Genomic DNA, 63194 nt, shown 5'->3' with positions numbered 1-63194 from the left:
AGGCTAAGTCCATGGTGGCCTGGATCCCAGCCTGGCTCTGTGACTGGGTGGGTGGAGGGTTCTCCATTTACCACCCCTCAGCTTCTCCAAAGGGAAGCCTTGAGTTCCATTGTGTCAAGTTCCAGGAAAGAAATGTCCACGGGGTCTCCTGGCTGCTGCTCAGTTCCCTACCCATAGCTTCCAACCCAGAGGCCCCGGAGGCTGGCTTTGGTCCCCACAGGAAACACGTCAGATATAAAAATAGTACAGGAGGGACAAGTAGCAGTCAGCATGCCGGCGTATATGCCACCACTCGGGAAGGGATGCCCTCTTCCAGGGAGCCAGAACCCCAGTCTTGATGGGCCCAGCTGGTGGGGTGCAGGGACACGTTGAGGGGACCTGGTAAGAAGCCGCACAATACCAGACAGTGGTCAGAGCCCTGAATCAGAGGCAGGAGACTGAGTCGAGTGTTGCAATTTCTGAGGCCTTAAGGCCAAACAGAACTCCTCCCCGGGATCCCTCCCTCACTAGAGAACAGGGTAGATCTGGCCAGACGGCTCAGCCAGAATGAGCAAGCAGCAAGTGCTAGACATCCCGGTATCCCGAGTTCAGTCTGGGGAACCCATATAAACTACAAAGGGAGAAACTGCCCCACAAAGTTGGTCTCTGACCTCTACATGCATGACGTGCCACTTGGTGTGCACACACAGGCACACGCACAAATAATTTAAGGGCTGTAGGGCCCGGTGGCACACTCCTTTAACCTAGCACTCTGGAGGCAGAGGCAGGTTGACCTCTTTGAGTTCGAGACCAACTTGGTCCACATAGCAAGCTCCAGGCCAGTCAGTGTCACATCATAGTTTTTTCTATTAGGGAAAGAAAAAAAGAAAAAGAGAGAAAATGGAGGAGACCAAGACTCAAAGCAAAGGCCAGCATTCTGACCACAACGTATATAAGTCTCATTTTCATGGGAAAGCTGGAAACACCCTAAATGTCTAACAATAGAGCACTGATTGACGGAGGTCTATGGCTTTGCTTTTATTCCACTGTCCTTCAACAGTGACAATAAAGACTAGCATTTAGCGATGGCTTGGCATGTGCCTGTTTTTACAGACAAGGACTGATGTAACCAGCTGTGGGCCAGGGTTCACAGCCATCAGCATTGGTGAGGTTTGTTTGATTTATTTATTTATTTATTTATTTATTTATTAATTTATTTATCTATGTATCTATCATTCATTCATTCATTCATTCATTCATTTTATGTATGTGAGTACACTGTCACTCTCTTCAGATAACCCAGAAGTGGGCATCAGATCCCATTACAGATGGTTGTGAGCAACCTTGTGGTTGCTGGGATTTGAACTCAGGACCTCTGGAAGAGCAGTCAACGCTCTTAACCACTGAGCCATCTCCCCAACTCCCTGGTTAAGGTTCTTGTGGGTTTTTTTTTTGCTTTTTTTTGTTTTGTTTTTGTTTTTATTTTTTTGAGACAGGTCTCATGAAGCTCAGGCTGGACTTGAACTCCTGATCCTCAACCCACCTTCCAAGTGCTGAGTTTAAGCTTTAATGACTACAGATGTTATATTAAAATAAATAATGCAACGAATTTATTAGAGATGTAATTCAAAACCTTAATTATTTAAATTCTCTTACATTAACTATGTGTTGTGAATTTTGAATAGCATCCCATTTTTGCCAACTTTTCCAACCTCAGAAGGGAAAAACAAGAAATTTTAAATAAGTGAGCTTTCAAACGCTGCTGTTTCTTTTGTCTTGCTTTATAACCCTGGCTGGCCCAGAACTCACTATGTAAACCATGCTGACCTCAGACCCACAGTGATTCCCCTGCCTCTGGCTCCTAAGTGCTGGGTCATAGGTATATGGTATTTAGCTTCAATTATCAGATGGTATTCTTACAAGTTCATAGCTTTTTTTTTTTTTTTTCCAGAGCTGGGGACCGAACCCAGGGCCTTGCGCTTGCTAGGCAAGCGCTCTACCACTGAGCTAAATCCCCAACCCCAAGTTCATAGCTTTTATACTTCTTCGGTTATTAGCACTTAAAACTACCTCACTAAGACTTTTCAGATGCCCTGTTATTCTAAGTCAATTGGATTTTGAACCTATAATAGAGTATGACAGTATTATGTGCCCACATGGGCGCATGAGAGAGAGAGAGAGAGAATGTGTGAGAGTAAGAGCATGTGTGTGAGAGTGTATGTGAGAGAGAGTGTGTTGTGAGAATGTGTGTGTGTGAGAGTGTGTGAGAGAGAGCATGTGTGTGTGAGTGTGAGAGTGTGTGAGAGAGAGTGTTTGTGTGTATGAGTGTGTGTGTGAGAGAGAGTGTGAGAGAGAGAGTGTGAGAGAGAGAGTGTGAGAGAGAGTGTGTGTGTGAAAGAGAGAGAGAGAGAGACCCTGCAGAGATGTAACCTGCGTTCCCCTCTCTCTTCTCCTCCCTCTCCTTCTGTTTATTTTTATTTATTTTTGCAGTGCTGGTGACTGAACACAGGCACACGCCCTGCCAATGGAGCCACAATTCCGGCTCGCCCTACTTTTTGGCAGACAAACAAGACAATGTACTTTAATTCTTAGAATAAATTTATTTGGTTTTATGTGTATGAATGTTTTGCCTCTATGCCACACCACATGAACTCCTGTCGGTTCAGGAGAAAGTGTCAAATCTTCTGGAACTGGAGTTACTGATGGTTGAGAGCCACCCCGTGGATGCTGGGAATCAAACATGGGACCTTCGCAAGAGCAACAAATGCTCCAAAACACCGAGCCTCTTCCAAGAGAGCGAACTTTGAACATCAGTGCCCTCCCTGGGCTGAGCAGCAAGGGAAGTCCTGTGAGCAGCAGTCCAGTGACTGTGTCCTGATAAGGTGACAACCGTCTCTGTACCTTGCCCTCTCCCCTCCATTAGGCCTGTGATAGCCTCTGGCTCCTTATTCCCAGGCTAGAACTCAGAGGCAGAGAGGACCAACGGTCTTCCCAGTGTCACAACCCAGTGTCCCAGTTCCTCTGGACAAAGTTCAGTCTAGCACAGGCCCTGAGGGTGGTTATCCCCACTTCCCCCACCACCACCTGCCTCCTCCCCCACCTGCCTCCTCCCCCACCTGCCTCCTCCCCCACCTGCCTCCTCCCCCACCTGCCTCCTCCCCCACCTGACTCCTCCCCCACCTGACTCCTCCCCCATCTGCCTCCTCCAGCCATGATCAATGTGGCTTTCCATAGCCTGGCCCAGGCAGGCCTACCCTGTGGCTGGAGTTTGAGGAAGTAGGAGGCAGAGACTTGCTGCTTCTGCTGCTGCTGCTGCTGCTGCTGCTGCTTCTGCTGCTGCTGCTTCTGCTGCTGCTGCTGCTGCTTCTTAGGTGGAGAAGCATTCCTGGGTGGCGGGGGAGGGGGTTGTCCCGTGTTGTTTTGGGATTTTATTTTGTTTCTTGCTTGCTTTGAGTGAAGTGACCCCTAAGTTTTGCCTGCTACCTTGAGATTGACTTTAATGTGCCCCCTGGGCCTATAGTCCTTTTCAAATAGCAGCTGTTTTCCTGGCTTCCTGTCATCTGCAGTTCTTGAAGGGCAACTGGCCTTCTGCTCCCTGTTGGGGCCTATGTCCTTATCCATCAATGGCACATCCAGGATAAAGCCCTTCGAGATCCAGTTGGAAGGGCCTTGCTGAGGAGCCCCCCCCCACTCACACTCACACTCACACACACACACACACACACACACACACACACACCCACACACACTCACACACACACACACACACACACACTCACACACACCCACACACTCACACTCAACTCACACCCACACACACATTCCCCCCCCTCGAGCACACATACACTCACACACACTCACACACATTCACACTCACACACACAAACACACACACACATACTCTCTCGAGCACACACACACACACACACACACGCGCGCGCGCGCGCGCGCGCGTGCGAGCACGAGCGCACGCAGCCTGGCCTCCACAGCTGTTCTTGGTGAGAGGAAGATGCTGGACCTGTTTCTCCCAGCCCTCAGCAAGCAGGTGATGGTGGAAAGAAGGAAGGAGGGTGGGAGAGCAAGGTGGAATATTGCACAGGGATGTGCAAGCCCCCACTCCCTCCAAGACGGCAGCTCCTCTCCTAGGTCTCCACGGCTGCTCAGAAACTCCATCCGTGGGTAGTCAATGTTCCCGCAGGGTTAGGCTCACAGTGCAGTGTTGGGGATCAACCTCAAGGATTCGCTAGAGTCTAGGCCCAGGTTATATTGCAGGATATTCAACAGAGTCAGAAAATGATCCTCCAGGGGTAGCTACCTTGTCGGCTGGAGCAGAAGCTCCTTCCACAGCACCAAGATATGGCTCAAACTGTACTGTCTCTGGTTCTCCATATTCTCCCCTCCTGCTTTGGTGTCCAGGGTGACCAGAGCTGCTTCTGGGCAGGAAGCCAACCCAGAAAGTCCAGGATATCCCTCAGTGCCTGTCACCATGGCAACATGCCCGCACTGCCCCCCCTCCCAAGTCCAGTACCATTTCCCCCCCAAATTCAGGACGTCAGAATGGGAAGGGCCTCCTAGATCAGTCGATTTCAGCCCCTCCCTCTGTCCCAAATGGAGAAACTGAGGCCCAAGGGAGAAGGGTCGGGGGCTGGGGGAATATGTTGGTCAAGAGCCTACCCCTAAACCTTTCCCTTTCTCCCTCCCTGCTCCCCCCCACGTCAGTGCCCTTGGGATGGAGTAGAAGGTCTAAAAGTCTGATAGCCTAGGCGGGGTGCCACCCACACCTACCCTCACCCCAGCAGTGATGGCGCAGGTGGCGTCCCGGGAACCTGACACCCAAGATGAATAAATGATGCGGACTCAACCGCCCGCAGCCAGAACTCTCCGCGGCCGCTGCCACTACCACCGTCACCGCCTGCCGGTGGCCAGGGGCAGTCACCTGGTAGCTCTGTGCATCAGCCCCCTCTGCTCTCTGGACCTGTAGCGGAGTCCGCGGCAAACGGGAGAACATGGCCGGGAGGCAGCGTGGCTCGGGGCGGCTCTGGGCGCTGGGCGGCGCCGCGCTGGGGGCTTGCCTGGCGGGTGTTGCCACGCAGCTGGTAGAGGTGAGGCATCGCATCACGGAGGGCTCGGGATGATGGCACCGTCCAGGCAGGGGCCGGCGGGTGCGGGGAGCTGACTCTATCCCTTCATCTAGCTTGGTGGGGGTTGACACGACCCCTTGCCCTTCATGCTTAGAGTCACTAATCTGATGGCGGCTGACTTCGGGGACACAAGGAGTTTGTGTTCATGTGTGGAGGAGAAAAAAACAGCTTTGCCATCCGGTCTTTGTTTTCCTAGAGGATGGGTAGAGGGGACTTTCAGAGCCCTTAGCTTTCTTGACTTCTAGTCTCATAGAGGATATTCGGACCCTGTATTTAGGGCATGCTGCGGGAACTGGCCTTTCTCTACACACATCTCCCTACCTTAGGCCTGACCGGGACTGGAAGATCCAACTAGGTCCTAGTGATTCCTGCAAGGTTTCTAAGCAGACATGTCGTGAACAGTTCCTCTTTGGAAGAGAATAATGAGAAAAGGACAGAGACTGGGAGGGCTGAGAGGATTCAGCCCAGAAAGGAGGTGAAGAAGATGGGTGGGTGGAACAAACTGGCCAGAAGCCTGACCGGGGCCACCTGCAGCCTTTTTAATAGGAGGTAACAGAACAGACTTAGAAGTCAGGAGCTGCAGGCAAAGGGGCAGGAGGAGAGAGTGGAGGACAGAGCCAGTCAGCTCAGGGTTCTGAGGGGGCAGAGCTTTGAACTGGTGAGTCTGAGGGCAACACCCCATGATACAGAAACCTCTACCCCTGTGTATTGTGTCCCTTCTGCAACTGACCAGTGGTGTGGAAGAGGCTGTTCGAGTCAGGTATCAGTCCCCTGTAAGGGAAGCCAGGCTGGCCTGGGCCCCATGGGGCATGTAGGGCCTTTCACCAACTGCCCTGAGGTCCCTGCACAGAAACTCAGAGCAAAGGCTGTGACAACAGGCAAGTCAGTTCTGAGGCAAGGAGTCTCCCCACTCCCAGGAGTTCATCTTCTCCCAGCTCAGCCCAGCTCAGCAGAGGAAATCACATTTGGAGGCCATCTGCCTAGATCTCACGCAAAGGCCTGTCTTCTAAGGAAGCATGGGAGATACAGGCAGGGTTGGGATCCACGTCTCTTCTCAATCCAGCCTGGTGGTGCCCTCTCGACTGGGCTGTGCCTCTGAAGGAGGCAGGAACTCCAAGTCTGAGAATTTCTACCTTTATCAGGGCCTACCATAAGGTGCCTGGTCGTTGCCTGAAACCCTCCACCCAAGAGCCAGATCAGGATCTTCCAGTTAGATAATCAGTCAGGCCAAAACATCAGGCCTGTGAAACGGAGAAGAGCTACTGCCAAGCCCCCAAACTCTGACGTTGCAGTCAGGAGCTGAGCCCCACACACATTGCTCCAACCACTCATATGCCCTCTGCCCATATATGTCTGCCCATCTGCCCACACATGCTTATCCACATACTTCCCTGCTCTCACGGGGGTGGAGGGTTCCCAATCCACCAAAGGATAATGCTATTCAGCGCTACACTATCGCCAACTTTGCCATCAGACCGGAGAGTCCCCAGAAGCAGCTGGCACTATCCTATTCCAATTACAGGGAGAGAATCTGAGGTCTGGAGTAAAGAGGTGAGGTCCCAACCCAGTGCCTCTTAGTGAGCAGAAAAGAGCTTAGAAGTCACGTACCAGCCTATGGCCCAATGACTCTGGGCCTAGCATAGGTTAGTGATCCCCTCTGAGAACCACCCTCCCCATGGGGTGGGGGGGCAGGCAGTTGCTAGATGAGAACCCCTGGAAGGTGTCTATGTTTATGGACCTCAGTGAGGCCGTAGGAACGGGAGAGAGGCTGAGAAACAGGTGGCTTTCCTTTCTCAGATAGCCACGAGGGACGTTCCAAGCCTGTTCTTATTGATCATTTAGGAGATGACATGTTGCACAAATGCCTGGCCTCACCCCTCTCCTTGTCCCTTAGCCAAACTTTCTGACAGACAGGATTATATCTCTTTCTAGTCAAAAGTAGCCCCTCTCATCTTCCACAAGGCACAGCCATATTCCCGTAGACACTCGGGACGAAGTCATGTAACCTCGAAACATCCGGGACGGGCTGAGAATGAAAAACTCAGTTGATAGAGTGTTTGCCTAGCACACATAACTCCAGGTTCGACACCCCCCCCCCCCAGCGCACCATCTACAAAAACAAACACACCCAGGGCAAAGCCATAGCTCAAAAACACCCAGATAAGTGATATGTTTTCCTTGATTTCTAGAAACATAAGGCGGGATACTATCTTTTAATACCCTGTGGTCAGGTTCCCTTAGACATGAGGCCTCCTAGAAACCCACGGTTCCTGTCCCTTTTAGCCGCACTTATATCATTTAGCCACCTGGTGGCGCTACATTACTATTTTTCTAGGTCTATCCTGGCAGGCCTAGCTGTCTGGTGGCATGGGGCAGGAGCCAGTGTGTGGACACCTGTATGAGGAGAGTCTTATCCATGTAGCCTAGCAGTAGAGCACCATTGGGAGAGGAGAATAAAACCAGTCTACCAGGCAGCACACCTGGCCCGTGAAACCGGTCTTGCCCTGTCTCTGGCCTTGGTCCTGAGACCCCATCAGCGCTGGCTAGGTCAGGCTGTCCACATTTGCTTCTTTGAGCCTTGTTTCCCCCAAGCAGCAGCCTCTCTTCTAGTCCAAGTCCATGGTGACACGGTCTGGGACTCTGATCACTGCTTTTATTCTAAACCTTGGACTTTTTGAGGTCTAGGGTGTTGGCTGTGAAGGTCTGAAACATTTTGGGGATTCTAAAAACGGGTGGGCTGAGTCCTTGCTGACCCCATCCCAGCCTGCTGGCCTGTGCCTGGCTCACTCCTTTTTTCTCTTGACCCCACAGCCCAGCACGGCCCCGCCCAAGCCCAAGCCGCCCCCACTGACCAAGGAGACCGTGGTGTTCTGGGACATGCGCCTGTGGCATGTGGTGGGCATCTTTTCCCTGTTCGTGCTGTCCATCAGTGAGTAGCTGTACCCTGCCCTCCCCACCCCACCACAGGAAGAACACAGCCCTTCTAGCTCCCCCCAGCCCCTTCTGTACTCCTTGGATTCAGAGCAGCAATTCCGGGCAGTTCAAATAGGCTAGGCGCTCACAAGAGGCCCACCGTGGTCTCTGGCACCTCCTCACTCACACAAAGTCCCTGTGGAGGGCTGACGGGCCAGTGGTGACCCAAAGATTTCTGCTGGACCCGGGGAAGCAGCCACATGGCAATTATGTTAATTATAGGGGACTCCAACTGAATCCAGGACATGTCATCTTTCCTATGGCTGGCCTCCTGATGCTTTTCTTGCAGTTCGGCCAATTCAGAGAGCCCACACCCAGGGGCCCCAGCAAGGACACCCTCTACCAGAGGCTCCCCAGACAGTGAGCACACGCAGCTTCCAGACTCTGAGCTCTACCTCTCTAAGTGTCATTTTCCAGAAATGATTCATACCTACTTTTCAAAGCGGGGGGTCCATTCCTCTCCTCCAGTCTTACTGATGCAATGGGCTTGGAGTGGACCCCTCTCCCTCTCCATTGTGACGTTGGTCAGTGGAGGGGGCGGTAGCAACAAGTTGAATGAACACAAGCTAAATGGGATGCCGAGACACAAAACAAGGGCAAGGAGTGGGGAGCAAAGAGAGAAGAAACCCACCCCACTTATAACAGCCCATAGAGGAGGGGTCTTCCGGCTGTAGACCAGAGGGAGGCTGGCTGGGAAAGGTCTTTAGAGGGGACAGTATGAGCAAAAGCTAGGAGGGAGCTGGCCTCTATGTCAGGTTTCAGATAAGACCCGTGGGACATCACCAAAAGGTACCCAAAATAGAGGCTAAAGTGACATTTGAGTTCTAGTGGCAGCTTTCCCAAGAGATGGCCTAGAGTGCTGGACGGCCACGGAGAAACCATCCAGATGTGAGGGGCTCTCAAGACATCTGATTTGTACAGGCCTCTCCTGGCAGGCAAAGTGTCCTCGAGTGAGAATACCCTTTCCTCCCAAATCTGGGGAACTAGCTGGTGGTATTCCCAGCTTAGGCCTAGAGAGGAGACTGCTGAGTGATGGCCCCAGAAAAAGGTGTGCCTGCAACCAGAGTCCTTATATCTGGAAGGAGACCTCCCTTGTTATCAAGAGGCAGTTAGCAACTGTCCCAAGGAGCCCCAGAGCTGTGAAGAGAACGTCTCTGGGGAATCCCCTCACCCCCAGGGTAACAGCTAGGAACCTGAGGCCTCTCCCAGGCCCTGCTCTCAGAGAATGGTGGAGGGGCCTGGGGCCACACCAGAAATTGGCACAGAGTCAAACTAAAGAGGCACATGGAAGTTAACTGCAGAGCATTCCCCCACCTCTACCTTCATTCCCTAGCATGCAAAAGGGCAGGGACGGACAGTCCCTGTGCAGCAGGTCAGCGGCGGCCTCCTCCATAGCATAGCTTCTGGGAGCGATGGCAGGGAAACTATCCTCGCTGCTTCCCAGACTGCTTGAACTCCAGCAGGCATTAGTGGAGCATCCCCCTCCCCAAATTCCCTCAGGGATGGGAACTAAGGCTGAATAAAGTTCCCCTGGGGCTCTCCAGAATTCCTGGTTCTGCCCCGGGCCTCAGAACTTGACCCCAAATTTTCATTCATTTTCTTTGAAGAGAAGCAAACAGGCCAGGTCAGGATGGGCGGACTTAGACGGGTGGGCTTGGCTGGGCAGGCATTTGTGATCTTTGTTGAACTGCCAACAGCTACACGGAGCCTTAGCAAGCAAGGTCCTCAGGGTGCCACTGGGGTGACTAGCAAAGGTGACCCAAGCCAGTAGGATTGGAGCATGAGGAAAACCTTGAGTCCCAGGCATCCACACAGGAGTCTGAGTGAGACCAAAGCAAAGCACTCTGGGTAATGAAAGACCATTGTCTGCTCAGGTCTAACCCCAGAGAGCTGTACACTGGGGCTCTGGTGTAGCCAGCCTCTTCCTACCTCCAGCATATTTCTAGATGCCAGTGGCTCCCACAGGAACCCAATCCAGTTCCCAGCAGTGGAGACTTTTAGACACTCTCTTCCATCCTGTCTATCTGTCCATCCATCCACTCATTCCATCCCATTGCTTCTCCCATTCTAAAGTCTGGGTGAGAGAAATAGGAACAAAATATTTGCCTCAAGTTACACAGTTCTGGTTGAATAAGATGACCCTAGACTACCTAGGTCTGATCCATTTCCTCAAAATAGACCTGGCTTGTCATGCTGGGCCCTTCTGTACCTCAGTAGCCTGCCAGGAAGTTCTGTCGGGTCATATTATTTATAATAAGAACCAGCCCCACCCCCTCCCTAGGGGCTGGGGCCACAGTGGTCAGATTGTGGGAGCCTTAGAAAAATAAACTCTGCCCAGCCAGCCAGGTTCTGGCAGCCCTGCTTTGTCCATCACTGGACAGGCCAGCTCCACGCTCTGCTCAATTGACGTGGCATAGCTGCCTTTAACCAGAAAAACATCCCTGGGAGAACTCCCTCAGAAGTAAATGCCCAGTGCAGGGTCTGGGCCGTCCTCACCAGTTTCTTCCTAGGCAGGGTCCAGGCTTGTCCTCAGGGAGGCTGAAGAGGATGCAGCCACACCCTTGGGCGTTTACTACACCTCTGTCTGTGACAAGGAGGCTGGAGAAGGAAACCTGGGGTGTCTTAGGAGCACCCAGAGAGGCCTAAGTCAGAAGCACAGTGTGACTCTAGGTAGCCTTGGCTAGAGCTGTACCCTCCTCTGGTACCCAGTGTGGTCAGCGACTACCAGACCTAGACTAGCTCTAGAATTTGTGGTCAACTACAATGAGAACACCAGGCTTCATGTCCAAGTTGCTAAGAATTTGACAGTGAACCATTACAACTAAGCATGGGCCGGGTCACCTTAGGCTTTTGCAGAAGTCTGACGTGATACACGCCTACGCAGGCAGAGTCAGGACTAGCATTTGGGTACCACTCAACCTGGCTGAGCCCTCACCCTAGCCAAACTTGCTCTGACACCCATACAGTCATCACGCTGTGCTGTGTGTTCAACTGCCGTGTACCGCGGACACGGAAGGAGATCGAGGCTCGGTATCTACAGCGAAAGGCAGCCAAGATGTACACAGACAAGCTGGAGACCGTGCCTCCCCTCAACGAACTCACAGAAATCCCTGGAGGTAAGTAGTTTCCAGTTCAGTTGCAGCCTGCCCTGGACCCTGCAGCCGGCCACTTCCTCGGTCCCACTATTCCAACTGAACCTGTCCCTGCCCTCTCGCTGCAGCTGGTCCAGAGAAGGGACTGGGCACGATCCCAGGAGAGCAGAAACTGGTCAGAGCCAGGCAACTAGGACAAGGAGCCTGTTTTTTTAGCAGAAACATTGTGTGTGTGTGTGGGGGGGGGATTTAGTCGGTAAGGTCTCTTTGTCACACAAGCACAGGGACCTGAGTTTGCTGTTCCAACACCTACATTAAAGGCAGACAGCTATAGAAGACATCCAACACCCACCTCGGGTCTCTACACACATGCCCACACATGTTTGCACTCATAGGCATGCATACACACGTATCCCCAGGTAAAAAAGATCTGAGGAGAAAGGGCAGGAGGAGAGAGGCGTTCTGCGGCCTTTTCCTGTCTCACCACTGTGGCTTGGCCTCTTCTCCCTCCCCTCAGAGGACAAGAAGAAAAAGAAGAAGGACAGTGTGGACACGGTGGCTATCAAGGTAGAGGAGGACGAGAAGAATGAGGCGAAGAAGAAAGGAGAGAAGTGAGGGCGGCGTCCTGGAGGTGGCAGCCGGGGCTGGCAGGCCCTGAAGCATGAGTTCAGGCCAGGATCCAGGCATCAGGACTCCGCGTTCATACATGGACGGCAGAGGCTGTGGTCCAGGGGAAGGCCAAGGTCGTGGGCATTACCTCACGGCCCAAAAGATGTAGGGACAAGACTTCACTAGTGTCCACCCTGGACTCTGTTCATTTCACATGGTCAGTCTGGGCACTTCTCATGGGCCACTGTCCCTCCATAGATATAGAGTGGCCTCAAACTCCTCTCCCCATCCAGGCAAGCTTCTGTCCCACCCTTCTTGCCAGGGGCAGAAGTGGCTATGAAGGAGTCAGGGATTGGTCGATGAGGATGGCAGGATTGAACAGATTGTTCAACAACACAGACGGAGGATTGGAAGGGGACTTGTGACATGAGAGATTCTCTGACATAGCTAGACAGCCACCCCAAAGAGCAAGGAGATTGCCCCAAGTTCGACGGTGATCTGTCCTTGGCTTCTAGGGTGTCCCCATTATCAGGAGAATCCCTGATCTGGCAAATGCCAAGCTCTGAAAACAAGGTGACAGCGTGACAGGGCCGAGACCACTGAGGGGCTGGCAGGAGGCCCAGGGCCTAAGGGCTTCTGGCTTAGGGGTGGGGTCTGAAACATAGAAGAATGAGTTGAGTGGGCTGAGTGAGAAAGCCTGGGTCTCCTCACGGGAACCAAGAACTACTCAAGACGCAGTGCATGGGGTACGGACTACTGCGGTTGCCTTTTCTCTGGCCAGGACTCTGTCAGACCACGGCAGGAAGCAGTCAGCCACCAGTCTGCCGAACACAGTGGTATGCAGGTCCTCTTCTGCCATGTCCCTTACTTTAAAAAGCATCTCTGCCAAGAAGACGAATGAAACGCCATGGAGGGGCTGGCTCGGAGAGGGAGATGTACGAAGGCGCTTCTAGTGTCAAAATGAGGAGCTGTGCCCGGAGCTGGGGACTGAGACCCTGGAAGACTTTCCCAGTGTGAAGCCTGCTAGAAAGGTGTCCTGAGGAAATCTGTAACTAAAGCCAGGTGCCTTCTCAGCCCCAGGCGTATAAAACTTCACCCTGAGATGAACTTCTGCCCCGGTCCCACGCTTTGCCTGGTCCTTAAGGATTCCTGTAAAAGTGACACAACACGATAGGTGCCTCAGACAAACCTGACGTTCTCTCTCTGTCTGACCCCTGTCCCAGACTAAGCGGGGGAAAGCCCAGTGGATGAGGAGCAGTTATAGCCACCCCACCTCACCAAGTGGACAGGGAGGGAAACTGAGGAGCTAAGCAGAACTCTCCTCCACTCTACCCCAGGCCCAACAGGCCTCTGACAGTTTGAACCTGGTGCTGGGATTCACGGGAATCATCCCTCATCGTCCTACAAGGAGAGGCATGCGAGGATGGCTTGGGCAAGGAAATATTGAGGGGGCGGAGGGATCACAGAAGGCCCTATCATGGACATAGAGGACCCTGACTAGGCGGACGCAGCTGGCTGACCTTCAGGGTCCCGTCCATGGGCATCTCTCAAGACACATCAGAACTGCTCTGTATGCAAGGCCGTGGAAACCCAGAGGGGCTGAGGCCACTCGAGGTCACTCAGAGCATCAGCAGCTGCAGCCTGTGCGAAGTGTGTCAGCTCTGCTGGGTCCTTTGTGTACCTGTGTCTCTCCAGGCTGGAAGCAGGACTAGAGGGTCATAGTACTCTATGGAGTTATGGGAACAATATTCTTCAGGGTTCCGGGTCCTAGCCAGAAGGCAGTCAAGACCAGGGAGAGTCCAATTCCCACTCAAGTCTCACAGAAGGAGCATGCAGCTCTCCATCTAGGGGTCTGGGAGAGAGGTCTGTCAGCCCCAGCTTCAGCCTGGGTAGCCCATCCTAACCTTCCCGCCGCCCCTTCATACACCCCTCTGCTTTCCACGGGAGCCACCCCAAAACTTTAGAGGCTCCTCAGGGGTTATAAGCACACATCGCATTGTGTGTTCCCACTTCCCACTAGAGCAGGCTCAGACAGGAGGAGACATGGGAAAAAAGAAGTGTTTTAATCTCTGCTAGTCCCTGCTGGCTGAGCGCCTCACCCACAAGCAGCACTCAGGAGGAGGGGAAGGAAGGAGAGAGACATGGCAGTGTCACAGAGTGCCCAGAAGGATGAGGAGCAGAAGGAAACCCAGAAGCAAGGTCCTGGATGGCGCGGGAAGGGCCAGGGGCTCCCCACTAAGGCGGTCCCAGATCCACATCTGGTAGTGAGAGACCTGGAGAAAGATGGGCGGGGCCTCAGTCTTCTTGCAGCCCGGGCCCCAGCTCATCACTCCTACCAGGTACCACATGCCGTCTGAAGAGCAGACCAGGGGCTCACCAGTCCTCTCCTGTAAGGAGGGAAGGAGTTAAAAAGGTCAGGGAGGTGAAGCCACGTCTGAGGGGGCCGTGACCCGACTCAGGGACCCCACCCAGGATGTTCCCACCAGGTTATCTCCATATCCCCCCAGAATGAACGAACTGATACTTCCTCCACATAGGACACTCCGTCCTCCATCCACACCCAATTCCCTCCCAGTCTCATCCCCGTCCTCACCTCCATCCTCTCCCACCCCTGCCCCTGCTTACGTTTCTCACCCTCTCTCCCTCTCTCCCCTCTCTGTCGCTCTCGGCTCTGCCTCCTGCACCCCTCCACCCCTTGGGATAAGTGAGCAAGGGACAGTGGTCCTCACATAGCAGAACGTTTCCCTGTCGTTGTCCAAGGCACAGATCATCTGAGGGCTGATGATCCGAACCAGAGTGTGGATCCTGGAGAACTTGTGGTAGTAATGCTCACACTCCTTGCTGTTCAGGATAGAGACTTCCTTCTCCTGGAGGGTTTGGAACTGGGGCCATAGGCCTGTGGGACATGTCCCCAGTCAGGTTTAGCCATTGGCTAGTCCACAGCCACCGTCTCTGTCTCTTTTGCATAGCAGAGAGGTCTCCATATCTGGGCTATTTTCCCCTCTGGCCAGCAGGCCCCAAGGTTGTCCCCATGGAGGTGCTGGAACATAGTCCACACCTATTGACCTCTTGGCTCCGCTAGTCCTCTTCCAAGTGCAGCCAGCACTCTCAGGCCTAAGTCTCTCTTTTTAAAGCCATTCCTGGGGCCTCTTTCTCACAGTTTCTCCAGGCCCACCCCACAACTCTACCCTAACCCCCACCCCATCCCACCCCTACATCAGCACTCTCTTCCATTCCACCCAAAATGTGCCTGAGCTCCTGGAGACAGGAAATTTCTGATCACTCCCAGATAGGCCACAGAATGGCTGTTTAGAGGAGGAAATCGGATCCTAAGGACACAGAGAAGGGTGTGTCTCTTGTGCATTAGTGGTTTCATAAAGGGAAGAGATATTCCAAGAACCCATCAGAAAAAAAAAATGATCCCTTGACTGGCCATGAGAGGATGTGCCTGTCTTGAGAGCCTTGCTCCTATAATGGAATGACAAGGGATGGGGGCGGGGCACTGGAATGACGAGGGATCTGGGACCTTTTGAGACTCTTGGCTTTTCAAACATAACCCACATCCATTCTGGCAACGTCTTGCAGACAGGAGAACCCGCCCTCTTGTACTCTCTACCTGCCAATGTCCTGCGGTCGTGTGTAGGTGACAAGCTATCGTTCTGAGACCTCCCTGCTCTCAAGAAAGTTTTGTTTACATAAGCTTTCGTGATCCTGAGACTTCAATGGTTCCCAGAGGCCTAACTTGACCCTAGTATGTTCTCTGACAAGACCCTCGAGGAGGAGGAGACTTGAGAGATGAGAAGAAGAAAGTTCCTGGGTCAGTCAGGAATAAATGATGATCCAGAAAGGTTCATCCAAGGGGCACCCCAGCCACACCCAAGTTGGCTCTCCCCACCATGCACCCTAACGATGGGGGGGTGGGGCTCTGACTCACCGTTAGCCTTGGGGTATCCCCAGCCTGTCACAGTGCAGAGAGAGCCGTCCTCCACCACATACTCCAGGCCAGGGAGGCAGACAGGCCACACGTATTTGCTGTACTTGAGCTCCCATTTGAGCTTGAGGAGACCAATGTCATGGATCCGGCCAACCCACGACCAGTACCGCCTGGATTGGTAGCCGCTGTTTATGATGACCTGCTTTACTGGCACATCTGAACTGGTTTCTGTGGTCTGGTTAATCCATGGACTCCCCACCCTCACGGTATAGTTAACACGGTTCCTATGGGAATGGGATAGGGGCATATTCCATCACCTCCAGGCTCTTACCTCATGCCCCAATCCTGCCCTTCATACCACTGTGGCCCTGTAAGCAAATCCAGGCAGGCCACCTCCTGCTTCAAACTCCCCTCCTCCCAGAGCCTGTTCCTCATGACAGAGTCCTGCACACAACGGGTGGTCCCCTTTTGTGTGGAGGGGAAAAATGGAGATTCAGAGAAATGCCATGGCCTGCTCAGAGATGTGCATGTAGGAAGTGGTCTTGTGATATGGTCTCTGTTTCCTCAAGTCAGAACCTGAGTTTTTCTCCTACGTTTCACCTTGGTGGGTAACGGAGTCCCTGTATAGTGACCATGGCCTGAATCTTTTTTTTTTTTTTTTTTTTTTTTGGTTCTTTTTTTCGGAGCTGGGGACCGAACCCAGGGCCTTGCGCTTCCTAGGTAAGCGCTCTAACCACTGAGCTAAATCCCCAGCCCCCCATGGCCTGAATCTTAAGCCGCCTTCTATGGGAACATGCTCTCACTGGTCAGTCCTCATGGGAAACACAGATAGATGTTGCTCTCAGGAACTTGCAGGCCCCAGAACATTGGCACACCAACCCCTTGGTCTCTACACAAAGTATGCCTATCTTCCCGTCTCTAGTCCACCTGAGAGGTTCTAAGTCAGGGTCTCTCTCAGAAGAGAAGAGAGGGTAATTGGAATGAAAGACCTAGGGCCTTCTGAGGCCCTACAGCACAGGACTGAAGGGGAGGTCAAAGGGCAAAGGGCAGGTACAGGCCAAAGGCCAAGCCCCAGGAAGGAATCTGTGAGACCTAACCCCGCCTTGCTCAGGGTGAGGGTGAGGCTGGGCCTGGCTCTGTAGGCTCCACACAGGACACGATTGCTACTTGATGGGTCACCTGGGAGAGTGACTGAGAGTCTGGCATTCCAAATGTCTTTCCACCCACCCACCTGGGCCCCAACTCACTGGCTCAAGCAGTGGGCCACAGCCAACACCCACTGGGAGGCAATCAGGATGCCGGCACAGACGTGTGAGCCATTAGTCTGCACGCTGACCATCCATGGCCACCGCCGGGTCATGGCTTCTGGGTCCCTGAGAGTAGGGTCTGGCTCCTGGGAGGAGCCGCACACTGAAGAGAAAGAAAAGAGTTTGAAGAAGGACAAGTTCACCCTGCCACATCTCGTGGCTCTGTCCGCATTTCCCTCAGCCTCTCCAGCCTCTCCCCTGTAGCTATCCAACCTTTTCTACGTTTCACTATAGAACAGAGCCCACACACGGATGGACTTCTGCAGCTTCAGAAAAGCCCCAGCAGCATCCAGATGCTATTTCCTTGTTCCTACAGTGCGGGCTCCAGAGCACTCTAATAACAAGCTTCAGCCAGACCATCACAAATGCATCTGTACGTCTACCTGTTTTCAGACTGCTCCTTTTAGTTGACCCAGTGTGGATCCTGGCCCCTTCTCTGGGAATCCCCTCTTGTGATTCACGTAGACAGATAACCCAACAGTAAAGCGGGCTGCATGAGGGAGCAGGCACACCCCGAAGAGGAAATGTAACAAAAGCCACGGAAGCTCGCCCGGCCTCTTGGGACTGACTCGGGATAGCCAGCATAAGCAGATTCACACACCCGTCTGTCAAAAGCTGGGTATTTGTGACATCAAATGCTGGTGAGAACTCTAGGTCATGACGTACCCTCCTGCGGAGGGGAGTGCCAACTGCTAAAGGGCACTATGGGAAAAGTTGTGAAAACTCAAGAAGGGGGCCAGAGAGATGGTTGGGTTATTAAGAGCACTGGCTGCGCGGGGTGGGGGGTATCAGAGACCACCTTTCAGCCCAGAACTTGGGAGGCAGAGGCAGGTAGATCTCTGAGTTTGAAGCCAGCCTGGTCTACAGAGTGAGTTCCAGGATAGGCGTGGCTACACTGAGAAACCCTGTTTTGGGGAAAATAAATAAATAAATAAATAAATAAATAAATAAAGCAGTAGCTGCTTTTCCCTAAGCATAAGAGGAGTTGTTCCCAGCATGCACGTGGAGGCTCCCAACCATCCATAACTCCGATTTGGAGATATGGTGCCCCCTTCTGGCTTCCATAGGCGCCAGGCACATAGGTAGGGCAGACACGTGCATGCAGGCAATGTACTATACACATAAAAATAAAGGAAATCGAAGTTAACCCTATCTAGCTTCCCAGTTATTCCCACTTAAGTATGTCCTAATCAAATCAGTGCATTGTGCAACCAAGTCAATGGGCCATGGCATATATATATATATATATATATATATATATATATATATATATATGTATGTATATGTATGTATATATGTATTATGTGTTCATTTGTAGTGCTGGGATGGGATTCAGGGCCTGGTGTTATTTATGTGTTATATTTTACCATTCCCGTGTGGATGGGCAGACACACACTCCTGTGCGCGTGTGGAGGCCAGAGTTCCTGTGTGTGTGTGGAGGCCAGAGGAGGATTTGCAGAGTCCCTGTTACTCTGTTACTCTCTTGATACAGCATCACTCACTGAACCCTAAGATAGATTGGCAGCTTCCTCAGTAGGGTGCTGAGGTCCCAGCAATCTCCTGTCTCTGCTCCCCATTCTCCTCTCCCTGCCCCTAAAGTGCTGGGGTTACTGGAGCATGAGAGCACACACCCATTCAGCTTTTTACATAGGTCCTGGGGTTTTAACTCAGGTCTTCCTGTTTGCACGGTAAGAGCTCTCTTACCCACCGAGTGATTAGCTCCCCAGCCCACCACAGCATTTTAAAATGATACTCGGCTAAGGGACTATCAGCACGCACCACGCACGGTACAGTGATGTCTCCTGCTAGACTTTTTGAGTCAGTTAAAGTGACTGCATCGAATCCTAGGATAACAACAGTCTCTTATGTGGGTCTTAACCACAGACCATTGTTTACAAGAAAGTATCCTGGGGCACTGGTGAGGTTTAATTGCCAACTGGACACAGCACAGAGTGGTCTGAAAGAAAAGCCTACATTGACAAATTGTCTAAATGAGATTGGCTGTGGGGTGAGGGGTAAGGGGTGAGGGCTGTCTTGATTATCAGTTGATGCTGGATGGCACAGCCCTCGGTGGCGTGGCACCATCTCCAGGAGGGGACGGGCTATGTAAGAAAACTAGCTAAGCATGATCCTGTGAGAGTGAAAGTGCCAGCGAGCAGCCTTCCTCCATGGTTTCTACCTCGGGTTCTTGCCCTGGCTGCCCTCCCTGATGGACTGGGACCTGGGAACGTAAGCCAAATAAATAAAAGTCCCCACCCCCGAGTGGCTTTACACACCAACAGCAAGGACATTAAAACACCAGGTGGGCTCTGAAACCCCCACAGAAGTTATGCTGTGTGGGTTGGGATTTAGCTCAGTGGTAGAGCGCTTTGCCTGCAAGGCCCAAGGTTCGGTCCCCAGCTCAAAAAAAGAAAAAAAAAAAAAAAAAAAAAAAAAAAAAAAAGTTATGCTGTGGACTCTGGGATGGGAACCTGAGACAAGGGGCAGGCCAGGTCAAAGGACGGCCCGCAGCTGCCAGCGGCCAGCTCTGGGTACGGGGACACCACCTCTGCATTCCCAGCACTAGCTTTGATGGTCCTCAGCTGCCTCCTATTTACCTCACCACGATGGAAGGCCTGCAAGCAAAAGCAGGCCCAAGGCCTGGCCCAACCTTCTTCAGAGCTCAATAAACACTAGTACAGGGACGTTCCCGACTCCTCCTCGTCCTCTGGGTACTTGATCCCTCGACCCTTTGACCTCGGAGACCAAAAAAATCTAAGAACTCTCTGACCTCTCCTGCTCGGTACTTACAGGGGAGGTCGCCGGGTTTTGTCTTAGGAACGGACCCAGTAATCCCCACAGTGCTCAGGGCCCCCATCCCTTTCGGTGGAGTCGTGGTCTGTGAAGTGTCTGAAGTCTGGTCCTGCCGAGGAAGGCGAAGCCTGCCTGAGGGACAGATGCCACTGGAGGCACAGGAGGCTCTGGGGCCGGTCGGGACTGCGGTGGACAGCGTCGCCGGGGATTCTCCTGCGGCCAAGCAGCCTGTGGAAGGTCACGAGCGGGTCAGAGGCGGCCACGGGTGGGCGTGCTGGGGAGGGCGCTGGGGGCGGACGGGCTCACCTGCTGGCCGCCGAGGCAGGAGCAGCAGCAGCAGCAGCAACAGAAGGAGAAGGGCTCGGGCGCGGGTGCGGGTGCGGGAGGCCCCAGGCACACCGGGACCCTGAGGGCCCTGCCCACGGACCCCGGCCCCGCACCAGGGCTCCATTGCGCCGCTAGGTTCCTCCACAATGGCGCCCTCCATCGGGCGCCTCATGGCGCTCTGGTGCCCAGCCTGCGTGGCGCCCCCTGGATGGCATGCGCTGGGACGCTCCAGCCAAAGGCGCGAAAGGAGTGTCTGGCTTGTGTCTTTCCTCAGACTGGTGGGCCCTTTGCCTCACCTCAGCTAATTTCTAAGCTTCTGTGCTATCTCCACCAGCAGCCACAGCAGCGAGAGGAAGGCCAACCCCGACGTCTCAGTACCCCTACTCCCCTCTGCCAGCACCCATACCTTCCTCCTTGAATACTAATAGCTCAGGCCATCGTCCCAGGGCACTGATGAAGCAAAGTAGTGTGTTCATTAGGGTCTCACTATGTCACCCAGGCTGGTCTCGAACTCACTGCAATTCTGTCTTGGTCTCCTAAATATGGGCCACCGAGCTTGGCTTTAATGACGATTTTGAAAGGGTGCAACATTTGAAGCACTGTGCTCTCTAGATCCACTTACTAAGACCAGAGAGCCATAAGGGAGAAGCTATGGTATCCATTGGTTAACAGTGAGAGCTGAAGGGCACTGTGTTTGGGCTTCTGAGGAACATGAGAATGGTTCAGCAACGTAGGTCCTACATTTAAAAAGTAATGCAGTAATGGAGCCTTGGTGCAAGGATACGGGAAATTTTTAGCCGGATAGAAAAAGTGACATTCTCACTCCTTATCAAGGCCTAGGTTCTTGGAAGAAACACCTTAGCAGACAATTTAATGCTCCTATCCTGGAAAAAAGCAAACAGAGCTGCCACATTTCTGCACCTCCATGGGGGGAAGGGAAACTGTTGCTCTTAGCCAGCAGACCTAAGGTCATTAACAGAGGTCACTGAATCACACCAAGAGCCCAGGACGCAGTCACTTTCCAATCTCCAAGCAGGGACCTACATCACCCACTCCTGCCAGAGACAGAGGAGGAACTGGCTGGGATCTGGAGACCCCTCAGGGGAAAGTCAGGGGTTGGCAGAGACCGGAAGGCATCAGAACACAGCTGGTACAGTCAAGTCTCTCATCCGACCTTGGGAAGGCTGCTAGAAAGAAGATGGTTTTTATAGGAGGGCCTGAGGAAAGACACGAGGAAGGGGCCTTGGGAATATGGGAGCTGCTGAACTGCTAGGTTCACAGAGCAGGGACTTCAAAGTCTCAGTCAGCAAGAGCAACTTACAGGCTAGAGAGACAGACGGGCCAGTGGTTAAGAGTGTGTACTGCTCTTTCAGAAGACTTGAGTTTGATTCCCAGTAGCCACACCAGGTGGCCCATAACCACTTGCAACTCCTGCTCTCAGGAAAGCTGACACTCCATGGGCACCCACACTCATATGCACATGCACACACATAAATGTAAATTTTGTCAAAGAGGAAATTATACGGGAAACAAGAGAACCACCTCCAGGATCACACAACATATCTGTGACAGATGTAGAGTAAGAGTATCAGAGAAGGCAGAGCTTAAGAAATGGCCAAGTTTTATACGGGAGGTGTTCTAAAGGGCTTTAGTCAAAGTCAAGAACATGATAACTTCAGATGACTCAAAAGGTTCAAGAGCATCTTCATTGAACAATTGGGGAACAAAACCCACAGTGGGTCAAGGACCCTTCCCCAAAGTCCCTCTGTCCTGAAGTGTTCAGCCTCCGTTGTCCACGTCTTCTGAGGGCCGAGCAGAGAGGACGGAGAAGTAGCCTCCAGGAGTGGCTGTTTAAGAGACAACAGTTCACAAGAGCCACAGGGAGCCCAAGGATACCAGCAGAATGTAGCCAGTGAGGATGAACGGGCTCAGGAAGGAAGGGACGGCCATGCTGGCAAACTTCAGGTCGCCAATCTGTCTCTTGATCCACTGGGTGAAGTGGGAGGTGCTGGTGTAGATGCTTGGAAATTGGCGACGACCACAGCCAAAGTTCCAGCTCACCACGCCCATCTGGATCCAGGTCTTGTTCATCTGGCAAACCAGGGAGCTGCCAGAGGCATCCTGCAATGAGAGGGGACAGGAGGCTTCAAGTAGCAGTAACCTCTGCTGGATTAGGTCTTTGTCGTCCTCAGGGCTGCGGTCTAAGAATGAACCTATTCTGTGACATGGAAATTCTGTACTAAGGTCTGGGCTTGGGACCGCACTGGTCTCTTCATTGTTCTGCTAGTTCTGGGACCACTGAGCCATCCCGAAGCCCTGGTGGGCCTCCAAAGTACAAGTGTTGATGGTCTCACAATCTTGCTTACAGAAGGAGATCTTAGGAGCTGTGACCGGCTTCTCCTCTGCTCGTGTGCACAGACTGGCATATCCAGGAAAATAACATACAGTGTCATATATCAGAAGGTAACAGTAGCTTCCTCACTATTTAAAGAAAATTCTTTTTATGGGCTTCTTGCTGCCTAGTGATAGAGCATCCAGCTAGGATGCATGGGACCCTGAGTTCTGTCTCTAGCATAAGAAAAAGGGGGTAGGGAGAGCCTATAACAGTTGAAACTTTTATGAACCAGGAAAGAGTTCTATATACATGTAATATATAAATAATATATTATTTATAAATATATAGTATAATACATATAATATGTGTATATATATATTAAACATAATAAAGTTCTACCTAAAGACATAAGAGGAGGGGTTGGGGATTTAACTCAGTGGTAAAGAAACACATTTTAAAAGAAGCTTTGATCCCCACTCAAAAAAAAAAAAAGAAAAAAAAAAAAAAAAAAAAAAGACATAAGAGGGTCCCTAACCAGCACAAAGAAAAAAAAAAAAAAAGAAGATTTAATGGGCTGGAGAGATAGCCCCTAGGTTATAAACATGTACTGTTCTTCCAAGGACCCAAGTTTTCCCAGAACCCATACTGTGTTGTCCACAACTACCTGTAACTCTTGTTTCCAGGGATAGAAACATCCGGCCACCATGGGAACCTGCGTTGTACGTACAAACCCACTCACAGAGAACACAAATATGTATCATTAAAAATAAAAATGAAATATTTTTCAAAAAGAAAGTTCCAAATCTACAATCCTGAGGTGGATTATATTCAGTCTAACACATCTAAATAAAGACCATCCAGGAAGAAAAGGACGTCGAACACTGTTGGAAATAGATGATGAATTAGGATGAGACATTTGGGGACAGGGGTGTAATTCAGTTGGGGGAATGCTTGCTGAATATACACAAGGACCTGGGTATGATCCCCAGAATCACATGAACTGGATGCACGGGCACCCTCATAATCTTAGCTCTCAAACAGAAGCAGGAGGTCAGATGTTCAATGCCATCCTCAAACACAGAGTTTGAAGCTAATCTGGGCCACGTGGGTTCCCTTTCTCAAATAGGCATAAAGAACCCATCGCCTCCCCAGAAGAATCTGAGATGATCTGGGTATGCAAGACAATATTGTTTATATAGAATAAAATATGTAACAGCACTAAGTGTTTTTCAAAGGCACAAACGTCTTGAAGGACGTGCATGTTAGACAAATAGGAGTAGGCAGAGGCCTACAACAGGAAAGCCAAGTCTGCATGGTGAAGCCAGCAACTGCAGTATGGGAGTCCTTGCTAGAGTTCTAGAGGAAGAAAGAACATGTGGAAAGACATACTAGAGGACAGACAGACAGACAGATATTTATTATATGTGGGCACTTTTTTTTTCTTGCCCCAAAATAAAACCATAACTCAGCAACAAATATCTTTTCAAGGGAAAGAACAAAACATTGACCTTCAGAAACGGAAACAGAATTTTGATCTATAATTATTAGATCTAGAAGCAGAGAATGTCTGCCACAAAGGCCATAAAATGTGGTCTACACATTGCAAATTTTAGTTAGGGGCTGCGATAGGTTTTAGCACCAAACAAGAGAAGGAAAATAAATTATTCATTAGGACCAACAGTCATTGTCACTGAGCATTAGGCTCAAAATACTTGAAAAGGAATCAGTAAGGGCAATTCAAGTATTAGAAAACGAAGAAATCGTTAACTTGCGGGGTGAAGCTGGGGCTGGGGGTAGGGGTGGAGATACGATTACCCTGAGGTTTGAGTGAAAATAGAGAAGAGAATCTATACCCAGGGAAAAGTTCTCTTCTAGAACCTTAAGACTGTTTATTTATGACTTCTATTTTGTGGATTTAAAAGGATTTAAAACTCTGGTTGAGGGGGATGATTCCTAAGGAAGTGCAAGTTATTTAAACTAATTGGTAAAAGGGCCTGGTGACCCGAGTTCAACCCATGGAACCCACATGGTGGAGGAAGAAACCAAATTCTCACGAGTTGCTCTCTGTGCCCCGATGGCACCCACGCACACCCCTGTGCCTCAACACACACATAAAATAATGAATTAAAAAAATGAATCGAAAGTTAAAAGCCTTAGGGTTGATGACTGACAGGAAATCTGATTAACCCAATAACTGTGAATAAAACAGCCTGAAACAGAAGGGGGTAATTTCTGTTACTTCAAATGTTCTGTAACGTGAATTATTTCCCAAGTGAACCATGTGTGGTTCTCATGCTATAACTTAACAAAGGGAGTGACTTTCTCTAAACACTTTCTAAAAAAAATTTTTTTTATTTTATGGGCGTGAGTGTCTCGATTGCATACATGTCTGTGCAGTGCATGTGTGCCTGCTGTCCTCAGAGGTCGTAAGAGGGTGTCAGATCCCCTAGAACTGGAGTTAAGGATGGTTGGTTATCAGACACCAGTGGGAGCTGGGAATCTAACTGGGGTCCCCTGCGAGAACAACTGTGTTGGGGTTTGATCTTTTGATATGTATTGTGATGATAAATACTGGGCCCAGAGGCCTGGTTGCTGCCAGGAATGAGAGAATCCAGCTGTATATAACGTGACCTTGCTCCCTCCTTAAAACTGTTGGTTAAATAAAGGCGCCGACAGCCAATAGCTGGGCAGAAGAGACATAGATGGGGGTGGAGCTCTCTGGGCTTGGAGACCACAAGGAAGGAGAGGAAAGTGGAGAGAGGAGAAGATGCCATGGTGTAAAAGTCTTTAAATGGTGGCCATGAGGGCTGGCCGGTTGGGAGTTAAGAGCAGCCCAGATGGAACATGGTAATAACTCAGGGTTACGGACAGGAAAGTAGACTCCAATAGCACAGAGGGTAGATGTCTGCTCAGCTTTAGTGCTGACCAAGGTGTATTAGACATATAAGGTTTTATCTAGGAACTGAATGATCGGAGGAAGGGCAGAAGCCCCTGATTGGGATTAAATCCATTCAATAACACAAGTGCTCTTAACTGCTGAGCCAACTCCACTTAAAGTGGACCCTGGCCTCACTGGAGGTAAAAAAGGCCACATGGTTTATTCTACACAACAATTACAACAATTGCTTATTCCCCAAGGCCAGGTCCCTCGGGCCCGACTCTACCCTAGAGCCCAGCAGTGTTTGTTGGATGTAAATAAATTAAACCCAACTAGCTGTGTTTCTAGAATGTAGGGAACTCTAGATAATGTTATTTCAGGGTATATTAGTGGCTAAGTTAAAGACAGAGCCTGCAGTGTCCCTCCAGTTAGACTTGTGGGTAAATTTCTCATAGTCCTTTGCTGTGTCAGTGATGCATATGCGTTTGTTTCCTTCCTCAGACATTCTGTCACGTATTACAACTACTTTTCAACTTACCTACTTACAAACCTCTGGCCCAAGAGATACTTTTTATTTGTAAGCAAAGTATGCTTCCATACAAAGGACTTATCTTCCAAAGGAGTTCTGTCTTTTAAATTCAGGAGAGTCGGGACTTAAGAGCAAAATGTTCTCGAGAAAGCAGAAGTCTGGGGACTGGGGAGATGGCTCAGAAGTTAAGAGCACTCGTTGCTCCTGCAGAGGACCCAGGTTCAGTTCTGAGTGCTGACAACCATGTGTAACATCACTTCAGGGGATCCAGTGCCCTCTCCTGGGCTTCATAAGCACCAGGTGTGCCACAGTACACAGACACATATGCACATAAAATAAAGTATTTTAAGTAAGAAAATGAAAGATGCATCTCGAAAACATTATTGACCAGAAGAAGCAGTGGCCGAAGCTTACAGAATACCTATGTCTGCAAACCTGTTTGCCAGGGCCTGACCCAGATCTGCAGGCATGCAGCTAACATTCAGGAGCATTAAAATGGCCACAGAACTGGGCGTGGTGGTGCAAGACTTTAATCCCACCGCTCCAGCACTCAGAGGCAGGTAGATCTGTGGGTTCAAGGTAAGTCTGTCTGGTCTAAACGGTGAGTTCAAGGCTTGCAAGGGCTACATAGTGAGATCCTTTCTAAATAACAAAAATAAAGAACTGTCCATGGATGGGGGGAAAAATCACCCCTGCAATGGTTTGAATGAGAACGGCCCCCATAAGTTTATGTTTGAAGACTTCCTTTGGAAGGATGGGAAGTGTGGGCTTGTTGGAGGAAGTGCGAGGCTTCAAAAGCCTCCAGCTTTCTCCAGAGTGTTCTCTGCTTCCTGTTTGTGACTCCAGATGTGAATGCTCAGTAGGTGCTCCAGAAGCAGGCCTGCCTGACGGCTGCCACGTTCCCTCTTGTGATGGTGATAGACTGTCATCTTTCTAGAACCGTAAACCCCACATAACTCTTTTCTTCTGTAAGTTGCTCAGGTCATGGTGCTTTAGCACAGTCATAGATAACTAGCTTACACAACTCCTCCCCTCCCCTCCATACTGGAAAATGGAAGCTCGGACTTTTGTCCTGGGTCTCTGATGGCCACGTGTAAAGGAAATTTAAGCCAAGAACTAAGGATGCTGCATGCCTTTAACCCCAGCACTTGGAAGGCAGAGGCAGGTGGATCTCTGTGAGTTTGAGACTAGTCTGGTCTACACAGTGAATTCTAGGATAGCCAGGGCTACGTAGCGAGACCTTGCCTCAGTGTGACCCCCATGCTGCCTGCCCCCCACCCCCATCTACACAGTGCACACCTGACAAGTGTCCAGGCCCCATTCTGGGCTTGTACATAACATGTCGTTCCCAATGAACTTCTTCTGGTTCTTCAGCAGGAGGAACTGGTATCGATGATTGCAGATTTCGTTGTTCACAATCCTGACAGCCACGCCCTGGACACTATAGGGAGTCTTTGGGGCCCCTGTGGAGGGAAAGATCTCGTCATGACTTCAACTTTGGAACCTATTTCCAACTCACATTTGTTTGTGAGAGGTCATGTCCCGAGATGTTCATTCATAAAAGCCGCCTGACTTTCAAAATCGTTCCCACTCATTGAGAAAATTAAGACAAGAACCAAGAAAGGCACACGCCTTTAATCCCAGCACCTGGAAGGCAGAGGCAGGTGGAGCTCCGTGACTTTGGGAACAGCCTGGTCTACAGAGTGAGTTCCAGGATAGCTAAGGCTACATCCTTCAAAAACAAACAAACAAACAACAACAAACTAAACTAAAACAAAACAAGTGAAGCGGAAGTCTCCCAGGTGGTTGGGGTGAAAGTCAAGTATGGAGTGAGAAAGAGGAGATATTTTCCCAACAATTCTGGGTCTGTGAGAATAAGCATTGGTTCACTGCTCCTAGGAGAGGCAGCAAGACCCTAGACGGCTAGATATGGCACCTGCCGCCTGCTGGAAGTTGATGAACTCCAAGGAACACCAACAGGGCTGTATCTCCGAGGATTATGGGTACATACTGACTAGAGAGGTCACCTCTATGGCTCATCATATCCGCCAATACAGATCCCCTGTGAACAGCCAAAGACTTAATTTCCTACTATGCTGCAGGCTAAGGACTTGGTATAGGATCTGAGCTAACCTGGCTTTGGGGGTTGGTGAGATGGCTTAGCGAGTACATTAAGCCTGATGAACTGAACTGGATCCCCAGGACCCCTGGGTAGAAAGAGAGAACCAACTCCTTGAAAGTTGTCCTCTGACCTTCAAGTACCTGCAGTACATGTACGTTAACACACACACACATGCACACACACACACAAACACACACACACACACACACACACAGACACACACACACACATTTTAACTTCAGAAGCTCAGAAGCTGAGGTCCTCACGGGCCACTTGTCTCAAACTTGAACGCCGTGTATATCTTTGGGCTCAGGAAATGCTCGCAGACGACAGAGTGAAGGAAGAAATGACTGAGTGACCCCATGACCGTGTTCTGCAGAGACAGGTGTCTTGAGACCTCTGCCCTACTGCACTCACCTTTGGCCTTTTCGAGTCCCCACCCGATGACCCAGCACATGGTGCCAATGCTTGGCTTGAAATTGACTTCGGGGAGACAGATGGGCTGGATGTAGGGGGACCAGGTGACAGGATACTTGAGCTTCAGGATGGCGATGTCATGGGACATGTGATTGATGAAATTCTCGTGAATCACGATGCTAGTGACCAGGAGCTCTGAGGAGCTGTTGTCTGGGAGGGTCTGGACTCCCACCTTCACGGTGTAGTTAGCCGGGTTCTTAGATCTGCAGGCCCAGAGAAGAGACAGATCACTAGCAGTTAAGGCCATGAGTTAAGGAGAGATAAGGTTCTGAGTGATAGGCGACCTCGGGTAACAGGTAACATCCTCCACTCCCAAATCCCCAGGCTCACCAAGACCCATCCCCACTCCCCACAACTCCCCCTCCCCCCAAGGCCCGAAAGCCAAGCTCCCAGGGGAAGACCCCTGAGCTGACCTTTGTAAGCAGTGTGCAGCTGTGAGGACCCAGTGGTGGTGGATGAGGGAGCCGCTGCAGATGTACATTCCCAGGAAAAGAATGCTTACCTGCCACGGCCACTTGCCCACCTCCACCACCTTCCCGTTGACCACCTTGCAGGATATGTTGGTCTGACCACAGGACCAGAACCAGGGCCCTGAGGAGAAAGGGGAAAGACGGATGCAAAGAGGAGCCCTCACCCCACAGGCCAAGCAGACTGCAGAAGCATCCTCCAGCCGCCTCCCAAGGAGTCACTGTCATTTGCCCAAGTCGAGGGGGAATGAAGTTCAAAACTGGCAACCACAGACCTAGCAGTGCCCCGGTTATAAAGAAAGTCCCTTAAACAGTGTCCAGACGACTGTCTGACACTTGTTATGGTTATGAGCAATCACCCCAGGACTCATTCCTGCCCATGGTGTGACAGATAACTTGGGAAAGGAGGAGTGACCCACCAGAGGGGTGAGCTCATCAGTTTAGAGCAAGTGATGGGGCCTCCTGCCAGGACTCCTAATGGTTGTATCTAAAAATACATGGACAGTATTTTTTTTTTTGAGACCAGGTTTCTTTATGAAACTCTGTAGACCAGCTGGTCTCAGACTCACAGAGATCCTCCTGTCTCTGTATCCCAGGTAAAGGACTGTGCCACTGCTGCCTGGCTTTCAGTGCCCCTCCCCCTTTGTTTCTTTCTTTTCTTTTCTTCTTTCCTTCTCTTCTCTTCTCTCCTCTCCTCTCCTCTCCTCTCCTCTCCTCTCTCTCTCTCTCTCTCTCTCTCTCTCTCTCTCTCTCTCTCTCTCTCTCTCTCTCTTTGCAGTGATGTTTTATTGTACGACTACAGCTATGGCGCATACCCAGGAAACAGAGAGGCTTGCCTGCCTCTCCTTGACCTCAAGAACAGGAGGATGGGAGCTTGCATTGAACTGGAGATAAGATTGAGATTTTTAGTTTTTGTTTTGCCTTTTTATTCTTTCGTCCTATTTTTATGTGCATGGTGTTTTGCTTGTATATACGTCTGCACATCATGTGCGTGTCATACGCAGAGAGGATATCAGATTCCCTGGAGCTGGAGTTACAAATGGCTGTGAGCTGCTTGACCTGGGAGCTGTCAAACCTGGGCCCTCTGGAAGAACAGTCAGCACTCTTAATCGATTAACCTTCTTTCCTGTCCCTGCTTTTTGTTTTTTTAATTACAGGGTCTATGTAGCCCAGGCTGGCCAGCCAAAGGAAACAAGGATGTTGGTGTAATACTGACTTTTCCTTTCTCTATCTCCCAAGTGCTGGGATTACAGATGTAATCATGCACAATGGGAGGATGTTTGTTGTTTCTTGGTTGGGGGGAGCTTCTGCTGTTGTCTTGTTTTAAATGACTGACACAGGTGGTCACTGAGCCCCTCAAACAGGCGGAAGTGGACTCCTTCACACCATCAGATGCTGCCATGACACAGAGTCTACTTCCCTCTGCAGTACCCCATGCAACGTAGAGCAGCGTAGGACTCAAAGCTACAGTCTGGGGGACTGTGGTGAGGAGGGCTGAGGGGCGATGGATAACCAATATCCAGGATAAACTACATATTAGCCAATAACATCAACTAGGTCCTGCCTTGTCCTTGCTGAAATCACTATGGCGTGGATGTAATTTGTGTGTCCCTCCAAAGGTCCATATATAGAGCTGGTCCCCAGGGAGTGATACAGAGAGGTGTTTAGACCTTTAAGAGGTATGGTTTATGGTTGGGGAGCGGGGTACGGTCTTGTGCAAGCATGAGGACCTAGTAGATTCCCAGGCAGATGTGGCAGTGGACACACCTGTAACCCCAGAGCTTACGGGCAGACACAGGTACAGCCTAGGAGCTCCCCTGGCAGCCAGCATGATTGAAATGGTGAGCTCCAAGTTCAGTGAAAGACCTTGTCTCAAAAAATATGGTGGGGAAGTGGAGAGAAACATCTTGATGTCAATCTTCTGCCTACACGTGCGCCTGCGTAGGTGAACATGCTCACACGGGGGTGGGCTCTGGTGGGAGGGGTCTTTAGATCAGTAGGGACATGTCCTCAAAGGAGTCTAGGACCCTACCAAGCCTCTCTGTGCTTCCTGACTTTACCTAAGTACCCACTCCCAGGAAGGTAGTGGGTACCTTCCTTAAAAGGTTCCTCTCCTATCCCCAACCTCCACTCCATGTGACAAATCTTTAGACTCTCAGCTTCTGCTACTATCAGAGGTAAATGTCCCTTTGTCATCAACTCCTGTGGGCAGAATGTCTTGACTTTCAACTACTGGCCTTCTGTGCAGACCCCTACGGCTCCACACAGTACTGTCTTTTTCTCTCGATGCTCAGGTTATGTCTACAGCCTATCTCCATGCCTGTCTCCTTTCTCTCTTATCCCCACCCCTACCCCAGAGAGCCACATTCCTAGCCTTCCTCATACGCAGTGGTACGTTCATGGCCATCCACTCTTGCTGCTGTTGTTTCTTCTTTACGGACACTGTGGTGGGGGTTTTTTTGTTTTGTTTTGTTTTTTGTTTTGTTTTGTTTTGTTTTATTTTGTTTTAATGAGAATGGCCCTCATAGGCTCATATATTTGAATGCGTTTCTATAGTAACTGTTTGGGAAGGATTAGGAGGTGTGGCCTTGTTGGAGGAAATGTGTCACTGGGAGTGAGCTTTGAGGTTTCAGAAGCTCACAGCAGGCCCACCTCTGCCTGCAACTCAAGGATCAAATGTGAGTCTCAGCTACTGCTCTAGCACTAGGCCAGTCTTCCTGTGGCCATGCGTCCCGCCATGATGATCATAATTTAAACCTCTGAAACTGTAAGCAAGCCCTCAATCAAATGCTTCCTTTTAAAACTTGCCTTGGGTATGGTGTTCTATCACAGCAATAGAACATTGACTAAGACCCTTTTGTTTCTGATTCCAGTCTATCTCAACCAAGACCGGTCCATGTCAATAGTTAGGGGAGGTCTTAAGAAGTTTGTCCTTTCTTTTCCCATAGAGCAGCAACCCCAGAGAGAACCAAAGTTCTGTAAGAAGAGCTTTACCAGTCCCACAGTGACAACTCTGGGGACAAGGCTGGCCCTTTCCTCAGTGTTCCCCATGCTCTGTAAGATCACTGGGTCTCAAAGAACAACTCTTTCAAGATCTTGTGTCCAAGACAGCACTGATCCCAACCTTTTTCTAAACCTTATACAGGACTCACGGGATTTGGCCTGGAGATGCTAACAGCAGGTATCAGCACCAAGGAGGGGGCATGATGGGTTGGCTTTAATATTTTTATTATTTTTAACTCTGCGTAGGTGTGTATGTCGACATGTTTGCATGTGCATGTGAATGCAGGCGGATCCCTTGGAGCTAGAGTTACAGGCAGTTGTGAGCTGCCTCAGGTGTGGGTGCTGGGAACCAAACCTAGGTCCTCTGGAAGAACCATGAGCTCTCTTAACCTCTGAGCCATCTCCGCAGCCATGATGTTCTTTGTGCCCTTCGTGTGCAGTGTGCTGCAGACCAGCCTTGTCCCAGTGCCACTCTTCCATCCATAGCAGGCACTCGGGGATTCAAATGGATTCCACTTCAGACCTCGATACTCTGTTTTTGACGGTCTAGAAGCACCCCCACTGACAAACAGGGACCTGATACTTCGTTTGCATTTAGAGGTGGCCACCCGAAAGAATATTGGCTTTGTGGACTCTGCTCCTGTAAGGTCATAGCTGACTCCCACCCCTCATCAGAGGTGCCGCCTCCCATGCTGGTGCCTAAAGCTGCCCCTCCCCTAACTGCCCCGGAAACATCACTACTGCCAGACAGTGCAGTGAAGTTCAGGGTTCAGTCACTCATTCACCTATGCACTAGTCCAGGAGAGAGGGTGTCACATGATGATAGAAGAAGACAGTCCCCAAGCTGGGCATCATGTACCCCATTCCCAGTTACCACCCCAGCTAGCATCCAGTCAGGCACGAAATGTATAGCCAGCAGGTGACTCAAGGTAGGGCTCCTACCACAAAAACTACCTTTCTCAGGAAGAGAATGGATATCCTCTGCCACTCAAATTTCTCAATCCCAAAGCATCTATTGGAAGTGGTTTCTTTGTTTTTGGGGTTTTTTTGTTTGTTTTTGTTTTGTTTTGTTTTGTTTTTCGAGTCCTGGTTCTACCACACACAAAGCACTAAAGCTGGACCCAGGTTTCCTGGGTGAAACGGAGGAGGCCCCAGCATCCGCCAATGAGGTGTAAATCGTCTCAACTGGGAATTGGTGTAGGGTGAGGGGACACTCAGGCAGTGTAGTCATTGTCTTAAGTCCTAAGACTCCCAGACAAGCACGGATGTTAGTGTGTTCCCTGTTTTTCATCCCTTATCCGTTTGTGGTCACCCTGAAACACTGATGCTGGTGCCACCCTGTATGGGACATGTGGGTCACGAAAGGTCACAGTTCACACCCATCCCACTAGCCTACTGAGGATGCACTCATCCAGTACACCAGCACCGATAGGTGAGGCCCCGCAGGTATGAGGACAGCCAATGGAGACACCAGGCTCTCAGGTCTCTCCTGGTCCCTGTCCTACCTTCCACATAGGGCACATTACTGAGTCTGGCCGAAGAAAGTGGAGGTGAAAGAAGGCCCTGAGGATCCACTGATCCACACGCCATGGCAAGGCGTCCAACCCTTACTGCTCTTTAGAACAAGATGGAGCGTCTCCGTGGTGCAAGGATTCTAGAACTCAGTTGTTTACTTAGGATCGATGAGGGTAGGCCTCTGCCCAACGGTAGTGGCTCACCCTGCTAAAGCAGCTTCAAGGGGTTGCTACAGCAATGAAGGAGGGCTGCCAGAAACCACCCGGAAATGGTGCTTTGGGGGTTTAGTGCTGAGCCTGTGACTGGCCAAGCCTGGTCCGTTACAATGTCTCCCGAGCCCAGCTCTTAGCAAAGGCCTTCATGATGCCCTCATGCCTACCTCTGAGCCTGGGACCTTGTCCCTTATTGCTTTCTGATAGTGCTAGAGGTGAGGTTTGTGGCAGTGTCTTATGGTTAGCCCATGGAGCTCCCCTAGAGTTGTCAGCCTCCACTGATGAACCCCTAGAGAAACTGAGATGCAACTCCTTTACAGAACGGACAGCTGCTCTGTAGTTGGGGACTTTGGTTTTCCCTCAGGGACTGTATTTTCAAAAGAGAGCAGGTCCTGGGGAGGGTGAGGGATGGGGAGCTGGCTGTGGGGCTGCTGAGGAAGCAGTGACCCGTGGGCTTGGGTCTTTATCCTTCAACAGAATAAACGGTGTCTGGGGCACCTCCCCACCTCTCCACCTTACCAAGGATCCCTGCTCCTCCCAGTGTCCATGACTGCACCCCACTTCTGCTGCTGCCCCCCTGCCACCCATACTGAGTGCCTAGAGTGACACATTCTTACACGCCGCTGAGGAGGATGGACTGACATGATCGATCACTGTAGGCAACCGTTCGTAAAGCAGATGTACAGAAACCACAAGCTTCATCCCTAGGACAGCACAGAGGGTGCAGAAGGAAAGACTTCATGGGGCCTGTGGGGAAGCTGGGGGGGGGGGCTACCTGCTGCCTCAGAGAACAGACGCCCAGTGGCTCCCCAGCACTGAGTAGTCTGTGGCTGCCTGTGGCTACCGTGGATGAAAAAGGCCTCTGAACTGGAACTGCACTTGCAGTGTTCAAGTTTCAAGCACAGCAAACTTTTCCCCTTGGGGATTGGTGGCAGAAAATGGTAATTCCTATCATCAGATGCTCTTGACACAGAAAACAGAAAAGGGAGAGAAAGTGGAGAACAAAAGAGAGAAACTCTCTGCCTCTGTGAAAATGAATACCTTCTTTTAAAAATATTTACTTTATGTGGGTTTGCCTGAAAAAAATATATGTGGGCGCCACATGTGTTCAGTACCCACAGAGGCCAGAGGAGGGTAACACCCACCCCCCAGAACCGAAGTTATAACAGTTGTGAGCCACCATGTGCTGCAGGGAGAGAAACCTGGGTCCTCTGCAGCAGCAGTCATTGCTCTTAACTGCTACGCGGCTTTCCAGCCCCAGCCTTCAAAAGACTCTCTTTTTGGGTTGGGGATTTAGCTCAGTGGTAGAGCGCTTGCCTACCAAGCGCAAGGCCCTGGGTTCGGTCCCCAGCTCCGAAAAAAAGAAAAAAAAAAAAAAGACTCTCTTTTGAGAAGAAAGAGGGCATTTGGTCAATAAAACAAAGATAATAAAAAACCAAGCACATCGGTAACCAAGTGATGAAAATGTCTAAAGTTCTATTTTGTGAAGAAAGTATTTTGTATGCATGGGTAGTTTTGCCTGCATGCACGTCTGTGTTCCTGGTACCCAAGGAGGCCAGAGAGGGCATCGGATCCCCTAGAGCAGGAAGCGCAGGTGGTGGTTAGCTGCTGCACAGACGCAGGGCTTAAAAGTGATATCTCTTTCTGTTGCTAGATATTTTATGTTTGCATTTCAAATGTTATCCCCTTCCCCCCTCTCCCATCCCCCTCCCGTTTCTATGAAGATGCTCTCCGACCCACCCACTCCCCTCCCACCCCTCAATGCCCTGCCATTCCCCTACACTGGGGAAATGAGCCTTCACAGGATTGAGGGCTTCTCCTCCTATTGATGCCAGACAATGCCATCCTCTGCTACATATGCGGCTGGAGCCATGGGTCACTCCATGTGTACTCTTTGGTTGGTAGTTTAGTCCTTGGGAGCTCTGGTGGGGTCTGGTTGGATGATACTGTTGTTCTTCCTATGGTATTGCAAACCCCTTCAGCTCCTTCAGTCCTTTCTCTAACTCCTCCAATGGGGTCCCTGTGCTCAGTCTGATGGTTAGCTGCAAGCATCCTCATCTATATCAGTAGGGCTCTGGCAGAGCCTCTCAGGAGACACCCATATCAGGCTCCTGTCAGCAAGCACTTCTTGGCATCAGCAATAGTGACTGGGTTTGGTGGCTGCTTATGGGGTGGATCTCCAGGTGACTATTTGTCCTCTTACTTGGAAACCTCACCTGAGGGAACTCTGCTCTGCCTGGGACTCTCTACAGGAAGTCCAACTGACTCAACCAACTTCCCCAGTCAATTTCTGCTGGGTGTTCTTAGCACCTGATTCAATGGCGTTTATCATCTATCTATCTATCTATCTATCTATCTATCTATCTATCTATCTATCTATCTATCATTATTATTATCTATATCTCTACCCATCATCTTTTATTTATCTATCATTTATCTATTATCAATCATCTACCATCTATATCATCTATCATTTATTACTTATCAACTATCTATGTATCCATCATTCACCTATTATTCAACCATCTACCTAACACTATTTATTACTTTAGTTCTGTTTGTTATACATTCAATAAACTCACGCATTCAAAACCAAAAGTATGGCTGTCGTAGGTCCTTCTCCAAACCATATAAACAGAACTCTAAGATGAACAGGCGAATCCTTATTTTGTGGGAAGACTCTCAGAAACTACCCGGCTGCATCGGTATGAAGGGTCGGAGGTATTGATGAGATCTGAAGACACATTTGGCGAGCAGGGGGCAATCAGCCGCCGTAGCACGAACTGTTCAACAAGTGTTTTCAATTCAAATGCGCGAAGCTCTCAGATTGGACAATCAGGCTTTTGATGTGTTTTGAAACTCTCCACAGTGGGAGGATCATGCTTTTCACAATCAGTTTAGAGAGAGGAAAGAAAGAGGAAGGAAGCGGGAGAGAAGGGAGGAAACCAGCTAGACAGCTGAGCCTAGAACTCTGCCTGTGGATTATCGCCACTGTTGGCCCACAAGGCGTATTTCACTTGCCCCCTGTACAAGTCAGGAAACTGAGACCACAACCCAGGCCCTTATTCATAGGCCCCAGTAGTAGAAACATGGCAGAAACCATGAGCCCCCTAACTAGGGGCTCCTCCCATCTACTTGAACCTCCAGAGTCACCCTCCAAAGAACAGGGTGGGGGAAGAAAGAAGAGAGACAGCTCATTCTCACACAAATTTAATCTCTGCTCTTGGTCTTAAATTCCAGAACGTTCCTCCTGACAGGCACATCCTCCCTTTCTCCTGGACACTCAAGCAAGGCCTAGCCCACCCACCACAGCCCTCCCTGCTAGGACACCAGAGCAGGACCCAAGTTCTCCAGGGGTCATTCCATTCCCACCCTGACTCCTGTGGAATATGGAGAGACAACCTAGTGCCATTCAGCAGAGGCAAAGCAGGAAGAGGAAGGGGTGGGGAGGTCCTGGGCTCACTGGGAGCTGCAGCAGCCAGGGCAGGAACAGAAGGCAGGAGGTCCTGCAGCGCCCGGACCGCGCCCCACGGCTCACTTGCTCCTTGATCCATCCGGTATATTTGTCGATGCGGGTGTATACGCTTAGATTCGGAGCTTTGGTGCAGGCCTTCTCCCACGAGAATATGCCAGCCAGAATCCATCTCCCATGGACTTCACAAGTCAATGGTCCCCCGGGATCTCCCTGGAGAAGACAAGGGACTGAAGGAGGCTCTGCTGGGACCAAAGGACTTACAATGCCCACCCTCTCAGCTCCTCTTGAGAGAATCACTTCTCCTGGAGCTCACTGGCTGGGGCTCCTTTGGCTTCTCAGTTGGAGACCACACCTATGTAGCAGGTGATGGTAAGGGGGAACAGGCTGAGCCCCCAGGAAACAGGCCCCCGTCCTAGGACTTGCTCCCCAGAAAGAGAGTTGCCAGAATGCTTCCAGAAACTCACGTACATAGCACGGGTTCTCCCTATGATTGGTGGTACAGATCATGTTCTTCCGGATAAGGGGGATAACTTGGGGATAGAAGGTCTTCTTGTGGAAGACTCTGTCACAGTTCTTGTTGTCAACAATGGATACCTCAGCCTCCCAAAGCTCTAGACTCCGTGTCAACTTGGCTGTAGGGAACATAAGGGATAAGCTGTGACCCCTCACTCCCGTCAGCCCCTGCTCTGCCCAGTGTCGTGGTCCTTCCTAGCCTGCAGATCAGCTGATGACTCTACCACATCTGTGCAGCGTCCCTTCCAGCGGTCTTTCTCTGCAGTGTGGGCCAGACAGGGCGAGCCCCTCTGCAGGCCAGGCCTTGGTTCAGCAGCCTCTTCTCTAGGAAGGTTTTGCTGCTGAACCCAGAAGGCTACTGAGTCACAGCACAGCCACGTACACAGGGCCAGGCCCCTGTGATTTCTCTTTCCATGTGTTTGCTCCCTTCGAAGCTGCTGACAGCTGTGTCTAGGCGTCAGGTCATCTATCTACTCAGAGTTCAGCTCAGGTCCCCTGAGCTTTGCCTTGCTTGTGTGTTTTTTTTTGTTTTGTTTTGTTTTGTTTTGTTTTTAAAACAGTCTCACGCGGCCCTGGTTGGTAGCAAACGTATGTACTTGGGGTTGACTCTGAGCCCATCACTCCCTGGCTCTACCTCCCTAATGCTGGATCACAGGTGGCATTCATCCGTATACCTTGCTCTGTCAGCCTCTGGCTGCTCACCCCAATGGCCTACTCTGTGACTTCCTTTCATGTATTCCAATGCTCAGGGCTCAGAGTACTGCAGCTGTTTCAGTTGTGGCCAGGGAAGGAGGGAGGGAGGGACAGAGAAGGGAGGAAGAGAGGGAGGTAGGTAGGTAGGAAAGGGGACTTGGTGACTCCCTAAATCTTGCATTTTTCTATAAGGCAGACGAACGCACCTACCAGCCCAAGCAGTATTAGCCTTACTGCAGGGCTGTGTGAACCATGACAATGGGCACCATATGAGGAGAGACCACAGTCATAGCCTCCTCAAAGGCACCATAAGGGAGAGGATGATAAAGACCCAAAGGGGCGTCCCCAACCCCATCCAACTCACCTGAGGGGTGTTGCTTAGCCTGGCCCCAGCCAGTCACCCAGCACTTCATACCGACCTTCAAGTTGAAGTTGTGCTCTGGGAGACAGATGGGCTGTATGTACTTGTTGAAAGTGACAGGGGTTTCAAGACAGAGAAGGGCAATGTCGCTTCTGATGAAGTTCTGGCCCCAGTACTTGGGATGCATGATGATGTCACCCACGGGAATCTTCAGGACCCAGGGGGAGCCGCTGGGCTGGAGTGTGCTGCTACCCAACATCACTGAGTATTCTTTGTTGCTGCAGGGAGGCGAGAGCCCTCCTGGTCCACATCAGTCTCCCCACACAGCTATGCACCCACCTCCTCCCAGGACTTTTCCTGTCTCTGATGTCCACTCAATCTGGGTTAATCCAGCCTGGGGTGCTCAAGGTCAAAGACAGAACAGCCCTCTCATTCACAGTCACATTGGGTCAAGGTGTGTGGGTATCAGTGCCCATAAATGTTCTCCTGATGTGTGTGTGTGTGTGTGGGGGGGTTTCCTGTTGCCCAGTTTAGGATACAGTCTCTATTGCTCGAGGTCTCATCCCAACTTAGTCAGAGGATCTTGTGCGATACTGAGCCTAGCTCTTCCCATTCTTCAGTGTTCCCTCCTCCTGCATGGTTTCCTATTAGTCCCGAGGGGCCCTGACTGGACCTACAGTAGCTCTTGGTTTTTAGATCCTAGGTGCACAGGTGACACTCACCCCTGGATGCAGTGAGCCGCGGACACCACCCAGCTCTGATCAATGAGGGCTCCTCCACACACGTGCTCATTTTCTATCTGAAGGCTCACTTCCCAGGGCCAATGGTGGCGCTCCTCCAAGCTGTCAGCCCACCAGGGTGCGCCACAAACTTCAGAACAGGCAATGCGAGAGAATACAGAGTCCAGAGAGGAAAATCAGAATGACCAGGAACATGTCACCCTTGAGGTGGAGGTGCCAGCACTGTAACATCAGGGCCTCCTTCCCATTTCGAAGAGAAGAGACAGGCGAGTAGAGGATAGTGGACTCCAAAGGTACTGAACCGAGCAAACAATGACAGTTCAGGGGTAAGAGCATAAAGAGGCAGAGAGACCTTTCAGCTGGAGACTGAGATTCAGAGAGGGGACCTGTGTCCAACCTCAAGACAATGCAGAAACAGAACAGGGGTTCCAAGATGAGAAATGCTTTTCCTGCACAGGATCCTGTTCTTCAAGAGCTGTACTGTCGGCTGCATTTCTTTGATGCCCCAAACAAAACAAACAAACAAACAAAAAACCCTATGAACTTCTCTAAGGGAGGTCTTTACCCTAAGCAGTCTGGAGCGCACAGTTATTAGTTTGTCTACTGGTCTACCAGTAAACAAGATTTATGAATGAACGAATGAATGAATGAATGAATGACATAGGTGTAGAGACTGTAAATAAAGTACAATGTGTGCGGTGCATGGTGGCAAATGCCTTTAATCCCAGCTTTCAGAAGGCAGAGGCAAGTGGATCTCTGTGAGTTCAAGGACAGCCCGGTCTACACGGGGAGTTCCAGGATAGCCAGGGCTATTTAGAGAGATCCTGTCTCCAATAAACAGATAAAATAATAAAAATAAAAACAAAAAAAAACTAGTAAAGAGAAGACAGAAAACCTCAGAACATATTTATGAAAAGAAAGGGTGGGTTGCAGGCAGTAATATAACAAAGGGAAATTACAAACACGTTTGGAAGTGTCACATCAAAACTGATGATGTACTAAACTTCGAAAGTTAGTGAGGAGCTGGAGAGACTGCTCAGTGGTTGAGAGCCCTCGCTGCTCTCCCAGACACCCAGGTTTGGTTCTCAGCACTCACACGCTGACTCACAATCATCTGTAACTCTAGTTCTAGGGGATTCGGCACCCTCTCCTGGCACAAGGCACAGATACATACACAAACAGTCTTGTACAGAAAAAAACAAAACAAAACAAAACAAAACAAAAAAACAAAAACGATTTTATGTCCAAATAAAAAACGTCTTTAGGGGGCTAAGGAGACAGCTCAGGTGGTAAAGTGCTTGGTGTGCAGGCACAAAGACATGAGTTCAATCCCCAGTACAGGGTGAAGCCAGGCATGGTAGGACACACTTGTAATCCCAGTGCTGGGGAGAAGGGGCAGGCAGATTGCTAGGGCTCGCTAGCCAGAGAGTCTATCCTAGTCAGTAACCTCCCAACCAGTGACAGATTCTGTCTCCGGAAAGAGTGGGCAGCGCATGAGGAATCACACCTGAGTCTGACTTTTGACCTCCACATGCATTTGCGTGTGTGTGCACACATGCTTGAGGGTATGTGCGTGCACACACAGACCCCTTCAGATGAGACTGAGTTACAGAGGGGAAATTGAAAGAAGCAAGGGTTGGACAGAAGCAAGAACATCGTAAATCAAGCCCAGAGTCGGTTGTGAACCTTATTAGAGTCCTGACAACCCAAGGCAATGGAGTCCCATGACCCCAACCATGCACTCCCTGGATCTAAGGGAAAAGACAGGAAGCCCCGGGAGCTGGGCTCTTGAGACAATGGCCCAGGAGGCTTGTTATGCAACTGTGGGAAAGGCTGAAGTCTGAGCTGAATTCAAAGTAGCTTTGCATTCCCATGGAAGACCCAGGCATTCTTTGTTTCAAACAGTAGGGTTGTGTCCTGGCAGCTACATGTGCTGCTCCTACCAAGCCAGAAAAGCTATTTAGGCAGAGACTTTGAGAACATTTCTTTTCCCCAGGAACTGAAAGTTTCCCAGTCACTACCCACCTGGTTCAGCGTGGTCCCCATTATAACCTGAGGAGAAAAGGAGGACCGGTGTGAGGCAGGAACTTGTGGCAGGATAGCAGTAAAGGGGTGTCACGTCCTCATCATCACCATCATCATCATCACCACCACCCAGTCCATTCACTCATTCATCGAATGGTACCTAATCTCATGCTGTTCCCCAGTGTTTGTGTGTAATCTCAGCACTAAGGAGACGGAGACAGGAGGTTCAGGACATCACGGCTACCTTAGGGCTCACGAGACCTTTGCCCCACCCCCCAGCAATGAAAGGAGAACAAAGGGGGGTGAGGAGGAAGGGCTGAGGGAGAAGCCACAGGAAATTTAAAAAGGAGAGAGATGTAAATCAAACAAACAAAACCAGGAACAGTAAGGGGAAGAACACGTCGGGAATTGGGCTGAGGATTACATGGGAAATAAACGTGCCAGAGGGCAGGGCCCAGTGCTCATGGCTCTTGGGGAAGGCTGGCCCTGGGAGGGAGGGCAGGAGAAAGGAGGTGCACGCATTGGGGCGTGGTGGGGCATGACTTATGTAAACTCCGCCTCACAGCATGGGGAGGGCCCTGCTCCAGCCCCACCCCACTCAGGAAACACTCCCTTTGGCAGTCAGATTTGGGGGGATATCTGGGGGCTGTGGGACAGGGGAGTGTGAAAAGACAGCAGCACCCAAGGGCTTGACCTCTGCTGGAAATGGAAAGAAGCCAAGGTTTAGAATATCATCCTTTCGAGAGGATGGAGACACGGAAGGCGGAAGTCGCCTGGGCGTGGAGGGAAGTCCCGGATGATCCTCAGGACTGTTGTCTCCAGGAGGCCACGGTGTAGTTGTGGCCTGAGAAACTTAGGAGTGGCAGAAGAAAGGTGACAGCGAGGTGCGGATGGCACACAGAAGTTTCAGGTGCCGGAAGGGAATAGCCAACCTGAGCTAGACTGGAGGGGAGAGGACACAGGAACAAAGGACAAGAGAGAAGGAGGTGCCTGCCTCACCTAAGTTTGGCCGTGGAGGCAGCAACAGTAGCGCCGCAAAGCAGGTTGGGATCCAGCGCCTCAAGGATCCAGGCCCAGCGTCCAGGAGGCGCAGTGACGTAGCCATCCATGAGTGTGTCCCTGTGGACTGCAGCGATAGCGCCGGCGTGCTGTCACGTGCCCACACCCCGGTACGTGATGGCGTCTTAGACACGTGACTGACTTGGCGCCAAGAGCGTGACCATGCCTCTTCAGGAGCTTTGAGTTCTCGCATCTGAAACCAGTCTGGTTCTTAAGATGAGTTCAGATGCCTTGACAGGGACTGGGTCTCAGATTCCAGATCTATATCCCTGGGCTGGGATTGGCAGCTTGATGTCCAGCCTCAGGATATACCTTGTACACAGCTTGTTGCACAAAGAGTTTCGCAGTCACTATTGACGAGGGCCCGGAAAGCCCAAGAAAGAAAATAACAACACGGGTAGGAAAGAAGGTTTTGAGAACAAAATGGCTGAACTGGATCTAAGACTAAACCAAGGTGGGAGCAGGGTGCTGGATAAAGAAGGGCATCCGTCCTCTTCCACAGACCAGCAATATGACAGGATGTTACCACAGACGAGGACTGGCTGGGTTTTTGTTTGTTTGTTTATTTGTTTGTTTTGTTTTGTTTTTGTTTTTTTTTTGGCCAGGCTTTGAGCATAAACGGATTTCACAGAAGAATGATCTTTATGGATTTACAGAGCCTCAAAGAGATTGGAAGGTGATCACCAAAATTCCTCTGTTTCCTTTGTTTATTCCAGGTGTCCAGCAGAACTCTGGGGACCCCATCACCCACCCCCCCCCCGTCATTTAAATTTTATTTTTATATGTCTGAGTATTTTGTCTGTATGTCTGTCTATGCACCTCAGCATATGCCTGATGCCCACAGAAGCCAGAAGGTGACATCAGATGCCCTAGAGCTGGAATTAGAAGCCACCATGTGGGGTGTGTGAATCAAACGCGGGCCCTATAGAAGCTCTTAACCACTGAGCCATCTCTCCAGCCCCCAGCCTGGCATTTAAATGAATTTAAATGAATAAACTGACTCACATGTAGAGGCAGGCAAGAGAAGGTTGCCTTCTGCCAGTATTTGGTTCCCAAAGTTAGGCCTCCTCCACGCAGCTGGACCAGCAGCACCTGGGAACTTGCTAGAAATATTCATTCTCAGGCCCTGTCCCAGACTTCCAGAGCTGAAAACTCCCTTAGTGAGACCAATGATGTGGAATATATATATCAGGGTCTGCAGTGGTTTGAATAGATTTGGCCCCCATAGATTCAAGTGTTTCAACATTTGATCACAGAGAGTGGCTCCCTTAAGAGGTGTGGCCTTATTGAAGTAGGTGTGGCCTTATTGGAGGAAGTGTGGTCTTGTTGGAGGAAGTGCATCACTGTGTAGGCGGGCTTTGGGGATCGCCTATGCTCAAGCTCCGCCCAGTGTGGAATCAGAGCATCCTCCATGCCGCCTGCTGAATGCAAGTCTCTTTCTGCTGTCTGTAGATCAAGATGTAGATCTCCCCGTTCCTCCAGCACCATGCCTGCCTGCACACTGCCATGCTTCCTGCCATGTGGTAATAGACTAAGCCTCTGAAACTGTAAGCCAGCCCCAATTAAATGTTTTCCTTTGTAAGAGTTGCCTTGGTCATGGTGTCTCTTCACAGCAATAGAACCCTGGTTGTGAAAGTGGTGAAGCTTAGCCTGTGTTCCTGCCCAGGCACACAGGGAGCAGGACTTCCTGTCACTGCTGCCTTTAGGACTTGGGTCTGAGCTAGCCCAGCCTCAGCTCTTCTGTGCTCTAATAGGAACTGCGAGTAACCTCCCTAGGTAAACCAGGTCCAGTTCTCTATGCCAAATACCCCAGGTGAGCAAAGTTTCAGAACACACAGGACGTTCCCCAAACATTTATTCGGTTTGCATTTGAAATCTTCCCTTGCCAGAACCTCCACACAACTTGGGGTGACCCTATGAGGCAGAGGCTGTGCACTGCCTGGCCGATCCCCAACTGGGTACAAGGGAATTTCTACCAGCCCCAGATATGTAAGTCCCAGCCTCATACCTCTGCAGGGAATTGCTAATGTCCCCTTTTCCTCCCCTCTCCTTCTCCTTCTCTAAGCCGTGTGACATAAACAGAGCCAGTCTAGTTCCTGTCCCACTGATGATGTTCTCTCTTCTTGGCAGATGTCCCCCAAGATGTTACGAGTCATTGCTCTCCACCTAGCGGGCAAGCTGGCCCTCTAGTCCGGGTTAGTTCACCCTCCTTCCACCAGTTGTGGGTGTGTCTGAGACAAGTAACCGGAACACCAGTCAGGGCGCTTTGCAGTCCCCATCTCCCTGCCACAGTCTACTATAGCAGTGGATGCTGACTGGAATTTGAAGAAAAGGGCAGAGAGACAGAGAGGGAGATTGGAGAGCAGGCCCAGTGGGAGACTCAAAACCCTCAGGAAGACAGAGGGCTAAGGAAGTCGCTGAGCTCCCAGGAGGGTCAGGTGTAGCACTGGAGACAGGTACAGGACCAAAACTCCCATGAAATCCACACAGGGAGCCCGACTTAAAACAAACTTGACCCACTCCTTGTATTCAGCGATGTCCGTGTAAACTGAGGGGACAAGGACTTGACTATAGTTGATGCTCCAGCTTACAATTGCCACCTGGGTCCATGTGTTGTCAGATTCACAGACAAGGGGGCTCCCAGAATTTCCCTGGAAAAGAAGAGAAAGAAACCAACTGTTGGGGGCAGAAGAGAGAGCAGAGTGCATTGCAAGGTGCTGGGAGACTTTCTTAGGCACCCAGAGGCTCTCCCAGGCCTACCTCCTTTTGATGACTGAGATTTCACAGATGAAAAGCTCCTATGAAAACCTCAGCACTCTCTGAGCCATGATAGGCCCTCTGCAGTGATCAGGCACACGGACACAAGTTGCAAATCCAGTGGAGCACAGAATAGAAGTTGTATATTGAGATATACCTTGAGAGTCTGTCATCTACAGATACCAAGCCCTGTTCGATAAATATCTAAGCCTGTCATATCTCAACTGCAGCTGTGATAGCCCTGGCCTCTGGAGTATGTAGCCTGCAGAGCCCACTCCAGCATCTGGCCAGTGTCTAGTTAGACTGTGATAGCCCTGGCCTCTGGAGTATGTAGCCTGCAGAGCCCACTCCAGCATCTGGCCAGTGTCTAGTTAGACCAGTCGGTCCTGGGTCTTCAAGAACTTAAATATTTTGAGCGTCATCACTGTAATGAGATACTGCCTTAGAAGTTCCCCCTGCCCTTACTTCATTGAAGAGGCCTCTCCACAGGTCAACTGCATTTCCTTCAACAGCCTGAGACAAGTCCAACTCCCACTACCCAACAAAATTCAGCATGGCCTCACCCCAACCTAAACCCAAGCCCCCTCAAACACGCCTTCCTGCCACCCCCAGCTCTGCTTAAGACTCCTACAGGATGGAAGACGCTCAAAAGACTTCGGTCCAGGCACCACACAGTTACCTAGACGGTAACCGACCACACTCACCAGTCTTGGCTGGGCCAGTCTAGAAGTTTGACTTAGCCCTCCCGGCTGCATATATGTATGGCCACATTGCTTATCCCACTGCTCCAAACACATACAAAACTTCCTTCAGCGTTAAGACCTCTGAACCCTCTGAACCCTGGGTTCCATCACAACAACGGTACCCTCCCCTTTCCAAGAAACTCAAATTTGTACCCATTAACAGCCCAACGCCTCCTTCTCAAGAGTGCAGCCTTTTTTTTTTTTAGCATAACCTGGAAGCCTGATAAACAGATGATGTTCAGGTGTTACCCGAGAGGGATAAAAATCCTTGGATCATCACTCCTTTCACGGATAAGGAGAAAAAAAAACTTTTTCTCTTTTTCACTTGTTCTTAGCCAAAAGGCCAGGAAGCGATTTCTTCCTTCCTTCTTTCCTTCCTTCCTCCTTCCTCTCTCTCTCTCTTTTTCTTCTTCTTCTTCTCCTCCTTCTTCTCCTCCTTCTCCTTCTCCTTCTCCTTCTCCTTCTCCTTCTCCTCCTCCTTCTTCTTCTTCTTCTTCTTCTTCTTGTTTTTGGATGAAAAATATTAAGAGATGGGGACAGGACACCCAAAACTAGGTCCCCAAATACTCATCATATACGCAGGGGGCTGCAGTCAACACCCATCGCTGGCTGATGAGGGAGCCTCCACATACGTGTGCATTTTGACTCTGCAGGCTCGCTTGCCAAGACCACCTCCTCCCTGCAGATAAACTTCCGTGATTTATCTCCGTAACTCTATGGCCGCAAGTGTCTTCTAAAGAGAAATTAATTCGGTCCCCAGCTCCGAAAAAAAGAACCAAAAAAAAAAAAAAAAAGAGAAATTAAAAGCCACAACTCCACACCTCCATCCCATTCCATGCATAGTCAAAGTCATCCTCTCTCTCCAGCCCTCCAAGGCAGGAGTTGACCTCGGCTCCCCAGCCTGGCTGCGTTTGCCCTTTGACCTCCCAGGAAGGCCGGGCACCAGTAGTACCTGGAGAAAACGGTTCTCCCGGAGAGCTCCTACTGGATTCCAAGATAATTTGGGTTGTGATCGCTGAAGGAGACCCTGATCCTGGAGTCCCAGTCCGGTTTAGAGACACCAGAACTACCGACGGATGCGAAATATTCAGGGGTTTCAAGCGGCTCTTCTGTGCCGGGGACTCTGGATCACTCTGGGGCCTCAGGGGCCTATGCATCGGTCCGGAATCTTCCCTGGGTTTGTAAGTACCACCTAAGGAAGAGACCAACAGGAAAAGCTCAGCTTGAGCCACACCTGTGCCGGCACAGTTGCTGGCTCCTGGGCTGACTGACCCTTCAGCACCAGCACCAGCACCAACGCCAACACCATCACCATGGCCACTCCCACCCAAGCCAAGTTCCATGAAGCCACACCTCCCCCACTGCGCCCACCAGGACCCATGTCCCCAGCTAAGGCCTCACTGAACAGAGGCTGCAGAAGCTGAAGCCAGACTAGGAGAGCTAGGAAGCCACCCCCGTCACCCCTACAGAAGCCACCCATCCAAGCCTTGGATTCAGGCAATCCCTCTCCTGGTACTCCCCGCCCCCCCCCCCGTCGTGTCTCGCGCAGGTGCCTTCGTGTAGGCTGGTCGGCTGTATGCGTGTAGGTCCACAGTTAAGCCCTAAGATGCGGATGCCTCAGTCATCCACCCAAAAGGTAGCACTGTCTTAGAGACTTCGAAGGCATACTAGATCTTGTCATTATTAAATAAAAAGGGGGCTGGAACACTTGCTGCTCTTGCAGAAGACCTTGATTCAGTGCCCAGCACCCACACTCATAACTCCAGTTCCAGAGGATCCCGTCTCTCTTCTGACCTCTGTGAGCCCCAGGGGCGCGGGTACTTACGCGCACACGCACACGCACGAACGCACGCACATGCGCGCGCGCGCGCACACACACACACACACACACATATGGGGGGGCTCTCACATATGAATTACAAAATAATATTTTAAAATATTTAATAAAAAGCCTACCCCAGTCCCAGACAACATAACATCATAATAGTCTGGTAATTTCCCCTTTAATCTCTGTTTTCAAAATAAGGTGCAGACCCCAAACGTCAGAAACACAGAGCTTCAGTAATCAATGTAGAACAACGTCGTCCAGACACGAGATTGTGCCAATGGTTCAGGAGCCCCTCCATCTGCCTTCCAGGACGCAACAGGAGGCTGCTCTCCAATATTCATTCATCTTACTCTCATGTAATTAGCTACTCCCACGTTCTGTAGTACCCAACCCCAGACATGCTTCCCTACCTGCCGTGCTCGAGTCTGGAGAGGCCTTTTATTGCATTTACTGTATCTTTAAGAGATGCTCGAAACTGTATTTTCTCCTTCTGTCCCTCAGACTTCATGTGCAGAAATCTCGGTATTGTTTGACATGCAGAGTCTCCTATAGTCTAGACTCTTTGAATTGACCTTTGCCTTAGTCTCTTGGCTTCTCTCGCTTTCCCGAAAGTATGCGGTGAGACCCGAGTCCTGGCCCTTTGTTAACTAGCCAAGTGCTATATTCTCTTGGGAGACACACAGTGTCTGCGTGGCTTCGTTTTTAATATTTTTTTTATTTTCTGTGTATGAGTGTTTTGCCTGCACGCATGTAAGTGTACAGCATGTGTTCTTGGTGCCCACAGAGGCCAGAAGAGAGCACTAGATTCCCAGGAACTGGAGTTAGGAATGCCATATGGATACTGGGACCTGAACCAGGATTGTCTGCGACAGCAGCCAGCTCTTAACTGCTGAGCCTTCTCTCCAGCCCCACCACATGGTTTTCTTTTGTGACTTTAGGAATGGTTTGATGATTTTGCCTAGAAACACTAATCCCTTGGGGGGTGGGAGGTTTGAAAGTAGTGATCTCATAATTATAGCATTTTTCTTTCTTTTGACGGCTGGGAATGTTTTATCAAGAGTTTGGATATTAACACATTTTACAGGTTTTAAAGAACTGCAGCTATCAACCCTACTGTGGTGGATTAGAAAACTCAGCCACAATATTTTGGACCTTTACTCACGAAGAAATAAAATTCATTCACCCAGGAGTGGTAGCTCATGCTGTAATGCCAGCAACCAGGAGTGAGAGGCAATAAAATAGCATGTTTAAGGTCTGCCTGGGCTATGTAGTGAGTTCAAGGCTTCCCAGTGCTAAAAAGTAAGACCTCACCTCAAGTAATAAATAGAGAGGAATTCATTTCCCCACCCTTGATGGCCTTGTGACCTGCCTCTAACTTTACCCGTTTAGACTGTCCTGCTGGTGGGTGAGTACCTTCTAAAAAACAAAATAAAACAAACAAACAAACAGGGGTTGGGGATTTAGCTCAGTGGTAGAGCGCTTGCCTAGGAAGCGCAAGGCCCTGGGTTCGATCCCCAGCTCCGAAAAAAAGAACCAAAAAAAAAAAACAAAAAACAAAAAAAAACAAACAAACAAACAAATAAAAAACCCAAAACCTCCTCAAGACCATTCGGTACATTGTGCTATGCTTTATAAAGACATCGTAAGCGTTGAGTTAGCAAATACTGAGCTCTTATTGGAAATCCAGGCGTATGCCCCGTGAGTATGCTTACAGTATTCTCAGCCAGCAGATCTCCATTTCTAAGTGTGTTACTCTGTAAACACAGCTCCTTGCATCCACTCTGCTAGCTGACTACACTCCCAGCCCATGGCACTTCTAACCCGTGCTTAAAGAAACCTGCTCCAAGAAAACTCTTCATGATGTACATCGCAGCTTCCTTCACTTAGGAATGCTATGCAGCAGTTCAGATTATTGTTGTGGTTCTTTGAAACTGGTGGAAAAACTTCCAGCAAAACCCACAAATATGTAAGAAAAATGTGGCGGTAAACACTTGTTGAAATGGGAGCTGAAGGAAGCTGAGAAACCTGCATGCTGGGCAGTTTTTTTTTTTTTCCGAGCGCATGCGTACCAGGTGCTCCGCCCCTCTGCGTGGAGGCGCATGCGTACCAGATGCTCCCTTGCTCTGAATATTCTCAATGCAATGTTGAGCGGGGAAGAGCTCTGCACTATGTGAGACCGTTAAATTCAGGGTGCTATGTTACTAGCAACTGACCCCTCAAACTCTTCCCGACACTCGTATTATTCCACTTTTGTCAAGCGTGGTTCCTGGAAGCAGTCTTGACGACAATGAGTGCAGCGGGTTGGGGAGAAGTGCGGTGTCACTGAGAGACACCACATAAAAACCAACGAGGCGGGATTCGAAGTTCTGAGGAGTCGAGCTGCAAGCAGCCGCGGCTGAGGAGGTCTCTGCTGGTTTCACCAGAGGCCCTTCCAAGCCTGACTAGAAGTAAAGGGCTGGCCTTCCTCCCTCTGTCTCTCAATACCAGTGATTTTCTCTGGGCAGAGTCTGGGAAGAGGTTATTTTAGAGGAAGGGTCCCTGGCGGCTAGATGTACTTTTCTGAGAGGCCAACTGGAGGCAGGTATGATTTCTCTGCCAGTGGCATCTAACAGGTACACTACCGCTTGCTCTAGAGTGCCTAGTCCTATCAGTATACAACTCATTTGGTTTTGAACTCAGTGGGTTTTTTTTCCATGTATGTACTTTGGTTTCATGGACCCATAGAGGTCAAAAGAGTTCACCAGGTCTCCTGGGACTGGATTTTTCAGGATGGTTATAAGCTACAGTGTGGGTGCTAAGAATTGAACCCGGGTCCTTAACCTCTGAGCCATCTCTCCAGCCCTGACCCCAGTGGTCTTTAATAGTGATCTTGCTGTCTAGAATGATGGGAAATCTCAAGTTCCCTTTAGGCATTTCCTATTCACACCTATAGCGTTTTTTTTCAAGCCTCTCTCTGGGCAAGCCTGGGGGAATGGCGTTTCAAGACTACAAAATCTGGCCGCTAGAAATGGTCCTTGATATCTGGATCTCTTGACCTTTGTGAGGAGAAACTGCAGGCTCTGTGAGTAGGCTTTGTTTTACATTTTGTAAAAATCTAGTGTGTCAGCATAACTCATTGTCTGCCCCTCACCTCCTCCTCTCTCTGCGTTTTCCCTTTTAGAAAGAGGTTCTACCCAACCACCACAGCCCGATTGGTGTAGAGGAACACGAGTTCCTCTACTCCAGGTGGAGCTCAGGTTCTAGTACTTCAGGCAGCTGAAGTACACGGCACCAGACCAAGACACTTTACAAACCGAAATATCCCTGCTGTGGTCCACTAGGTGCTGGCCCACCCCCAGGGAAACAGAATCCCACTGGAGTTTGAAGAGGGTGTGGCTGGCTGCACAGTGCTTGGCTGGGATTGGGGTCGCCATAGTGATGGTGTTGATGGGGGTGGTAGTGCTGCCGAGGTCGGGCAGTAAGGAGCAGGAAGCTTTGAGGCACACTGTTCTTACTGGTCTCTGCTCTTCCTCACATAAGACCTACAGGCCCAAGGAGGATTCCCGAGAGATGCCGGACGCCCATAGGCCCTGGCGTTGAGGAATAACTTTGGGATCCCAAAGATTCCAGATCCCTATCATAGCTCCTGTGTATCCAACCTCCATGGGACCTCTAAGACCAAGGGCTTCTTGTACTGCGTCTGGTACCAGAGCTCGCCAGACCTGCCTGGGAGATCAAAGCATAACCCGGTCTGACTGGGAAGGTGGAATCAGCTCCTATCCTAGACGGTTAAAGAGACAGACCCTTCCTGAGAATGACGTTGACTATACTGGCAGACCACGTGTGGACATGTTTTGGGAATATGCTATAGAAGTTATTAACCAATCAGTAGCAATACATACTGATAAAGGAGAGACTAAGGTTTTTTTTGTTTTATTTATTTATTTATTTATTTATTTATTTATTTATTTATTATTTGTTCGTTTGAGACAGGGTTTCTCTGTAGTCCTGGCTGTCCTGGAACTTGCTCTGTAGACCAGGCTGGCCTTGAACACATCACCATCTGCCTCTGCCTCCTTGGTGCTGGGATTAGAGGTGTGTTGCCACAAGAGTCTCAAACTGTGGCTGCGGCATCTGCGTTTGCACAAGTCGCCAAGATGCCCGAGAGGAAGGTCAGCATTGTGGACAGGTCAGTGAGCGGGAGCCCACGGAGAGTTTGTCGTCTGCTCAACTTGTACCGCAAACATGAAGAAGCCACAAAAGGAACAGGGAAAGGCACATTTTGTCTTTACACACCCGAAAAAGAAAATAAATACAAGCAAAAAGGTGACACTCTAAAAGGCCATCGCGCGGGGTTGGGGATTTAGCTCAGTGGTAGAGCACTTGCCTAGCAAGCGCAAGGCCCTGGGTTCGGTCCCCAGCTCCGAAAAAAAGAAAAAAAAAATGCCATCGCGCTCATGAGCTCACTGTGGCTGTGGCTGTGGCTGCACTCACTGAACCCAGTGGGTGACTAGTAAAAAAGGAAGAGAGGGAGGGAGAAAGGGAGGGAGGGAAGGAGGGAGGGAGGGAGGAAAGGCATGGAAGTGGTAAGGGCACTTTTTGAGGAAGGAGGAATTGGTGAATTGGATCAAGATACACAGAACACGTGTGAAGTTTTCAAAGAATAAAAGATTTTTTAAAAGGAATCAGAGCTAAGTATCAGCTTATTAAAGGTGACTTCTCAAGATTAAAGCCTGAGGGATGGAGAGATGGCTCAGTGGTTAAGACCACCTGCTGCCCTTCCAAAGACCCTCATTTGGTTCCGAGCAGCCCTGCCAAGCAGCTCACGACTGCCTTTAACTCTGGTGCTAGGAAATCTGGCACCCTCTTCTGGCTTCTGCAGACACTCAGACATAGACACAAATAAAAATAAACCTTTAAAAAAGATTATATTAATACATTTACACAACCTTAAAAAGAAGAAAAACAGATAACGCGAAACACACACACACACACACACACACACACACACACACACACCCCTTGGCACTCAGAAAGGACTGCATTGGTTAATTCTAGCAAACATTTAAGGAAAAAGAATCTACACAAACTTTCTCACAATAATTAAAGAACAAAGAATATTTTCCAAAACAATTCTATAAAACCGGCATTACCTTGGTTTTTTTTAAAGCATTTTAAGAAAAACCAAACCTTGAACTATCAAGATGGCTCAGTAGATAGATATAGACCCCAGTCTTCATGAACTGAAGCAACTGTGTATTAGTGTTAGAGGCAAGGAGGAAGCAAGGGGCACCCATACTGGAGGGAAAAAGATTACAACCACATATGCAGGGACTGGAGAGATGGCTCAGTGGTTAGGAGCAATTGCAACTCTTGCAGAGGACCCAGGTTTAGTGCGCAATACTTATATGGTGGCTCACAACTATCTCTAAGTCCAGTCCCAGGGGATCTGATGTCTCTTCTTGCCTTTGTGTGCACTTGTAGACCCGCGGTACACTCACATGCAAGCGAATTACACATATTAAAAAGTTCAGAATCTTACATTTAAAAAAGTATCTGTAGATAGCATAGGAAATCAGAAGAGAGGGGCTAGAGAGATGGTTTAGCAGTTAAGCGCACTCATTGCTCTTCCAGAAGACCTGCGTTTGACTTGCAGCACCACGGTGACTCACAGGCATCTGCAATTCCAGTTCCAGGGGTCTTCCTGCCTCTTCAGGCACTGCATGCAAGTGGTACACAGACACAGACGCGCTCAAACTACTCCAAACACCTGCAGACCCAGAGCTGAGAAAGCTGAGGGAGGAAAGTCGGCACAAGTCCGAGGTCAGCCTGAGTATCCAGGCAGTACCACCCAGCAGGCTCCAACCAGCAGGCTCTGCCCACTGAACACTGAACTACCATCATTGCTCCGCCCAGTCAGTCCCCTCTAGACGCAAGCAGCCAAGGTTCTGCCCTAGAGGAAATCCCACCAATCCCAGGCCACCCTGGAAAGCTCCGCCCCTCAAGAAACCCTATAAACACCCCGCCCCCTGTTCAGTTCTTTGCTGCTTCTCCGCTGAGCAGAGGCAGCTATCCCCCTATGTTTTCCCCAATAATCTCTTCTGCGAGCTTTGTTGCGCAGTGTGATTTTATAGTACTCCTTGGCTCCAGACTGCCAGGATACCTTTCCCCTCAGAGCTGAACTATAATAGCGAAACTTTGCGTTAGCAAACTTTACATTAGAATACCAATACAGGGCTGGAGAGATGGCTCAGTGGTTAAAAGCACTTACTGTTCTGAACTCACGTTTAGTTCCCAACACTTCACGTGGTGGCTCACAACCACCTGTAACTCTGATTCCAGGTCGTCTAATGCCCTCTCCTGACCTCCACAGGCAACATGCAGGGCCCGACATACATGCATGCAAAGCATTCACACTCATGAGTGCAGCGATGGCCGCACATGGATACAGCCACATCACAGCTTACTGACCATGTTACATGAGCACGGTGTGTTATCTGTTCACCACATAGAAGATGACAAGCTGCTGAAACCAGTAAGCACTAAATAAATGACAGCAACAATCCCCACAAAGCCTCACGCGGTGGTGGTTTTATCAGTGAGCTCTCTCTTTATCTTTTCACTGTCCATGTGATAAAGTCGACGTGCAAATCCAAAGAAAGCAAACAATGCTAACGGATGCTCAGTGATGGTGATGGTGAGGCAATCAGGGCGTGCCACTCAGTCAGGAAGCTCTCCATGTGCCTCCTGCATCACACAATTCCCTACTGCCCCCACTGAAATGTTTATTGTAATCATTGTGTTGTTGATCCTGTGCCTTTCTTCTTGGTTCTAGCTCTCAAACACAGTTCCCTGTGTGCTACCCTCTAGTCTAGTAGGACTGTTTTGCACTTGATGTATCTTTAGAACCATGGCTGCACTGTATCCCATCCCTTGGGTGCCCCCTGTGAGAGACTCTGGACCCGTGACCTCCTACAGTGTGGACTTGGCGAATGTTGCTCCAGGCTGCTTGTTTGCCTTCCTACTTATCTCCAGTTGGACTTACGGTCAGTTCTTTTTGTCAACAAGAGAATTAGCACCGTGTTCTGTCCCCGAGAGCCATACCAGTAGATGGTTTCCTTTTGTGACAACGTGGGAAAGATAGATAGATAGATAGATAGATAGATAGATAGATAGATAGATTAGATAGATAGATATAGATAGATAGTAGATAGATCGTAGATAGATAGATATAGATAGTAGATAGATAGATAGATAGATAGATAGATAGATAGATAGATAGATAGAATATTAGAAGTTAGTTTATTTTAGAGGTGTTAAAGAATTTTTGTTATCTTTGCTGTGGTAGATTAGAAAACCTGGGCATAACATGTGGCATCTCCACCCATCAAGAACCTAAATTAGCCTGGCATGGGCCTATAATCAAACCACTCAGGAAGCAGAGACAAGCAGATCTCTGTGAATACCAGTGTGCCTGATCTTCACAGTGAGCTTCAGGCTAGCCAGGGTTATACAGTGTGATCCTGTCTCGAGAAAGAAAGAAAGAAAGAAAGAAAGAAAGAAAGAAAGAAAGAAAGGAAGGAAGGAAGAAAGGGGGAAGAGAAGTAAAACAACACAGAAAAAGAGATCAAATTAATATTGGTGCTGTCATTGAAATTTGATCTGGCATTAAGACTTAGCTTTTTGTGAGGCAGAACCCTAGTTGGCCTCCAGCTTACCAAAAATAAACTTGAATTTCTGATTCTCCTACCTCTACTATCCAAGGGCTGAGATTCCCAGTGTGCACTATTGCACCCAGGTATTGTCAGGGATCAAGCTAATAGCCTCATGCCTGCTAGGCAAACTCCACCAAGGGGGCCACCCTGAACCACTGTGACTACCGGATCAACAGAATTTGCCAGAAACTAAGCTAGGCTGAGCATCCTCTGAAAGCAGGTTCCCCTCAGCTTCCAACTGCTCAGAACACTGTCCTAAGGCCAGTTGCTTCGAGAGGAAAGCCCTTCACAGGGACACGTAGACGTCCTTCTCTATGTCCTCAGGTAACTAACTCTTCACCACAGAAAAGACCATCAGGGTATCGCTGTCCCGGTAGAGCTGCCACATAGAAGTGCCCCAGATCTGCACTCCCACTGGAGCAGCGAGAATTGCTCGAGTCACCTGTGCAGATGTGAGATACACAGTTGAATATCGTCCACAGGAGCCACGATCGCTTCAGACCTTCACCGTGAACACTGACCAGTTCACCGCTCCTAGGAGAAAGACAGGCTTAGGTCCCGATAAGATCCAGCTGAAAATAGTCTCATCAACCAGCCATCATATTCGACAGCCTGTGTTCGTGCCTCTCTGTATTATGTGGTTCTGTTTACTCTCTGAAATGGCCGGATTCACAGCCAATGGCACCCTAAATTCACTTCCAATAAACTCTTTCTTTCCTTACTAAGACCCATCACTTCTCGCACGTAAGAACCATGGTAGTTAGATTCGTCACTGCTGTGAACAGACACCTGAAAGACACAAATCGAGGTGAGGAATTATTTATGTTGGCTTACCGTTTTCGAGGGTTTGCCCTAAGATGGTGGGAAAGGCATGGTGTAGCAGCTCACATTTGGGGCAGTGTGCAGCAAACACTGAGAACATAGGAAATCGGTAGGGGACGATATGGTTCTCAGACACACCCTCCATGACATATCTCTTCTAGCTAGGCCCTACCCCTTCTCCACCTCCCAACACCACCATCGTATTATAAATTCCTGGCCCTCATAATCTAATCTCAGAGACCTAACTAAGATTTGTTTCACTAGTCTCCTAGGGATTTATTAATTCAAGTCATTAATCAAAAGAAACCTCTCCATGCTAAGCAACATTTTAAAAATGTGGTTGGGGCCCTTTAAAACCATAAAGTCATTAGCAAAAATCTACCAAAAAATGTAAGAGGAAAAAATGTGGTCGTAGAGACGGAAGACACTTGTTTCTACAGAGAGCTAAAAGAAGCAGAAAGAGCATCATGGTATTTCGTCTCTGCTAGGAGCATGGGTACCACAGGATCCAAATGTCTCCACTGTTCTGTACACATCTACAGTGAGACAAGGAAGACAGAGCAACACTGGTCTACGGGGCCACTGAGCTTGGAGTGTTCAATCACAAACACATTAGATCCCTCAGGTCTGGTGAAACTCGACTGGCCCCATCTTTTTCTGGATGGAGTACATCCTCTAATCAGTACCTGAGTCTTACTTGTGATCCCAGGAGTCCTTGGGAGGATGAAAAATATTAGGCTCTCATTAGGCATTTCTTACTCCACGCATGGATATTTCAAGCCATTTGTCCAGACAACCTGGTTTCATTTTGATGGACCACAGAATCTAGCCACAGGAAATTACTGTGTCAGTTGCTCCTCTTGTCCCAAAACTGCATCTCTGAAGTCTAGTAAGTTGTGGAGAACCGTCTACCACTCACCTTCTCTTCTCTCTGTGTAATCTCTTTTAGAGACAGAGGTTGTTTCGAGCCACCATGTCCTGTGACATGTTTTCCCCACCCCACTCCCCAAACTCTTCCTACCTATGACCCACTTCTTATGTGTAGCCCCACACCAGTGCCCAACTTATTAAAGTAATTCATGGATGTTTGCCAGAAAGAGTAAAAATGTCAGCATTAGTGTTTGGTATTCTATTTCCTTAGAGTGGGTGCTATCTTATCCTCAAAAATGCTTGAGCTCAATTCTTATTCCCTATACCTAGACGTCCCTCCCATATCACAAACAAAAGCACACACCCTGTTTGGAATCAAACGTTTTAGAGCCAGGGATGTATTCTTCAGCACATATACATCCTAGCCTACTCTCTCACAGGTTGTTTCCCTCATCAAGGCAACCTGGAAAGGAAAATAGAGACACAGCACCAGTTTGAGAGAAAGGAGTAGGGCAACATGACTCCATGAGCACTCATTCACCCACCCACCCCCTCATTCACACCTCCCCCCCACCCCCCTATCCCTTCATTCACCTACTTACCCATCCCCTCATTCACCCATCCAACCCCTCAATCACCCACCCACCCCCTCATTCACTCACCCACCCATCCCCCCATCCCCCATCCCCTCATTCACCCACCCACCCATCCCCCCATCCTCCATCCCCTCATTCACCTACTTACCCATCCCCTCATTCACCCCCCCCCCCCCCCCCCTCCCTCCCTCCCCCCCCCACCCCCCACCCCCTCATTCACCCACCCACCCACCTCCTCATTCACTCCACCCACCCATCCCCCATCCCCTCATTCACTCACCCACCCATCCCCCACCCCTCATTCACCCACCCCCCACCTCCTCATTCACCCACCCACCCACCTCCTCATTCACTCACCCACCCATCCCCCATCCCTTCACCCACCCATCCGCATCCCCTCACCCACCCGTCCTCCCATCCCCTCATTCACCCACTCACCCACCCATCCCCTCATCCCCCTCATTCACGCACTCACTCATCCGCTCATTCACCAGATGATTCCTGAACTCGGGAGCTACAGAAGATATATTACAATGGCTAGACAGGCAACCCTGGCCCAGAGCAACAGAAAGTCAACCCGTGGAGACAGAAAGAAACAGGCATGCAGCCTCCAAAGTCAGGAGAACCCAGAACAAAGCACATTACATGCTGATGGGTTCTGGAATATGTGCAGTAGACTCAAGGGCTCAGACAGCCCACCAAACTTAAATGGGACAGATGGCCTCCTCCAGGATTTAACAAAGACTGAATACCTTCCCTAGATACATGGGGGCCCATTTCTCCTTAGAATATGCTATAGCAACCAAATATTCCAGACGGACAAAACTTCAGAACACACAAGACACGTTTATTCCGTTCATGTCTAAAATCTATCCTCTCCAAAACTGCACCGCCTCAACTTAGGGTGGTCCCGGAAGTGGCTGTGAGGGAACTGTTGAAGCAGGTACCGTCAGGGTTGTTGCTCCCAGGAGGCTTGTGTAGCAAAAGTTTTGTGCTCACGGATGGATTCCCACCATGGCACAGGGAAAATGCTGCAAACCGCAACTGAGCCAGATGTAGACGTCCCAGCTGCGCACCTCTGCAGGAAACGCCTCCTCTGAGTATACAGATCTCACGGGTACGTCAGAGTCTCTGGTAAGAGCTATTGGCAGCCAGTTACGTCTAGTGCCCATTCAATCCTGATGAAGTCTCTCCTCTAGAGATGTTCTTTCTCCAAGATAACTCAAGGAGACGAGTTCTCTCCCTCCACTGGCAGGCCAGGTAGTCCTCTACCCGGAAGTGGTCCACACTCCTTCGCTCCAGGTAAAGCACAGACTTAATACAGTGGTAGCTGAGGCAGATGACAAAGGGTACCAGGGCCGGACATTTTACAAGCCCCAAACTCCCTGCTGTGCTCCACAAATCGATCCCAAGTAGAATTTGAAGAAAGAGCATTGGCAGGGAAATTAGGTCTGAGGAGAAGCCTAGTGGAGGCTCAGAAACAAGAGGACCATGGGCTGTAGAGATCACGGGGTCACCAGGATGCCCAGGTGAAGCACCAGGCACAGGCTTAAGAAGAGGAAGTTTAATGACTTCCAACACGAAGCTCGACTCAGTTCCTTAAAGATCCAGTCTCTGTAGTAACTCACTTCTGTATAAATTCCAGGGTATCCGATTCGACCACAGCCAAGGCCCCAGCTCACGATCCCTACCTGCACCCATGTCTTATTAAATTCGCAGACCATGGGCCCCCCAGAATCTCCCTGGAGGAAGAGAAACAAATGACAGGAACGAAATTGATTCATAGGACAATAGATTCCACCCCAAGGCTCTGGAGAGTCCTGCATCCCTAGGAGATTTCGGAATTGATTTTTTTTTTAAACAAATGAAAAGTTTTGCCTGTTCAAAGAGGTGAGCTGAGTATAAACCACTATGGTTCTCCCTTTCTGAAGTCATGACTGAATCAGTTACCCAAGCACACGGAAGGGGCTGAAAACATGGAATTTGTATTACCTCCTCCCTGATCCACCCCACCCCCATCCTCTGCTGACATCATCAGCTGTCTTCTCCTGGAGGATCCTGTCAGGCTAACCCAGGAGCTGTAGTGGCTTGACCTGACATCCCATCAGCTTGGATAACAGTAAATGGAAGATCTGGAACACAATCGCGGCCCCAGTGTCTGGGACTTAGGAACATCCAGGGAAAAGACAGCAGGGAAGAGTGACAAGGGACCCATGAACTGACCTGGCAGGCATCGCCTCCTTTCTTATTATAGCCACAGACTCCCCCTTCCTGGACTAGGGTAAATATTCTTCCTGTGATGTCCTTAAGGATCTGATTACATTTCTCGTGACGAATAATACTTAGGTCAACCTCCCGAAGCACCCTTGATGATCTACCTACACAGAGATCATTTTGGAGGGGGTCGATCTGCATTCAGTAAGCTGGCCTGAGTCAGTTATACCTCCTCGGGTCTCAATACAGTGCTCACATGCAGATATACTCACATTCAGGTATACTCACACACAGGTATGTTCACACACAGGTATGCTCACACACAGGTATGCTCACACACATAGGTATGCTCACACACAGGTATGCTCACACACAGGTATGCTCACACACAGGTATGCTCACACACAGGTATGCTCACACACAGGTATGCTCACACACAGGTATGCTCACACACAGGTATGCTCACACACAGGTATGCTCACACACAGGTATGCTCACACACAGGTATGCTCACACACAGGTATGCTCACACACAGGTATGCTCACACACAGGTATGTTCACACACAGGTATGCTCACACACAGGTATGCTCACACACAGGTATGTTCACACACAGGTATGCTCACACACAGGTATGCTCACACACAGGTACGCTCACACACAGGTACACTCCAGCTATTTCTTGAATCTCACACTGAGGGAAACGGAGACCCAACCCCACCGAGAGTAAAAGATGATGTGAAGTCCAAATCAAAGAAGCAGAAGAAAGAATAGCCTAAGAGAGGAGGATGAAATCTTGTCAGCCTTCGAGGTGACAGATATGTGATATGCTCTCACTGATGCTATTGATAATCAGGAAGGCATCCTTACTTGTACCTCTTGGACATGTGGTACCCCAAAGTAACAATCTAAACTCTTCCCAATAATGGGAGACCCCAAAGCAGTCGTTCTCGGCCCTCTAATGCCTTAATACAGTTCTTCATGCTGTGGTGACCCCCCCCCAACCACAAAGCTATTTCCATTGCTACTTCTTAACTGTAATTTTGCTGTTATGAATCTACATTTTCCAATCATCTTAAGTGACCCCTGTGAAAGGTCATCTGATCCCCAGAGGGGTTGAGACATGTATGTATGTATGTATGTATATATGTATGTATGTATGTATGTGTCAGTATCCCCAGGCTGAGATCCTGCACCTTATAGACTCACTGACTTTCCTGGCCTCTGCTTCATACAAGCAGCTTCCTCTCTATCAATGTAGGTACTTCTAGCTTCCAGACAGGTCATCATACCCTAAGCGAAAATCCACCCTGGTGAGTATCCACCCTGTTCAGTACTTAAGTCCTCAAGCCCCAACAAACCAATAGAAATTCACCAACAGTTCCTCTCTCTAACCACCTTCTCTCTCCCCTCCCTCATCTACTTGCTAGAAACTCTGGCTCCCCGTCCCCCCCTTTAGCCTCTTAGACCAATCCCAGGCTACTAAGTAGTCTGATCCCTGGTCCGTACTTGGTGGAATCTTACTTTAGGCTCACCTCGTTCAATTGTTTTGCCCCATCCAGTCACCCAGCATAGGGTCCCCGGTTGTACCAAGAAAGACTTTTCAGGGATGCACACAGGCTGGATGTTGACACTGTAATTCACGGGGAAGGCCAGCAGAACAAGGGCAATGTCGTGTACAATTGTTCTCATCACAGAGTAATCTTGGTGGACAATGATGTCTTGGACTGGAATCTTCACTGACATACTGGACCACAGGTCAGCCTCTCCCATCGACACTACGTAATCCAGATGGCTGCAAAGAGAGCCTGAAGGGTCTAAACGCTTCCCCTACACACAGTCAAAGCACTTTCCAGCCGGATCCTGTTTTTCTAAGGCGGCTGTCAACAACCTCCCTGGGTTGAAACCCTATTCTCTCCAGGACACCTAACCACCCTAGCCAGCCACCAGATGGTTCTCCAAGTGATACTCTGACCAGTATCACTATGGAAATGTATCAGAAATCAAATAAACGTTCCGGGTGTCAACTGAAACTAAATTAAAAACAAAACAGAACAATGAAATCCACAAAAAACAAACAAACAAACAAACAAACAAAAACCCTGGCTGTGTCATCTCTCACCCACCCTCATTGGTTTTGACATAGGTTCTCCTTCATTCTGTGGCCCAGGCTGGGCTGAAAACTCACGATGTCGACCAAGCTGACCTCTAACTCCCAGCAATCCTTTCAAGTGCTGGGATTACAGTCATAAACCATCTCTACAGGCTCCCCCTCCCCCCCTCCCCCCTCCCCCTCCCCTCCCCCCCTCTCTCCTTCCCCTCTCCCCCCCCTCCCCCTCCCCTGCTCCCCCCCCAAATAGAAAGCAAGAGGGGCAGGCCCTAGTGCCTGGTTAGAGGCCCAAGCCCAGCCCTCCAGGCACTCACCCGAGACACAGTGGGCTGCGGTCATCACCCACCATTTACTGATGAGGGAGCCACCACAGATGTGCTGCTTGTGGACCTGCAGGCTCACCTGCCAGGGCCACTTCCTTATGGGCGCAGGCTTTCCACCAACTATCCTCGCAGTTCTGTGGCCACAAGCTGGAGCAGGTTAGTGAGGGGAGGGGGCTGAAGGTAAACTGTTGCTTCTCTACCGCCAGCCAGAGCCTCAGAACCTGTAGAACAAGGCTCTGACCCCGCAAATCCCAGGGCAGGAGTGGGTCTTTAAGACTCATTAGGGAATGGTGGCGTCCTCTCAGATATCAAGCGTTTGGTTGGGCCCACACCCCACACCCAAGGACCTAAGATCTTCCTCTACATCAGGGCCTCAACCACCCTGGGTCCAGACCAGTTCTCTGCGGCGGGTCATGGCCCAGAAACTTCACCTGAAGTGGGTGGAATCCATGGTGGAAACGATTGCCTTGACAGACTCATGGATGAAAAAGAGTGACCTGGAGTAAATCCCATTGAATCAAAGGGCGTCATGCTACCCCCAGGTTTGAGAGGCAGCGAGGTCTCAGGCATCCCTGTGAGCGGCCTCTCTTGTGGGTTTACACCCGGGTCATCGAGGCCATTCTCTGACGGGAGAGGAGAAAGAGACGGTAGCGTCCCTGGAACCATAGGGGCTTTGCC

General features: G+C 50.0%; 5 protein-coding genes and 1 long non-coding RNA gene across 7 annotated transcripts in view; 1 reads left to right on the top strand and 5 right to left on the bottom strand.

Moving 5' to 3' along the window:
- Window positions 1–2559: 2559 nt before the first annotated feature.
- Window positions 2560–3309, bottom strand: LOC116907686. Its single transcript, XR_004388836.1, has 2 exons — window positions 3234–3309; window positions 2560–2853 (listed from the first exon to the last, which is right to left on the bottom strand). It is a non-coding gene; the product is annotated as an uncharacterized LOC116907686 (long non-coding RNA).
- Window positions 3310–4530: 1221 nt separating this feature from the next.
- Window positions 4531–12982, top strand: Tmie (transmembrane inner ear). Its single transcript, XM_032910791.1, has 4 exons — window positions 4531–5081; window positions 7932–8049; window positions 11060–11209; window positions 11703–12982. The coding sequence occupies exons 1-4, from the start codon at window positions 4986–4988 to the stop codon at window positions 11798–11800; spliced, it is 462 nt and encodes a 153-aa protein (XP_032766682.1). The 5' UTR covers window positions 4531–4985; the 3' UTR covers window positions 11801–12982.
- Window positions 12983–13838: 856 nt separating this feature from the next.
- LOC116906988 (probable threonine protease PRSS50) lies at window positions 13839–20279 on the bottom strand. Its single transcript, XM_032909914.1, is given in 5 exon segments — window positions 13839–14181; window positions 14524–14690; window positions 15729–16012; window positions 16976–17138; window positions 19826–20279. Coding segments are annotated over 5 exon segments (1305 nt in total). The 3' UTR covers window positions 13839–13944.
- A 1560-nt stretch (window positions 20280–21839) lies between these two features.
- On the bottom strand, window positions 21840–33556 carry LOC116906536 (serine protease 46). Its single transcript, XM_032909231.1, has 5 exons — window positions 33472–33556; window positions 28910–29087; window positions 28437–28699; window positions 27197–27360; window positions 21840–22276 (listed from the first exon to the last, which is right to left on the bottom strand). Exons 1-5 carry the CDS (start codon window positions 33554–33556, stop codon window positions 22022–22024), a joined length of 945 nt encoding a protein of 314 aa, XP_032765122.1. The 3' UTR covers window positions 21840–22021.
- A 3331-nt stretch (window positions 33557–36887) lies between these two features.
- LOC116908144 (inactive serine protease 45) lies at window positions 36888–42605 on the bottom strand. Its single transcript, XM_032911436.1, has 6 exons — window positions 42500–42605; window positions 41501–41527; window positions 39458–39605; window positions 38739–39013; window positions 37637–37800; window positions 36888–37378 (listed from the first exon to the last, which is right to left on the bottom strand). Exons 1-6 carry the CDS (start codon window positions 42603–42605, stop codon window positions 37106–37108), a joined length of 993 nt encoding a protein of 330 aa, XP_032767327.1. The 3' UTR covers window positions 36888–37105.
- A 16090-nt stretch (window positions 42606–58695) lies between these two features.
- LOC116907930 (serine protease 44) overlaps window positions 58696–63194 on the bottom strand; it is a 4577-nt gene continuing 78 nt past the window's right edge. The window contains exons 1-5 of one of the 2 annotated variants that reach the window (XM_032911144.1): window positions 62948–63194; window positions 62508–62663; window positions 61619–61878; window positions 60093–60247; window positions 58696–59611 (exon numbers count right to left, since the gene is read on the bottom strand). The exon at window positions 62948–63194 is cut by the window's right edge and continues 78 nt beyond it. In XM_032911144.1, the coding sequence (XP_032767035.1) occupies window positions 59375–59611; window positions 60093–60247; window positions 61619–61878; window positions 62508–62542 (687 nt within the window). In that variant the 5' untranslated portion in view covers window positions 62543–62663; window positions 62948–63194 and the 3' untranslated portion in view covers window positions 58696–59374. Of the gene's footprint in view, window positions 59612–60092; window positions 60248–61618; window positions 61879–62503; window positions 62664–62947 lie in introns of both variants that reach the window. The other variant, XM_032911143.1, reaches the window with a different exon arrangement.

This window comes from Rattus rattus, chromosome 8, assembly GCF_011064425.1.
Source record: "Rattus rattus isolate New Zealand chromosome 8, Rrattus_CSIRO_v1, whole genome shotgun sequence".
Lineage (NCBI taxonomy): Eukaryota > Metazoa > Chordata > Mammalia > Rodentia > Muridae > Rattus > Rattus rattus.
Note: the sequence above shows the minus strand (reverse complement) of the source record. Positions and strands in the feature narration are given on the sequence as shown.

Bases quoted from the DNA above. Each gene is read 5' to 3' on its own strand.
- Tmie (XM_032910791.1), top strand. From the start codon at position 4,986: ATGGCCGGGAGGCAGCGTGGCTCGGGGCGGCTCTGGGCGCTGGGCGGC. The intron at 5,082-7,931 runs GTGAGGCATCGC...TTGACCCCACAG, and splicing joins TTGCCACGCAGCTGGTAGAG to CCCAGCACGGCCCCGCCCAA. The intron at 8,050-11,059 runs GTGAGTAGCTGT...ACACCCATACAG, and splicing joins CCTGTTCGTGCTGTCCATCA to TCATCACGCTGTGCTGTGTG.
- LOC116906536 (XM_032909231.1), bottom strand. From the start codon at position 33,556: ATGGCGTGTGGATCAGTGGATCCTCAGGGCCTTCTTTCACCTCCACTT. The intron at 27,361-28,436 runs GTGAGTGCAGTA...TTCCCTCCACAG, and splicing joins GGGACTCGAAAAGGCCAAAG to GGGCCCCAAAGACTCCCTAT. The intron at 22,277-27,196 runs GTGTGCACTGTG...CTCTCATTGCAG, and splicing joins GGGGCCTGGACACTTGTCAG to GATGCCTCTGGCAGCTCCCT.
- LOC116908144 (XM_032911436.1), bottom strand. From the start codon at position 42,605: ATGGCTACGTCACTGCGCCTCCTGGACGCTGGGCCTGGATCCTTGAGG. The intron at 41,528-42,499 runs GTGAGGCAGGCA...TTTTCTCCTCAG, and splicing joins GCCTCCACGGCCAAACTTAG to GTTATAATGGGGACCACGCT. The intron at 39,014-39,457 runs GTGAGTGTCACC...GCCTCCCTGCAG, and splicing joins GCGGCTCACTGCATCCAGGG to CAACAAAGAATACTCAGTGA.